Source organism: Cannabis sativa, chromosome X (genome assembly GCF_029168945.1).
Source record: "Cannabis sativa cultivar Pink pepper isolate KNU-18-1 chromosome X, ASM2916894v1, whole genome shotgun sequence".
Lineage (NCBI taxonomy): Eukaryota > Viridiplantae > Streptophyta > Magnoliopsida > Rosales > Cannabaceae > Cannabis > Cannabis sativa.
Genome location: NC_083610.1, coordinates 14,383,304 through 14,438,111, shown reverse-complemented (window position 1 = coordinate 14,438,111; position 54,808 = coordinate 14,383,304). Strand labels below are relative to the sequence as shown.

At 35.5% G+C, this 54,808-nt stretch overlaps 4 protein-coding genes across 5 annotated transcripts; 3 read left to right on the top strand and 1 right to left on the bottom strand.

Annotated features, from left to right (window-relative positions):
• Positions 1 to 2,094: 2,094 nt before the first annotated feature.
• LOC115717636 (2-methyl-6-phytyl-1,4-hydroquinone methyltransferase, chloroplastic) lies at positions 2,095 to 4,441 on the bottom strand. Its single transcript, XM_030646642.2, has 4 exons — positions 4,228 to 4,441; positions 3,468 to 4,141; positions 2,963 to 3,269; positions 2,095 to 2,449 (listed from the first exon to the last, which is right to left on the bottom strand). The coding sequence occupies exons 2-4, from the start codon at positions 4,031 to 4,033 to the stop codon at positions 2,294 to 2,296; spliced, it is 1,029 nt and encodes a 342-aa protein (XP_030502502.2). The 5' UTR covers positions 4,034 to 4,141; positions 4,228 to 4,441; the 3' UTR covers positions 2,095 to 2,293.
• A 1,738-nt stretch (positions 4,442 to 6,179) lies between these two features.
• LOC133032048 (ammonium transporter 2 member 5-like) lies at positions 6,180 to 8,786 on the top strand. Its single transcript, XM_061105868.1, has 3 exons — positions 6,180 to 6,785; positions 7,016 to 7,301; positions 8,134 to 8,786. Exons 1-3 carry the CDS (start codon positions 6,180 to 6,182, stop codon positions 8,700 to 8,702), a joined length of 1,461 nt encoding a protein of 486 aa, XP_060961851.1. The 3' UTR covers positions 8,703 to 8,786.
• A 32,587-nt stretch (positions 8,787 to 41,373) lies between these two features.
• On the top strand, positions 41,374 to 43,874 carry LOC133031809 (guanine nucleotide-binding protein subunit gamma 1-like). The gene is made up of 4 exons (XM_061105502.1): positions 41,374 to 41,986; positions 43,187 to 43,239; positions 43,433 to 43,477; positions 43,550 to 43,874. The coding sequence occupies exons 1-4, from the start codon at positions 41,837 to 41,839 to the stop codon at positions 43,632 to 43,634; spliced, it is 333 nt and encodes a 110-aa protein (XP_060961485.1). The 5' UTR covers positions 41,374 to 41,836; the 3' UTR covers positions 43,635 to 43,874.
• Positions 43,875 to 48,045: 4,171 nt separating this feature from the next.
• On the top strand, positions 48,046 to 50,560 carry LOC133028920 (uncharacterized). Of its 2 annotated transcripts, none has more exons than XM_061105526.1 (3): positions 48,046 to 48,295; positions 48,862 to 49,290; positions 49,516 to 50,560. In XM_061105526.1, exons 2-3 carry the CDS (start codon positions 48,886 to 48,888, stop codon positions 50,245 to 50,247), a joined length of 1,137 nt encoding a protein of 378 aa, XP_060961509.1. In that variant the 5' UTR covers positions 48,046 to 48,295; positions 48,862 to 48,885; the 3' UTR covers positions 50,248 to 50,560. The 2 variants fall into 2 exon arrangements, with proteins under 2 accessions (XP_060961509.1, XP_060961508.1); XM_061105525.1 differs by having other exon boundaries at positions 48,294 to 48,441.
• The last annotated feature ends 4,248 nt before the right edge of the window (positions 50,561 to 54,808 follow it).

Genomic DNA, 54,808 nt, shown 5'->3' with positions numbered 1-54,808 from the left:
GATCTTTCTATTCATTACTCGTGGGCCCTTCTTTCCCTAATTCTTTCTATTCTGCTAATGAATAATCGAGAATAATTTCCAAATCCAGATCTGCTAGTTGTTCTCTAATAGCACCTGCTCTAGTAGAAATTTCTCAATTTCGAAACGCATCAAAGCCATGAGTAGTAAAAAAAAAGGAATGCTATATTTTCAGGATTGGATTTCATATTCGAATGAACCTCGTAATCGTAAGAAAGTAGGTTTTTAGCTATGGGCCTAGCAAAAGAAAAATTCGAATAGGATCCTATAGGATCTCCCCATTTCAAAATCGAACGTGAAAGTTTCCTTTCATCTGGCTCAAGTAGTTACATTGGACTTAAAAATCCACCTACAGACGCTTTACGGCCAATCATTCCGGGTAACGCTTGCATCCTTTGTATTACCGCAGCTGTTGGCACAGAGTTAGTCGATGCTTATTCCCTAGATACCGTCATTGCTTCTTCTACGGAAAAGGATTTGATGAGTCGTAGGCCTTCTACCTCCACGCAAAGCATTGCTCCGTCAGGCTTTCGCTCATTGCGAAAAATTCCTCACTACAGCCTCCCGTAGGAGTTTAGGCCGTGTCTCAGTCCCAGTGTGGTTGATCATCCTCTCGGACCAACTACTGATCATCGCCTTGATAAGCTATTGCCTCACCCTAGAAAGGCGTAGAGATTGGAAAGAACACCTATAGCGAAAGCACTCTACTGGGCCGACACTGCATTGAGAGATGAAAGCTAGAGGCAAATGGGATAGAATTTCATGACGTGTAGGCCTTCTACCTCCACGCGGCATTGCTCCACCAGGCTTTCGCCCATTGTAGAAAATTCCCCACTGATACCTCCCGTAGTAGTTTGGGCTGTGTCTCAGTCCCAGTGTGGCTTATAATAATTCTTCACTTTATTTATATATTTATTCTTTTCCTTTTAAAATAGATATGGATTTGAGAATTATTATGTATTATTCGTTAGCGTAATGGAAATAATTAAGGAAAGAAGGGCCCACGGGTAATGAATGGGAAGATAAGAAGGGCCTACGTGTAATGAATGGGAAGATTGAAAAGTTTGAAGAATAAGAATTTTTTGGTTAGACGCATAGAGTTAGCTATGCATTCCAGTAATCCTAGCCGTAAATAATGGACACTAGGCATTGTGCGTATCGACCCGTGCAATGCTGCAGTTAACGCATTAAGTATCTCGCCTGGGGAGTACGTTCGCAAGCAGTGGAGCATGTGGTTTAATTTGATGCAAAGCGAAGAACCTTACCAGAGCTTGACATGCCACGAATCCTCTTGAAAGAGAAGGATACCTTCGAGAATGCGATTTTAAATTGATGCCGATTTTTTTTTGGGTAACCTAGTGTATTCATATCTCAATTCAAAGTTCCTACAGGTAACTAATTTATGTTTTACTAAGAGACATCCCAGTGTCAATTGTTATTTAGTCATTCAAAGGTCTCTTTAATTTTTTATTACTTTTAAATTTTAATAGTAGAAAAGAAATATATCTTCTATTTTATTTGTATCGTTTATCCTTACAAAATACTAAATAAAATAAAACAATTTTTGAAAGGATATAATAAAATTTTGTAATTGGTTCTTTCCATATAAAAGATTCTTTTATTTGATTGATAGAGACAATAATCAATTAATTATAATATACAGAAAAAAAAATTGAAAACTAAATAATATTCTATTTAATTATAATAATAATAAAAAAGTAATCTTATTCCAAACACCCTTATAATCTTCAATCAATTCTGCACTTCAATATGATTACTAGGAATAAACACTAAAGTAAAAATTATGTATAGTGCTCTTAAATTTTGTATAGTATTCCTTCTTTTCTATTTCTTTATCAAAAAAATAATTTTTTTATCAGAAAACTAATTTCTTCATTATTAAACTAATTTTGATTATATAAAAATAAAATTTACATATAAGTTTTAAGTTCTTTATGTATTCTTTCTTGTCTATGCCAATTTGCATGTCATATATATCAAAACTTTTTTCTTTTTCATATTTTTTTGTAAATATATATATATATATATATATATATATTTATATATAAATTGAAAGATTTTAAATGGCCCATTTTACATTACAAAAGATTAGATAATTTAACCACCAATCCAGCTTCTTATGAACGATTAAATTCCTAAAATTTTGAGTAGGAAGAACGAGAAATGGGGGTAGCTGGCCAGTTAAAAAGTGAAAAGAAAAAACTTCAACGGCATAGCATGGTGTTCGAACGAGACAGCAAAAAGACATTCACCCTCAGATAGGTTGGCCTTTTGGTACAATTAGATCTTTTAGCCACATGTAAATAGGCACCAGCACATAGTACATCCCTGCCAAGGACCCCAACAAGAAGCGTAGAAAGAACACAAATGGATTTACTGGCTTTTCTTCTTCTTCTACTTTCGGACCAAGCTGCAATAAACAACAAATCTTCATCAAAAAACCACACCACTTATTGGTAAGAGAGAAACAAGGCACAAGGCACCAGACTTATGGAAAGAAATAAAAATGAATTGATTTACACACAACCTGTTTTCTAGTGATGAAAGATACACCACTATTTTCTTGTGTATATACATACACAAGTGACTATATTATTATATATTAGTATTAAACAGAAGGCAAAACAAGCCACTTTGAATATCACGGAGAAGCAAATAAGATAGCATAAGCCTCTGTAACGTTTCCACGAAACAACATTGGCTATGTTATTTATACTAATGATTTAACAAGGTATGGAAAGAGAATCAATATCATTCATACTGTCAATTAAGGTTAGTGTTTCCATGAGACATTTCATGAACAGAGGTACTAGGTTAGCTCTAATTGCTTTGTGAAAAGAATGAGCATGTTAATTTGGAGCTGCAAACAGAGAAAATCATGAAACAAAGGAATTCTAATATTAACGAATAAAGCAACGAATACCTGAAGAGGAGAATCTCCTGATGCAGGTTTAACACCTGTAACAGAACATCCCATGATCAAACCATGGCGGCGAACCCCACGGTACCACTTTGGGCCAATCCTTTTCAGTTGCACATCCTTAAAACCTGCCTTTTGGAACCAATCAATATACTCTTCCTCCTTTGGAAAGAGCATCCACACATCAGCAAAGAAGCGAGATAACCAGAATGTTGGATACACAGGACCAATCAAGCATGCTTTTCCTCCAAGTTTCAAGACCCTGTATGCTTCTTTGATTCCACGCTGTGGGTCTGGCCAATACTCAATACTGAAGAAAATACAATTTTGTTAACCCCCAGCATTAGGGATACCACCACAATGGTCAGTTTCTAAACGGAAAAAGATTACACATATCTACAATATAAATAGAATGATATTTTAACTCAAGTACATCACTACACAAACATGATAAGGGTTTGATGATAAATTTGAGAGAAGATGTTATCCAAAAAGTTTTGAGATGTACCTTCCTGCAGATACATATCTATCAGCATAATCAGTACGGAAGGGTAAGTCCTCAGCATCCCCCTCAATAATCTTGCACTCCTTCAAGGGCTCCTTCTGCTTAGCCTTAGCAAGCTGATGAGGTGACTGGTCCAAAATGGTCACATTTTTGGCATCCACATGCTTAACTATACCCAAAGTAGTGAAACCAGTCCCACCACCAACATCTACGACAATCATATTCCTGTTGTTCAAATCTGCTGGCTCAAGTGCGTCATCTCTCATGTCCTCAGTCCAATGGCCAGGGTTTATAACATGGTCATACACAATCGAGAGAAACCTATAGAACCAAAACGCCTCTTTCTTGTTCTGAATGAACCTAGGTTGTGAAGCTGGCCTAGAAGCTGAAAGGCTGCATTTGGGCACAATGGCTCTGGTACCAGATTTGGAGATTCTAGTACTACAAACCAAACCCAGCTTGGGAAAATGTTTCCCATGAAAATCTGAACCCCGAAAACCCAATCCATTTGGGGTTATTCCTCTTAGCAGAGTGAGGTTCTCGGCTCCATTAAGCATCGCAGACGCCATAATTTGGAAAAACAAAGATCACCCACAAAAGGAAAATGGAATATCTCAACTGGGTCTCTCAATGATTTGAAGATTACGATGAAAACCCAATACTCGAACTTAGTGGTTCTTCAAAATAAATAAATAAATAAACGATTTGTGAATACTCAATAGCCTCAGCAGGCTTAAAATGAAAAGTGAGAACTTTGGCTTACCAGTTTGAACTTTGAAGTCGGCGGTGTATATTGGCACTGGCACCACAGGATTTGGCCGGATGATACGAACAGACAAAAGATGGTTGTGAGAAGTGACTACCACAAACCAAGTGGTCAGTGTTCTGCCTACGTTTCATAAAATATTGTGGTGGTAGCGTTGTGCTATTGCTACTGCTACACGTGGTGGAATCTCATATTTTTGTACGTTTCTATTGAATTAAGCCAATAATAATGCTACATATTATTTTAGTCTAGGATTAGGATTCCTTTTGAGAAATGTTCTATCTCTACCACTGAAAATTAGTTCCTTAATCATCGTTTTAGATAAGGGACACCGGATTTAATTGACAAAGGGGTAATTAGGAGTAACAAGTTCTCTCTCACGGGTGGCAAAATAGGTTTCGTCCCTACACACATACACTACACGAATTTTATGTGTTAAGATTAAGAAAATTAGATGCAGATGAAAAACGAGTCAACACGATTTAACACAAAATAAAATTAATTAGATTGGATCGGATGATAAAATCTAATATCTAATATATAATTGGATCGAATCTGGATAGACCTAAAAACATGAGATGTAGTCTAATAAACAACCCATAAAAAATTAAATTTGTATTTATTTTTTTTAAGCTAAACAATTAAATAATAATAACAACTAAACAATAACCCAATTATAAAATAAAAATAAATTGGGTACCATCAATGTTAACTCAAAACAAACTTATAAACAACACAAATAATTTTAAAAATTAAAAGTAATACCCATAAATAAATAATTATATACTAATTTAATAACATATGTTATTTTTCTCTTGGCTAACAATTTAATAACAACGAATAAACATGATAATAATTTCATTTTAATATAAAAATTAATTAGGCATCAACATATTGTGTTAAGTTAAAAAATAAATAAAAACAACATATACATAAATAATTTTAGGAAAATGAATTACAATTGTAAACGAATTGTACATTAACTCAAAAATAAATGTATAAATAAAAAAACTAAACATATACCCATTTAACACAATTTAATTTAATATTTTAAATTGGTAATATTTTATATTCACTTAAATTGCTAAAAAATAGCAATGAGTTAGTTAAGAGTTGCTTTAAGTGCTTAAAGATGCATACTTATATGTATGTAAAAATTCAAAATAAATTAATTTTATTAAAAATTTTAAGAAAATTAATGTAATATATTTTTATTCAAAATATTTTGTAAGAAAAATAATTTTGCAGTACATTTGAAAATATAAAATAAAAAAAAGATGAAAATGCCATATTTATAAATAAAATAAAAAATTAAGTAAAAATTTAAAATAACAATATAAAATAAACTTAGAAGCAACTAAATAAATACTTAATGAGAAAAAATTATGACACAAGAAAAAATGGAAAGAGAGAGAGAGAAATAAAAAGAAAAAATGGAAAGAGAGAGAGAGTTAACATCTAAAAAAAAAAAAAAAAAAAAAAGAGAAATATAACATAAGCAATAAAGATATTTTTATAATTAAAGAATTTTTCAAAAATAAAATGGAAAAACAGATTTTATTAAAAACGTTTAAAAAATTAAACATAAATAAAACTATAAATAAATATAGCATCTTAGTGTAGCACTATTATAGATAAATAATATGACATAAAGGACACTAGCTTCAATGAATCAGTAATAAATTAAGATATTCTCCTAAAAATGAAATAATAAATTAAGATATTGTTCAAAAAGTATTAACTATAACTTCTTTGGGAGCATCAATTCTAGCTTTATCCGTCACCCAAGTTTGGCAACCATGAATCTCTTATTTTTATATACAAATAAACATATATTCTTATATATATAATGGTACTAATGAATCTCTTCTCCATTGATACTAATAGCAAAAATCACATTACAAAATTTGACCACTGATTCTCATCAAAAGTTCCAAAACTAGAACTCAATGGATGCTATAGCCACGACGACCTTGCCAGAGAACCTAATCCCAGATCTCGGTAGCCCAGAATGGATGAGCAAAGGCGACAACGCCTGGCAGCTGACGGCGGCGACTCTGGTGGGCCTACAGAGCATGCCGGGCCTAGTCATCCTCTACGGCAGCATAGTAAAAAAGAAATGGGCTGTCAACTCGGCCTTCATGGCTTTCTACGCCTTCGCCGCCGTCTTAGTTTGTTGGGTGGGCTGGGCCCACGAGATGTCTTTCGGCAAACCACTCCTACCTTTTTTGGGTCAGCCCAATCCTGCTCTGGCCACTAATTACCTTCTTAAACAAGCTTTTTTGGGCCAAATACCGAACGCCACCATGGTGTATTTCCAGTTTGTGTTTGCGGCCTTAACTTTGATTTTGGTGGGCGGGGCCTTGTTGGGCCGGATGAGCTTCAAAGCATGGATGATGTTCGTGCCTCTTTGGGTTACGCTATCGTACACAGTGTGTGCATACAGTATATGGTGCCCCACTGGTTGGCTCTCAAAGCTGGGTGTTATTGATTACTCTGGTGGCTTTGTCGTTCATTTATCTTCAGGTGTAGCTGGTTTCACCGCAGCTTATTGGGTATATTATATTCATTTGCCATTTTACCTTGTTCGGTGTTGTTTTTTTTTTTCAAAGAGAAATGCTAAAAGACATTGTCAAACATTCTCTATTTTAGTATCGGTCCATAAAGTTTAATATAATAGTTTTTAGGTAGTATCGCTAGCCAATCATAAAGCGACACGTGTGAATAACAATGCTCTTTATTAGTTTGTGGAACAAATGAACTAAGTTGGGTTACGTGGATGCAGGTGGGGCCTAGGTGGACTAAAGACAGGCAGAGGTTTCCGCCGAACAATCTGCTATTGATGTTGGCAGGAGCAGGACTACTGTGGATGGGGTGGACAGGATTCAATGGTGGAGATCCTTACACCGTGAGTGCCGATGCATCTCTAGCCGTCCTTAACACCCACGTGTGTACAGCCACAAGCCTGCTGACGTGGCTGCTGCTTGATATCATTTTCTTTGGAAAACCTTCTGTAATTGGGGCTACTCAGGGCATGATCACAGGCCTTGTTTGCATCACCCCTGCTGCAGGTCTACCTACTCGATCATCTTCTCAAACCTATTTAAATATGTTCACATGACATTCTTAATTTTTTCGTTGTCAACTTTTTATAATCACCTAACAAATTAATCAAATGACTCCAAAATAAAAAATTAAAATTAAAATAATGATTATTACTCACCTCAATACAGGGCTACAACAAAATTATGGAGCTTTTTGTTTTTTAAAGTGGTATTTTAAAAATTACTAAAAAAATATGTGTATTTTTAAAATGGTTATTTTTCTCTTTAAGCTCTAGGCAGAGTAGATCGTAGGCGTAGGTAGAACACGGCTTAGCCGAGGCCCGGACCTGCCCCAATGACACACAGAAATTCAGTGAAAACAAAGCATTAGTTCTTAATTATAATGATTATATATGTATGTCCAATCTTGTGAAAGTTAACACTAAAATATGTACATTCCATGCATGTTTCCTAAATTTGAAGAACTTTTGAATAGATAACAAAATATGATAAAGAGAAGCTTGTGAATTTATCCAATTAAGATTTTTCTAACAATGAAATATAACACTTATGTTGCTCACAAGTCACAACGATGATGATGTTGATAGTATTAGTACAACTTTTCAAGCTCTTGATCTAAATACTATTTAGTATTATAAATTGATATTAATTACTGTTAGCTACATTAAAGAGTACAAGTTAATTTCAAAGCTCGCAGTAATATCATTAATAGTATTTATTTATCTTGATAGAAAATTATATTATATATTTTGTAAAATACAATTAGACTATAGATTTTTTTTTTATTCTTTCATAACAAATGATTGTGGTTACAAAATTAAAAAAAAAAAAAAAACAGGAGTAGTACAAGGGTGGGCAGCCATAATAATGGGAATGATGGGAGGAAGCATCCCATGGTACACAATGATGATCCTCCACAGAGAAATAAATCTCCTCAAGCAAATAGACGACACCATGGCAGTCTTCCACACCCATGCAGTCGCTGGCTCCCTAGGCGGCATTCTCGCCGGCCTATTCGCTGAGCCAAAGCTCAGCCGACTCTTCTACGCTATCCCCAACTCCCAACGCTACATTGGACTCTTCTACGGCATCCAAAACCGCCAGTACAAGGCCGGGTTTCGACAACTTGGCGTTCAACTTCTGGGAATAGTATTTGTTGTTTTTCTAAATGTCATTGCCACCACTGTGGTATGTTTGATTATTAGATTGGTGGTTCCACTTAAGCTCGCTGACGATGTGTTACATAGTGGAGATGATGCCATTCATGGAGAAGAGGCTTATGCTTTATGGGGTGATGGTGATAAGTATAGCTTTGTTCACGCCGTTAAAGACCTCGCTCCGCCGCAGGAACTTGTGCCTGTAGTCACCGATGAAACTAGAGTTGATACTCAAGCTCAAACCTCATAAATGTGGGCTCATGTTGTTAATTAATAATATTTTATGCTACATCGTTTTTAATGTTATTATTACTATTTTTTTTTGTTGACCTAAATATAGAAAACACGAACATATTTTTGTATGTCCATATGGAAATTATATACAAATTCCTTCTAATCTTATGTGGTAAGTATATATTTTTTTAATTAATCAATATAAGATGATGTGATATAGTTTCTCCAAATGAAAATATCTTTAGTCAAAGTCTTCACGAAAGCTAGTCGTCATCTGGAAAGGAGTTCCATATAGCTAGCTTGTCCAACCGAAAGAAATCTTACGGAAAGTTGGTCGTCATCCAAAAAAGAGTTCTGAAAGGCTAGCTTATCCATTCGAAAACTAGTCCTTCCAGATTGCGCTTCATCAGTTTGAGATGTCTATCCAAGAAGCGTGATACATGTTTGGAGAGAGAGCTCGATGCCAAGAGCTGAGTTGGAGATCTCATTGTAAGGAGCCAGTTAAGTCGGTTGAGTCTTAAACAAATTAACTGCTTAGTAGTTGTTTGAAGCCACCACATTTGGGATTCATATCCTTGATTTATAAGTACAATCGTCCTCTTTATTTTTTAAAAAAAATAACACGAAACACCTGAAGCAGAGTACGCAAGTTCTTTGAGAGAGAGTTTTGATTGAACGGTAGAAAGAGAGAGGTATAAAGAAAAGAGATTATTGGGTTTTGTAAAGGGGAAGCCTTCTCAAGGAAGAGTGTTAGAGTAAAAACACATTGAGAGAATTCAAACAGAGAATTGCTCTCAACTGTATTGTACTTATGTTCTTGCTCAATCAATAAAGAAAGTTTCAGTGGCGTTCCAGAATTGAAGTATAGCCATATATCATATCGATATATCGAACTTGAACCAGTATAATTTTTAGTGTTATTTTTTACAGTTTTCTTGCATTTTTTATTTTTAGTTTTATCATCTCTGTTATACTCTATTATTCCTCTAATTATTGAATTGTGTTTGGTTGATTTTATCATTGCTAATTGTCTATTGATTCATTTTAAGTTAGTTTGATTCTGCACAATAGTTGAAATTTCCCACAAATCAGAGCTTGGTTATCGATCAGACAGTAAAATCAAGATTCTTTTCGCTGCAACAGTCAATGTCATCAGTGGCAACATTCGAATTGGAGAAGAGAACATGAGACTTCACACTATGGAGAGAAATTCCGAAAGGGATCCTAGTGCATCAAAAAATCTCCAAAGTCATTAGAAATGAGAAGTTACTGGACGAGAAGAAACTAAACAACATGTTGCCTAGTGCCAGGTGACATGTCGCCAGACATGTTTTTTTAGCACACTTGTTCTTGGAGTTTTGTAACTCTTTTTCGACTCTCTTAATTTCTAATATTTTCTACCTCATTTTAATTACTTAAATGAGTATAGTACTAATTGTTGGGAATATTTTACCAGGATTTAGATTTAATAACAAGTATGTTTTATTAACAACCTAAATATGAATATCTCTAAAATAATGAAATTAAACACATAATAGTTTAGAAACCTTACATTGGTTGCAGCAGAATAATATGACTCCTTCCGCTCAGATTTCTAACCCTTGTTCCTTTCTTTCGAAGAGTATTATCAATATCTGAGCATGGATCTCTTTCTGTCCTTTAGGTTTGGTTACTACCATCTTACTCACTATGATTGAGTACTTGACTTGCTATGTGTTGGCATGACACTCTATCACTATAGGCTCGAGTATGAAGAACAATGAAGGAGGCAAAATCACTATAGAAAGAACTTTCTCATCTACTAATTGTCAGAGAATGAAAACTATATTCTGTGGGTTGAAAAGTCAAGTGTTCAAAAAATTGGATGAGATGAGAGCATCATGTTCTTTTTATAGTGTTTCAACTAGAGCATAGGTTTGAAATATATGAATTAAAAAAGAATTAAATATTGGTCAATAATTCACACTAGTGGCTGGCCATAAAGGGACCATTCTCTAGTTACAATTTTGCCACTTCATTTCAACCAGTTATTCTTCTTTCAATAATACCATATTTTTCAATTCAATCATATAAATACCAAAACTATTTATTTAATAATTATAATTAATTATCAAATAAAATTGCCATTTATATTATTTATTAATTAGACCATACAAAGTCTCTTAATTAATAAATAGACTCCAAAACCTCTTTTCTTCACAATTAAGACCTTGCTTAGTAAAAATTCATAAATAAGACATAGTCTAATTTTAGAATTGTAATTGATTAATTAAAACCAATTAACTGAGTATGCAAGCATTATTATCTCAATTAGTGAGGGGACCATGAGCCTATATAACCGAGCTTCCAATAAGCATATTTAAAATTTACCATTCCATAACTTATTAATTCCGCCTTGCGCCACTATAGATTTGAAATTAAATTACACTCTCAATTATATAGAATGCTCTATATGTACCAAGATATAGATACATTATGATTATCCATTGTTACAATCCTAATAGTCGAAGATCATTTATAGATGATCTACATCGAAAAGGAACAAATTTACCGTTCTACCTTTCAATATATTTTATCCTTAAAACACTTAGCTACCTATAAATGATATTCCAATAAACTAATATAATTACTGAAATGAGGCCTCAATCATTTTTATCTCTATTCAGCCAAGCTCGAAGAAAAGCATCATTTACTTCTAAATACTTAGAGAAGTTATAAATTCCATATCTATGATTAGCGCTCCCACTCAATAGAACTACCATGCTCCCAAGATGTAAATATCTGCCAGAACCATTAGTTAGTTTCCACGAACAACTTGAAGAACATAAATAATACAACTAAGTTGAACTTAACCATATCAGGATTAAGATCCATAGACCTAATATCAAACATTGATATTGACTTAGAAATATATAACGGTAAGTTTATGATCTTATCTAAGTTCAATATTGGTCTCATCCAATGTATACTTCATACATCCGATACTGGTAAATTTTGCTAATGCCCTAGAAAGGACATAACACTTATCCAAGGTGTAAGTATACCTTATCGCCGATTATCATGTCAGTCTAATTCCAGTGAACAGAAAAATCATGGGAATTAAATTTTTGAATACATAATCATGATTATATTTCACTGTGCTGACGATATATACTATACTCATGAACAAATATATATATTTACATATGTTCTAAACTTAATAGAATTTATACATAAAACATAATCATGAAATAAATCATGTGAATTATGCAACATAAAATGATTTCTGATTTTTTTATTAATTAGTAAATCTGATTATATTAAAATGAGTTTTATTTAGGTCAGACAACCTAACACTAATATCAATATGATGATAACTTTGATCCTATATTAATTTGTATAACAATTTTTTAAATTACACTCTTCTAAATTGTGATGAAGAGTTACAGAACAATTACTTAATTTTTGCTCTTCCAAAAATGAAGTATTAGTTTTATTATCACTTAAACTATATAATTTATTCAAATGTAGAATGGCATGGACAGTCGATTTAATAAAGACAATCCGAGCTGCTAATTCCGATTTTTCCATCGTTCAAACCTACAGTTCACTTTGTCAAGAATGAAAGCAAAATCTATAACTCTTTTGTTCTTGATATTCTATTTAGGTCACTTACATATATATATATACATATATATGGCACACGACTCCCTCCCACACTGTACTAGCTGCGGACACTACATAATAATATGAATTATAAGAATTGAACTTTCTCCAATTATTGTCCATTTACCATAACAGTGAGTGTTACTATGAAGTTTTTGTAGTAGACCCATTTATATTCTCTATTTGTTTTAGTATTTTTTTTAAAAAAAAATTAGTCTATTTTTTATGATTGTATATATTGTACTAATTTATGACTATACATCAATTTTTATAAAGTTTTAAAACAGATTATAGTGCTGAAAATTATAAAGTTCAAACAATTTATCATGCGTATATATAAAGAAAGAATAGTTGCACGTGCAACTAAATATCACTTTATTTTCAGCAGAGTGTACTATTTTAAATTTTTTTGAAAATTTACAAATGATCCTATACAGCTGTAATATATGTGATCATAAAAAAATATTAACTAATTTTTCTTTTTCTTCATACCGAAACAAATAGAAAATTTACCGAAACAACTCTTTAAATAATGTACTATAAACTCCGCCTAAGGTAATACTAGCATCATAGCATGGCGTGATTTAGTAATAAATTCCACATATCAAGACGATATGTCATGATGTTCTAGATCTAGAGTGGTCGTGCCTTTAACATTTTTCTCATTATAATTCATTCATTAATGGAGTATAATTTTTCCATGTTTTTTCTAACTCTTTGAAGAATGAGTTATTTTAACTCAACTATTAAGAGTACTCTTCATAGTGATGGTATGGATACCCAATTCATTTTGATTGAAAAGAACACGAAAACGATACCTTTTATTTTCTTGGCATAGTAAAGCTTCTTTATGAATATAATAATCACTGTTACTAAGAATCCAAGTGAATAAATGAAATGTCTTTTTTGGTAAGACATGAAAGCGATGGTTTAAATTTAAAATATTTTAAGAACCACATGTTTGAACTTTCGGATTATGTATGACTTTTGCACGAAATCTATAATATTGTAGGACACTTCTAATTACTAATTAATGATAATAATTGCTAATTAATAATTAATAATTATAATTTATTTTTCCCGTATACTCACTCTCAAGTGTTGTTATTTTACATCAATAGTATTTAACACTATTTAAAAATGACACTTTGCCATAATTAGTAATAATTTACAAATGAGAAATGTTAAAGGGTACTATTGGTGCTTAGCACCCTCTTATGTGTCAGTATCGTTATTGGTCCAATTAAGTATCGAGTCTCATATAGTTTAACATAATATTTTTTTATAGAGTATCGCTAGCTAATCGCAACACGACATGTAAAAAAAAGTACTAGGCACCACTAATAACAATACTCTTTACAAATATATCGCATTAAACTTATATAAAATCTATACTTAATTATAATAAGGGCTATTTACAAAAATATGGGAAAATAAAGATAAGTTTTGATATATATGGCATAAAAACTTAATTACACTAAATATGGCATTTTTTAAAAAAACTTACAAATATGGGAAAAAGTCTTGAGTAATGCCATAAAAAACTTAAAATTTGTGTTTCTTTTTATTTATTTTTTCTTTTTTAAAAAAATAAAATACTAAAATAAATAAAAAATGATCTCAACTATAGATATTATTTTTTTTTTACAGAAATTAAACTTGTTTTTTTTTTTTATTTAAACTACTATTTTTTTTCTTTGTTTTTTTGTTAAGAACTAATTATTTCATTAAAAGCAACAGAAAAAAAAAACCAGTTTCATCAACATCATCCTGAAGAAAAAACAATATAAAAAATTATAACCTAAAGATAATATAAACTTTAAAAATCAATTTCATCAACATTGAAAGAAACTATTAATTTCATTAAAAGAATAAAAAAAATAATTTCATTATGTTATTAGAATTTTTTTTCAAGTTACTTTTTTATTATTTTGTTTCTAGGTTGGAAACTTACACTTATATTTTGTTATTAAATTATTGGTAGGCATTATGTGTTGTTTTGATTATATTTGTGATTAGTATTTTTTTTTTTTTGTATATTTGTGTGTGTGTATGTTTTTATTTGATTGTCTGATAAAACTGGTTTCAATTAACTTTATTATTAACATTTGTATTTTGTTATGATTTTTTATAACGTCAAAACTGGTTTCACATGTCGAAACTGGTTTCACATGTTTTAACTATTCTGTAATGGCGTTGCTCAATTTTTATGATATTATTATATATTTTTTCGTTTGTATAAAACCAGTTTTATTATTGTATGATATTTGAACAACAATTTTTATTTTATTTTAATTAATCAGTTTCTGACATACATATTATTTTATTATTTTCATAACTGGTTTTTTTAAGTAATTAATTTTTTTTATTGTTGTTCATAATTGAGTTTTATTCAATTTTTTATTAATTTATCTCAAGAAACTGGTTTTTATTTGTTTGTTTTTATTTTGGTTGTTTTACTAACTGGTTTCTCACATTCCACTGTTTTTTTTTGTTATTCTTTTATGGTTTTTATTGCACTTTTGTCTCTTTAATTTTCTTTGTTTCTTTTTTTTCTCTTTGATTTTAATTTGTGATTCTCTTTGTTATATTTGCTGCATATTGTATGTTTAAATTAACTCTAATCTTTGAGCAAGCAAATAAAAAATTAAATGCCAAAATAAAGAATGAAGTTAGAAGTTTGATTATTAGGTATTGATATAAATTTTATATGTTCGAAACTGGTTTTTAAATTTAGTATCGTTAATTTGTAAAAGTTTAGTTATTAGGCATTGTGTATTTTTTATTATGTTATTGTTGAAACTATTTTTTTTTTGCCTCTTTTAATGAAATAATTCGTTTATTTTAATATTGATGAAACTGGTTTTTAAAGTTAGTATCGTCTTTAGATTGTAATTTTTTTCATTATCTTGTTGATGAAACTATTTTTTGTATTCTTTAAATGAAATTATTAGTTTCTTTCAATGTTGATGAAACTAGTTTTTAAAGTTTGGATTCTTTTTAGATTATGATTTTTTATATATTTTTTTTTTCAGGATGATACTGATGAAACTGGTTTTTTTTTTCTGCTGTTTTTAATGGAATAATTAGTTTTTTTTAAAAAAAAACGAATAGTAGTTTAAATAAAAAAACAAGTTTAATTTTTGTAAAAAAAAATGAAATATAAAAATGTACACTTATTATATATATTAAGAGAAAAAAATTAGGTTGAGAAAAAAATTGAAAAAAAAAAAGAGAGACACAAAGAGAAATTAGAAAAAAAAAAATAGAGAGAGATAAGCGAAAGAAAGAAAAAAAAAGTAGCAACTGACTTAAAAGTTGAAAAGAAAAAAGATAGTCAAAATTGACTAAAAAATATATAAAAAAGACAAAAAAAAAAAACTTTTTGAAGTTTCAATAAGTAAAAAAGAAAAAAAAAATTAATAAAAGTATAAAAGTAAAATGTTCTTGTCAAATTAAAAATGTAATGTTTGAAAAAAAAATGTAGTATTTGGTGTAAATTTTTCAAATAAAAAGAAACCTTAAAATGTAAGTGTAAAATAAATTAAAAAAATAAATAAAACTAATTAAGCTAAAAACAAAAACATAAAATATGAGATTGGATAATAAGTTTATAAAAATATGGCATATCAAATACCATAAAAAACTTAAATGTGAAAAAATGTCATAGAAAAGTGGCAAACCTAAAAATGCCATATTTTTCTAACTTTGTTATGAAATCCCATATTTCATGTAATTTTCACTTATAATAATAACTTGTAAATGATGGGCCTTTTAGTATGCTAGCTACATCACTCTAGTTTTTGGATTCTAGCTACACCACCAATACCATTAGTTGCTCACTCTAATGTCATAACAAGAGGAAATTACACTCTATACCCTTTTTATATTGTCCTCTTTCATTTTTACCATCTTTTTTAAAGTCTATCATTTTTACCTCTTTTTTTAAACATTGTACCAATTTTACCCTTGTCACTTCAAGATACTTTCCATGTGACTCTCTTATGTCAGGGTATTTTGGGTACAATACATATAAAAAGAGGTATGTTTCAAATAAATATAAAATTAGAGGCAAATTTAGTTAATTGATTAATAAAATAGGCATTTTTCAACTTACCCCTCATAACAACTGACAACTCATAACAAGTGACAACTCACTATAAAAATATGATTAGCCTAACATTATTTGAGATAACACGGTTATAAATTTAATAATATTATAATTATTAAATTAAAATATATAAATTCAATATTAAGTTACAGTATATGATACTTCATAATGATATTGCACACCACAAAAACCATTTAAATATTTACCATTTCTCAAATTCTAAACCAAACTTTTAAGTATTAATGTATATAATTTGTAGAATAGATAATGAATTTTGTTAGTATATGTTAATAAAATAATAATTTTCTTTATTTTTATTTTTTATTTTTGATGAATAAATTCTTTATTATTATTATTATTATTATTATTATTATTATTATTATTATTATTATTATCTACATTATGAATATGAAAGATTTAACAGAGTCTCTTAGAAAGAAAAATTAAGGTTATTTTAGATCATATATTTTGCTATCGTTATTGAGTGAATTTTCTATTTTATTAAATGATAAATTAAATTTTGTATTTTTCAAAATGATAAAAAAAATTATTAAAATTTGAGTCCAGAGTACTATTTCATATTATTTTATTATCTAATAAAACTGAAAATTTAATGCGTAACTTTTACAAAATATAAAGTTCAAAATTATATTTTTTTAAAAAAAATAAATAAAACACTTGTAATATTTGAATTTTTATACTTACAATACCCTAAAATTTTATCCCTAAATGCATAGTTATTAAAATTGGTCATATATGACCACATTACTAATTTATCAAAAATACCCCTCACATTTAAAATTCCTAATCTCATCAGCCTCTCTCTTCTTCTCTCTCAACTCACTCTTGCTCAACCCACCCGATCCCAACCCCAACCAATTTCTAAATATGATTCTTTCTCTCTCTCTCTCCAAAATTACTCACTCACTGTCATTCCATTAACAACTTGGAATTGTTTATTCAAAATTTTATTTTTTTTTTAATTAATATGTTAACTCTTGTATGAAACATCCAAAAAAAAAAAAATTATGAAAACAAACCATTTTAACAAGTTTTATAATGAGTATATATATATACATTGTTTATGTGTCTAAATTTTTAATAAGAGTATTACAGGTAACTGAACTGAAGTGTGGTGGGATAGTAGTAGCCTGCACATTCGACCACCGCATAGCTGATGCATATTCGACTAACATGTTCTTCATTTCATGGGCTCAAATGGCTCAATCCAAACGATTATCTCTTCGACCCTCTTTCCGCCGATCTCTCCTCAACCCACGTCGCCACCAAATTACCCCCCACAACGACTCCTCCATTGACGACATGTACGTTCCTGTAATTGCTCTCCCTCCGCCATCCCCATCCACCGCTTCCGCCGCCGACCACCTCATCAGCAGGATCATCGGACCTCCACGAATCGGACCATCGGACCCATGCAACTTGACCATCGGACCCAACCCGTCGGACCCATCGGATCTATCGGACCCATGCATCGGGACCATCGGACCCAACCCGTCGAACCATCGGACCCCATGCAACGTGACCATCGGACCCCATCGGACCCTCTTCTTCCCCAATGGCTTCTCAGATTCGATCTTCTTCATTATCATATTTGATCTGCAAAAGTATATCTATATATATATATGAATAATTATATACATATATAACGTACAAAAGTATATCTATATATATTTACCTGGATATATTAATAAAAAAATAAAAACCTAAATAAACAATTCAAGTTATTAATGGAATGACAGTAAGGGAGTAATTTTGGAGAGAGAGTATTTAGAAATTGGGTTGTGGTTGGAATCAGGTGGGTTGAGCAAAAGTGAGTTGAGAGAGAGGAATAGAGAGGCTGATGAGATTAGGGATTTTAAATGTGAGGGATATTTTTGAGAAATTAGTAATGTGGTCATATATGACCAATTTTAATAACTATGCATTTAGGAATAAAATTTTAGGGTATTGTAAGTATGGAAATTCAAATTTCCCTTTTATATTTGATCTTATCACTAATGTTGACATGGCATCAAAGGAATGTTCATACCATTACCACCACTAGTTTAGCGACCAATAATTCTACCTAAAGATAGTATGCAAATGCTTTTGGATTTAGAACCGTCGGCCTCCACTCACATAGTATGGTGAGCTTAAATTCAAGCCATCATATTACTTTGGTTTATTTTGCACATACATAGTTGATTGTTACATTTTTGAGTTTAAATAACACAAGTGAGATATAAAATTTAGTTCAAGATTTGATTGACTGAGCTCTTTTAAAATTGTGTTGTCAAGCATTTTATTGGCATTTATATTTTATGCTAGATAATAATATACTTGATAGTCATTTTAAAAAAGAAATGGAAGTTCTCTCTAGACCCTTCAGGAACCGTATCCCTCTTTCTCTGTTTGGTACCCGAAATGGGTCTCTGATCCACCCTCAAGAGTTGTGTGGTGGAAGTTGGTATCGTGTCCCTCTGTTTTTCCTTCATCTTTCTCTTTCTAACCGCATTAATTGCTTTGACGAAGATTATCTTCGGTATCTCCTTCCAGATGACATTTTCAACCAAATTAATTACATTTTGCCCTTTCGATATCTCCAGAAGCTGTGTTCTCTGTCCCCTAAATTAATTTCTCCCTCGACTAAATCTAACCATCAAATCAAAAGCTAGATCAAAGATCCTCTCCTCCCTCTAAAAATGGCGGTAAGACGAAGAGTTTGTGATGATGAAGCTTGGAAGATCGTAATAATCGTGATGTCTAAGGAGTCTACAGTAGGGGCTATGGTCAGAAGCAAGCCAAGAGTCATCCTTCGAAGCCTGGTATTTTTCCTTTATGAAACACGATTAGGATTTTATTTTGGTAAACCTGTTATTTTCTGTATTTTTTTACCCGTTCAATTAGTCTTTAGCATTAGTTTCAATATGGATGAACTAGGTTTTAACTCTCTTCAACCCATGGTTCTAACTAATGAAAATATGGTCTACACTCTTGATGACATACCAACTGGAACTCCTAATGATATTACTCTACTTCTTAAGATTTGTACTGTCAAACACTTTAGCCGTCTCTCTTTAATCAAAACTCTTTCTCAAATCTAGTCTTCTCAGTGTAGATTTCCTATTATTGTGTCTGAACATTCAGATGGTCTTTTTCTGGTCACATTTGGCTGTGAGGAGGGATAAGCATAGAATCTTAGATGGCCAGCTTTGGTATTTTGCCCAAAGTCTCACAATCTTTGCTGCTCCTAATAGCTCCTTTCCCATACCCTAGAGTAGTTGCACTATGTTCCTTTTTGGTTCCAAATTTATGCTATTCCATTTAGGTGTAAGTCTTATGATTTGGCTAAGCTCATTGTCACCATATCTTAATTCTTTTTTTTCTTTGGTAAAAAAAATAGGGGAATTACTCCATATAATGTTTTTTTTAATTTTTTTTTTTTTTAAATTTACGGTTTGAGTTTCTAAATTGGTTGCAGCGCTAGTTGCAATAGGGGTTTCTATACGATTTTTTGTTGCAATTTAAATTGCTGCGCTAGTTGCAATAAGGATTTCTATATAGAATTCCGTAAAAATGCAAAAAAAAAAAAAATTATTTTAAAGTATAAAAATGAAAAAGCCTCCTAAAAATATTATAGCTAAAATGATCTCCTCTTATTATTAGTTAAAGTGACTTTATTATCATTGTTCAAATTCATGATTAATTTAATAATTATGGTACAACTTAAATTATTATAAAAATAAATTTATATATTTTTTTGAATTATTATCGAAAAACTGTCTGTCAACTATTACCAACTCTAAATTTCTCACACTCAAATTTTCCCTGCGATGGCCTAGATTCACCCAAATCTAGTCAGCCAACCCAACAACCCGTTAGTATGAACACACACTCACGGTTTCACTCTTTACCCAGCGTCACTCAACAACACTCAATTGCTATCAAGTAAATGCATACACAAGCATAAGAACACACAGTATACAGGAAACCCTTTTCCCAACCTTGTTATTCACACAATATCAAGGATTACACAATGTTCACGCTGGACATCACACTCTGATGACTCAAGCGCCCAAGCCTACTATATTACACAATAATAGGTTGCGGTTGACATCCCCAACCGCCTAGGCCATGCTGGACACACCAGCACATTACACATCAGCATACTCTATGCAAACTAACTAACACCCGCGTGTCAGTCATCCAAGCCCTTGCCTAGGTTCCTTGCATCAGCCCACATGCATGCCTTTGGATAGACATAAGTAACTTCCGATAACCGTCATTCACGTGTGTCAACCATGCACACTGTCTGAGTAACCGTTTGCATGCATGCCCATGCAAAGTCACGTCCATCTAAGTCCATCACGTAGTCAAGCTCAGCTAACATTCCCCAATGTTGCTGAGCGCCTATGCTGCTGCTGCCTGCTGCCCCAAGGCAGGTGCACTTCACTCACATGCCGCCATCCCACAAGCTAAGCATCGAGTGATCTCAAGGTCCGCCGAGCGAACCCAAGTTAGGGTCTCACAAACCACCCCCACCAGAAGGAATCGACGTCCTCGTCGATATACTTCTGACATAGGACTGGACCTCGTCTTCGAACTGCCACAAAGTCACAGCCTTTTCCCATGTAGCGTCAACTACACCTTCACCTTCCCATTGAACCAAATACTCAGTTCTCTGGTTCTTCTTGCTGGCTCCAAAAGTGCGATGATCAAGGATCTTCAACAACTTTTTCTCAAATTGTTTCCTTACAGTAGGCGGTGCCCTCACCCCTTGCTGTCTTCCTTCCTCTTTGTCCTCATGGTACTTCTTCAAGAAACTAACATGGAAAGTCGGATGTAGCTTGAAACGTTCCGGCAGCTTCAACTTATATGCTACAGCCCCCACTTTCTGGACAACTTCGAAAGGACCATCGTATTTCTGGACCAAGCCCTTATGATACCTCTTATCGGTAATCTTCTTCCAAATCTGTGGAGTGAGTTTCAGCAACACTCGATCTCCAACAGAAAATTCTAAATCCCTCCTATGCTTATCAGCATATTTCTTCATCCTCCGTGAAGCTTTTCCCAGGCTGTCCCTAGCCAATTCCAGCAACTCAGTTCTATCCCTCGCGAACCGATAAGCTGCAGGACAAACCCCTTGAGATTTCTGTTTTGCCACTTCATGTGGCGTCAGAGGTTGTCTTCCCAAGACAATCTCCGCTGGACTCATTCCCGTTGCAGAAGATTGTTGAATGTTGTAGCAGAATTGGGCCACATCAAGCAACTCAACCCAATTTCTCTGACTAGCAGTGACATAGTGCCTCAAGTACTCTTCCAGCAACTGATTCATTCTCTCAGTCTGACCATCAGTTTGGGGATGATTCGCAGTTGAAAATTTAAGGTCTGAACCAAGCATGTTAAACAATGTCGTCCAAAACTTCCCCGTGAATCTGGAATCCCGATCACTTATAATGTCTTCGGGCAACCCAAAGTACTTGACCACATTCTTCATGATCAATTCTGCTGCCACATCTGCTGGACACGCATGAGGCGCAGGAATGAATATGCCATATTTTGAAAATCGATCCACCACCACCAGGATAGACCGAAACCCTTTCACTTCTGGAAATCCCACAATGAAATCCATGCTTATGGACTGCCATGGTTTCTCTGGGATTGGCAGAGGTTGAAGCAACCCAGCTTCTTGCCTTCTTTCTGTCTTGTCTTGCTGACACACAAGGCATGTCCTCACATACACTTCTATGTCTTGCTCCATTTTCGGCCAATAGTAAGACTTTGACAGCAAAGCTAGCATCCTAGCCACACCCGGGTGACCAGCCCACTTAGGATCGTGGGTTTCTTTAAGTAATTCCCTTCTCAAAGTTCCACTGTTCGGTACAAATAACCTGCCACCCTTGGCATAGAGAAGACCATCTTCTTCCCAGTACCGCACCAATTCTCCCTTTCTTGCTTCTTCAAGAAGCTTCTTGTAACCAGGATCGAGCAAGGACTGCTCCCTCACCCGGTCGAAGAAAGTTGAACTCACCTGAGTCAACGCACCAACAAAAACTTGTACATCTTTTCGGCTGAGTGCATCAGCCACTTGATTCTGCTTCCCCGGTCTATGAACCCACACAAAATCAAATTCAGCCAAATACTCTTGCCAACGAGCTTGCTTCGGAGTTAATTTCTTCTGAGACTTGAAGTATGTGTTGGCTACATTGTCCGTCACCACTGTAAACTTCGTTCCCAAAAGATAGTGCCTCCACACATCCAAACAATGCACTACCGCAGCCATCTCCTTCTCATGAGCCGAATACCTTTGCTCAGCATCCTTTAACTTTCGACTTTCAAAAGCTATTGGATGGCCATCTTGCACCAGTACTCCACCCAAGGCACGATCCGATGCATCAGTTTGGACTTCGAATGGTAAATCAAAATCAGGCAACTTTAGTATTGGTTCCGAAGACACTGCCACCTTCAGCTTCTCAAATGCCTCATTGCATTCCTCAGACCAACACCACTTCTGATCCTTTTTAAGAAGATCAGTAAGAGCGCTCACCCTCTTTGAGTACCCTTTAATGAATTTCCGGTAGTAATTAGCCAGCCCCAAAAATGATCGCAACTCCGCTACTTTAGTGGGGATAGGCCAATCCATGATTGCCTTGACTTTTCCCTCATCCATTCTCAATTTCCCTTGACCAACCCAATGACCAAGGAATTTCACCTCCTTCCGACAAAACTCGCATTTCTCCTTCTTAATGTACAACTTTTCATTTCTCAGCCTTGTCAACACCTTCCGTAGATGCTGCAAGTGTTCCTCCAACGAATTGCTATAGATCACAATATCATCAAGATATACTACAACGAATCTATCCAAAAACTCGTATAGCACATCATTCATCAGGTTGCAAAATGTTGCAGGGGCATTTGTCAAACCGAAAGGCATCACTAAAAATTCGAAAGACCCATACCTTGTTACACAGGTTGTCTTCGCTTCATCCCCCACCGCAATTCGGACCTGCCAGTACCCCGCCCGAAGGTCCAATTTGGTGAAGTATGACGCCTTTGTCAGCCTATCGAACAAGTCTGCCGCGTTTGGCACTGGATACTTGTTCTTTACTGTCACTTTGTTCAACGCCCTATAGTCCACACACATTCTCAACGATCCATCTGATTTCTTTTGAAATAATACCGGAGCACCATATGGAGCTTTAGAAGGCACCATGTATCCTGATTCCACCATCCCGTTCAATTGTTTCCTGAGTTCTTCCAACTCCGAAGGACCCATCTTGTACGGCGCCTTTGCAGGCGGAACAGCTCCTGGTATCAACTCAATCTTGTGATCAATTGCCCTCCTAGGAGGGAGTTCCTTAGGCAACTCGTCTGGCATGGTGTCAGCAAACTCCTCCAACAAACCAGCCACTTCATCAGGTACCTCTACCCACTGATCTTGTTTAATCTCTATCAAGGCAGCCACATACGCTTGATTGCCTTTCTTCTTAATAGAGTTTCCAAATTGGGTCGCTGATTCCAGCACAACGCCCTTCTCCTTATTCTGATTTGAGGAGATTGCTTCAACAAAGCAAGGACACTCCTCCACACAAATCATAATTCCTCTCAAATGAGGTGCAACCATCGCCTTGGCTGCACTCAAAAATTCCACCCCTAGAATCATGTCAAAATCATCCAACGGGACCACCATGAGTTTGGATTGAGACTCCCACGCCCCAACCTTCAACATTACCGTAGCAGACCCTTGAATCGGTTTTGCTTCTGAGTTCACTGCCTTCAACCGAGTCGAACTCCCAATCACTTCCAAACCAAGTCTGGTTGCTTCCTTCTGCGCCACAAAATTATTTGTTGCACCCGAGTCAACCATGGCCGTGACTTCCCTTCCATTAACAAATGCTCTCACATACATCAAGCCCTTGAACAAGCTCGACTTCTCTGTAGTGATTGCATTGAGAAGTTGTAACGGATTCATCCTAGACGTTGTTTCTTGCTCACTGCCGCTTTTCCCGTCTTGTGCGATCAAAGCATTCAACTTCTCTCTACTAGGACATTCCCTCGCCATGTGAGGACCATTGCAGATGAAACACCCCACACCCTTTTTAGCATTCGGTTGTGATCCTTTCTGGTTATTCCCACCATTACCATCTCTCTTCTTGCCATCGTAACTTTGCCCACCCTTGGACGAAGAAGGCTTCTGATTATGTTTCTTTCCTCCAGTGGATTTCTTCGAATTATCACCCTGTGAAGGATTCGAATTATACTTGTAATCCACTAATTTCTCGGCAGCAACAATCGCCGAGGGTAAATCAGTTACCGCTTGCCTTCTCAATTCAGCCTGTGCCCATGGCTGCAATCCCGACAAGAAGTTGAACATCTTGTCCTCCTCGGACATGTTCTTTATATCCAGCAACAAAGAACTAAATTCTTTCACATACTCTCGCACTGAACCAGTGTGCTTGAGTTTCTTCAGGGACTCACGAGCGATCCATGCTGTGTTGCATGGAAGGAACTGATCCTTCAACTCCTTCTTCAACACTTCCCAAGTCTCGATATTGGGCCTTCCCGATCGAGTATCTTCTTCCATACGAGTGCGCCACCATAACTTGGCATCACCCTGAAGATACATACTTGTAATGGTCACCCGATCCGCGTCTGGAATCCTTGCTGCCTTGAAATATTGCTCCACGTCCCAAAGGAAATTTTCTAATTCCTTCGAGTTCCGACTACCATTGAAGGATTTCGGTTCAGGGACTTTGATTTTCGAAGAATGGGCCGAAGATGAGTCGTTTCCTTGGGACGGAGTTGCTATCGCCCTCTTGATCAGTGCTACATCCGCATCGAGAGCCATGAATCTCTCCTTCACAGAATTTGACAGATCCGATAGTTTGTCCAACACCCCTTTCATCTTCTCATCGAATTCTTTTTGCATATCCATCATGGCCCTGCCACAACCCGCAACTTGATTCGACGCCTCCTTCAACAAATCTCGAGCCAACATCTCAAGGGACTCCAGTTGCTCAGAATGTTGTTCACCCAGAACACACAAACTGACGCTATCTTCTTCGTTGGGAGAACCAACTAACTCCTCGAGCCTTTCAACCCGAGAACAAAGTTCAGCATTCGTCACCATGATTTCTGCACTTTCCCAACACGATTCCCGCTCTGATACCAGTTGTCACAAGGCTAATTTCTCACACTCAAATTTTCCCTGCGATGGCCTAGATTCACCCAAATCTAGTCAGCCAACCCAACAACCTGTTAGTATGAACACACACTCACGGTTTCACTCTTTACCCAGCGTCACTCAACAACACTCAATTGCTATCAAGTAAATGCATACACAAGCATAAGAACACACAGTATACAGGAAACCCTTTTCCCAACCTTGTTATTCACACAATATCAAGGATTACACAATGTTCACGCTGGACATCACACTCTGATGACTCAAGCGCCCAAGCCTACTATATTACACAATAATAGGTTGCGGTTGACATCCCCAACCGCCTAGGCCATGCTGGACACACCAGGACAAGCATCTGCTCACAAATCGACCCCAACCGAACTAGTAACAGACTTTGCTAGTGCGTGGGCCACACCATTCGCAACACGCGAAATGGCATAGCAAGAACCACCACCAACAGCAGCTAAGAGAGAAATAATCTCCTCAACAATTGGTTTATACATAAAAATAGAATTGGGACACGTAATCCAAGAATTAACAACCGTAGAATCCGTCTCCACCCTCACTAGCTTGTAGCCCAACACGGACGCCCACCGCAACCCATCACGCAAAGCGAGAAGTTCCGCCACCGCGACCTGAAACTCCCCTACACTACCCACCGCCCAGGCAGCCCATACCTCACCATCCCCTCCCCGAATAACCCCCCCAAGTCCAGCAAACCCTCGCCCCGGGGTAACCGCCGCATCAACCGACAACACAAACTCACCCCGGCTAGGAGGGCACCACCTACACGGCACCGCCAACCCACCACCATCACCATTCCTCCTACCCGCCCCCCACCACTCACACCCGCCCCCTGAAACTCCACCAAAGCCTCATACGCAAGCTCGATAACCCCAGCCAATCGCGATTGTTTCTTCCCAAACAAGACAGAATTCCGATCAAACCACACCCACCACCACACCATTGAAAGCAATTGAAACTCCTCCTTGGTCAGCACATCAAATAAATACACAAGTAACTCCGCCAAAGAACCCATCCGACCCCGATATAAGTGATGCCAAACACGGAGCTTAGTCCAGAGAGGAAATAAGGATGAGCAAAACACCAAAGCGTGTTCCGGTGACTCCGTTTCCTCCCCACACCTACTACAGATCGGCTGAACAGGAACCTTGCGCCGAACAAGCTGAGAATTAGTAGGAAGAGCCCGATAATACATTCGCCAAAGGAAGATTTTTACTTTCTGAGGTACCTTCAAATTCCACAACCCATTCCACCAGTGAGATTGATTACAAGAAGAAGAGCCTAACCTTTCACCCACGACATCAAGCGCCACCGCATACCCACTTTTCACTGAATACGAATCATTAGAACTATAATGCCAACACCACCGATCTCCACCAACCCCACCACCCAACGGAATACCAAGAATAACATCCACATCCAAACTCAAGAAATGGTGAGACAACGCCTGAATATTCCAAACCCCCCCTACATCAATCAGCTCATTCACCTTTACCAGGCCCGTAGGAGCAGCTGTGATAGGACGAAATATCCTCGGCCGGGGAATCCAAGGATCACGAAACGCATCAATAGTATAGCCATCCCCTACCACCTTCCGCATCCCAAGACGAAGCAACTCTAACCCCCAGACCAAACTAGACCACAAATGAGATGAACCATGACGATCTTTAGCCTCCAAAATTGTCGTCTCTGGGAAATATTTATGCTTCAACACCCGACCTGGCAGCGAATCGGGCGAATGGAGCAATCGCCACACCTGCTTAGCAACCATAGCTTGATTAAACAGGGTCAAGTCCTTAAACCCTAATCCCCCTTTCACTTTCGGTTGACAAACATCATCCCACTTGACCCACGCAATCTTCTTCTTATCACTCTTAGTACCCCACCAAAACTGTAGAATGATTGAACGCAGCTTATCACATGTCGCCACTGGCAACTGAAACATACTCATAAGGTAATTCGGCACTGCTTGCAACACTGCTTTAATCAGAATTTCACGCCCCCCTGCTGAAAAGAAACTCCGTTTCCACCCACGCACACGTTTCTGAACCTTGTCACAAATACTCGCAAACGTACGCTTCTTATTCTTCCCAATGACCGTCGGCAATCCCAAATACTTATCATGAGTAGCCACTGACCCCAAGCCTAAAATAGCCAATACACTAGCACGATCTGCAGTCTGAACATTCGGACTGAATGATATTGCAGACTTATCAAAGTTGACTTGTTGCCCAGATGCTCTCTCATAACACTGAAGAATCCGACGAATAGACTCTGCCTCCCTACCATTAGCTCGCCCAAAAATCAAGCTATCATCAGCAAAAAACAGGTGAGACACACGGGGGCCAGACCGAGAACATCGAAACCCCAATAAATCACCATCAATCTCCACCTTTTGAAGAAGTACTGACAAGGCCTCAGCACAAAAAAGAAACAAATAAGGTGAAAGAGGACACCCTTGTCTCAACCCCCTCGTAGGCACAACACACCCCCGAGGCCTCCCATTTACCAAGAAAGCATACTCTGCCGAAGTAACACAATCCATAAGCAAATCCACCCATCGATTCGGAAACCCAAATTTAGACATGATGGCACGCAAAAAACTCCACTCAACTCTATCATAGGCTTTACTCATGTCCAATTTCAACGCCATAAACCCACGCACTCCATTATTCTTTTTGAACAGAGAGTGTAATAACTCAAATCTCACCATCACATTATCATGAATAGCCCGACCAGGCACAAAAGCACTCTGAAACGATGAGATCAATGGAGACAAAGTACCTTTTAACCGCAAAGCCAAAGCCTTAGCCACAATCTTATACATTACACTACAAAGGCTAATAGGCCGATACTCCTTCACAAACCGAGGCCTACTGACTTTCGGGATCAAAACAACATGCGCTTTATTGAATTTCTTGACCGATTGCTCCCCATTTAAAATATCCAAACACACAGCAGTAACCCGAGGACCAACAATATCCCAGAACTTATGGAAAAAAATTGCGTGGAAGCCATCCGGCCCTGGCGCCTTCGTTGCCCCTATAGCCCGAACCGCATCAAACACATCATCCGCAGTAAACCGAGCCTCAAGCAACACCCGGTCAGCCTGAGAGACTCTGGCCTCAATATTACCAATACCCTCTTCTACCTGCTGCACAGTAGGATTAGTAGACGAGAATATGGTGCCAAAATACTGCTCTATCTCACACACAATATCTTCTTCAGAACTCAATTTGCGCCCATCCTTAGTCATAATCTCAACAATTGCATTCTTCTTTTTCCTACCTGTGGCCTTATTATGGAAATACTTAGTATTCCTATCCCCTAGCGCAAGCCAATCCGCTCGCGATCTCAACTTCCAATAACATTCCTCACGAGTCAACAGATCATTCAACTTAAACTCAAGTCGCTTGACCTCCTCCATACGCACCAAAGGCGCCGAAACACTAAGAAGATCATCAAGTTGTGTCTGCGTCTCTCGAACAAGTCTAGGAATCGACCCATACTTACCCTTATTCCATGCCCCCAACTGATCCGCACACAAGCCAAAAATATCAAGAAGACCATCTTGGTGAGCTAAAGGAGACCCCGTAGACAACCAAGTCCTATTAATAATTTCTTCACATTCAGGGTCCTTCAACCAATGAGTCTCAAATCGAAAACCCCTCTTTTTATCAAAATTCCGGCGCTTAGTCACATTCTCCAGAGTAGCTACAATCGGTCTATGATCAGAATGAAGAAAGTCGCCATTGAGAACCTTAACAGAAGGAAACAATTCATGCAATCTTTGGTTACAACAATAACGATCAAGCCGTTCTTGTACATGCGCATCCCCATGCCTTTTGTTCAACCATGTAAAACACTGCCCTTCAAACCCCAAATCCGCTAAGGAACACCTATCCAGCGCCTGTTGGAACTCAGACATCGCTACCAGACTACGATCAGCACCACCTTTTTTCTCATTTATCGACAGAATCTCATTAAAATCACCACCACAGACCCAAGGAAGATCAAATAAATCCTTAAGCCTACATAAAAATCTCCATGAATCAGCTCGACAACTCGCCTTTGGGTTGCCATAAAACCCAGTGAACCTCCACAAATCCCTACCAGGACACTTAACCAGAGCGTCAATATGTCCCGAAGTGAACGACTTAACACTAACCTCCCAATCGTCGTTCCATAATAATAACAGCCCACCACTCTTCCCAATACAATCAACATGAAAACTATTAGGAAAATTAATTTGTCGCCTAATCCCCTCCGCCCAACCACCATAAAGTTTAGTTTCCGACAAAAAAACTAAACTTGGGGAGAACTTACGAACCACCGCTCGCAAGGCAGTCAACGCACCGGGGTTCCCCAGACCCCGAGCGTTCCAACATAATAGACTCATGGCTCCTGGCGAGTCTGCACCGCAGACTTCGCCAAATCAATATTCATTACCTCGGAATGCACATCCGAACCACCATCTGTGCGACCCTTCTTCGCACTATCATTACCATATTCAACATCCATCTTTCTTTTACTACCACCTCCAGACCGCGGACTCAGTTTATTCATAACATTAGCCACAATAACATGAGATAATTTCGGGCTCAAAGGAAAAGAATTAGACTTAGGCATACCTTTTGAAACACGACTCTTTGATGAATTAACTCGCTTCCAAGTTTTAAATTTCTGTGCTTTGATAAGGGGTTCAAATGTTTTTTGGAAAGCATGGCTAAAGGACAAATGTTCATTTAAAGGATCATGCAAAATTGATTTTCCTTTATCAAGTGGTTCCAGCTGCTTCTTACTGGGACCCCCACCTTGACTCACATCATGACATTGGACACTCACCCCAGACGTGGAAGCTTCCACTACATCCAACCCACCATGACTCACCTCATTATTAATTGGTAATTCCACACTATTTGCCATCCCAGCCGAGACATATACCCTCTCCACCTTATCAACAACATTACCTTCATCCAAACCACATTCAGCATCACCACCATTTGACGATGTCTTTGTCACTGTTTCACCACCACTACCAGGATCGACACCAACGGCCAGCCCCTCTGCCTCACGCTCTCGAGCTTCCAAGACTGACGTTGGAGCCAGCTGCTCCGGAGTAGATCCAGAATAACGTGGTCGACTTCGGTCCACCGCAGCAATAATTTTGGAAGCTTCGCCCATCGACATAATCGGTCTGTTAGAAGGAGACTCCGCACACTTTCGATTGAATCGATAACTATCACGGGGAGGAGACGCCGGAGCACACAGCCAAGATCCAAATCTTCCACTGTCAAACCGTGGGTTTTCTCCCACAAAGTCTCGAAGGGGACAATCTAATGCTTTATGGCCAATAATGCCACAATCGTAACAAAAATCTGGCAAATGATCATATTGAAAAATTAGAGAAACCTCAGTCCCATTATCGTTAATAGCAACCCGTAGCCCCCGTTTAAGAGGTTCGATAATGTTTATTCTCACCCTCACTTTCATGGTGCCATTAACTATCTTAATGTCCTCCAACTTACCAATCTGTTCTCCCCATTCGCGAGCGAAAAGTTTCGTCATACAAGCTAAAGGTACATTATTAATAGAGATCCAGAAAGATGCAAAATCAAAGTTCATCTTTGAAATTTCACCTAGACCCATTGGCTTGACAAAGCATGTCAACTGTTTGTCAATTGTCCAAGGACCACCCCCAAAAATTCTCTGTCTATCCTCACGGCAGCCAAAGGAGAATCGAAAAGTGTTCTTTGAACTCAGCTCTTCAACCTGGAATCTGTGATTAATCTTCCAAATCCCTTTCATTGCTCTCTCAATCCCATCTTTATTGGCTGGTCTAGGGCCAATAACTTTACCAATCAAACACAAATCAAGCTTTTTCTTACCCTCTGCAATCCCTTCCTTATTTAGTGATAGAACAGGGCCATCACCATCATCAAGAATCAAAACTTCAGAGAGCCTATTTACCAATTCCAAATCCATATCCGTATCACTGTGAACGAAATCGAAAACGAGATGCACAACGATGAAGAACACGAACTCAACCCTTCCCATGAAGGGACTTCTTCGTCCCAGGTAGTTTCAGAGTACCGAAGCTAACGGGAGAATTTTTCTCATTTATCCAATTTTATCATTACAATAATAAACTAATTTTAAAACTTAAAAATATTATGAAAAAAATTGAAGTGACGAAAAATCATTTTTATTTTTATGTGTAAAAGTATATTTAAAATTAAGTATGGTTATGCAGAATGCATAATAAATTAATTCTAACTTTTATTTTCTTTGAGCTTTTATAAAGTACTTAAGCTAATTAGAAATTATGGGTTTAGTATGAGTTAGATCCAGAAATTATGGGTTTAGAGCACTCCCAATAGCTGTTATAAAATACAACAAACTATAAATTTTTAAAGAACTGAACCAAAAAAAAGCTCCAACAAATGCTCTATAATACATTAGTATAAGTCTAGTCTGAAGAAATAAAGAGTGTAATGAAATTAAAAGTTACATTCCATTATTTACTTTGTCTTTGAATCTATTGTAATATTTTCTTTTATTGTAATCATTAATAGAACAGTCATTACATTACTATAGCCATGTAATAGTAAAATAACACTTGTACCTTTGCTTTTTAAAATTAAATTGTTTATTAATTCATAAAAATAAGGATATTTTTTTGTTAATATAATATTTATTATATGTTCCATTCAAAATTTTAATATTATTCTCATTAATATTCTTATTACTTTCCATTATTATTCTCATTATCATTTCTATTACATGTAAACCAAACACAACCTTAATTTCTTACATATGCTAGAGTACTTAGATTTAGAACATATTGTTCATTCTTTAATTCATTTTTTATTAGTTTCTCTCTTCTATATCTTTCACTTCAGTCTTTTTCTTTTCTTCTTATTTCTTTGTTATTGTTTTTATCTTTTCTTAAGATAATTATTTCTCTTTAATTATTTCTTAGCAGTAAAATTAAAAATCTATGTACAATACATATACATATACATAAAAATTAAATAATTTTATTTATATTTTGAGTGTAGTGAAGCATATATACATAAAAATCAAAATAACAATTTTTCTTATTATTTTGAGTTAAACCTAACTTGTATAAACATAGATATATATAAATAAAATAACAATTAGTATACATGAAGATGAAAATAAAAAATCATACTAACATGTATATATACATAGAATAGTATATTATTTGGTGGATCTTTAAAATAAAATCATACTAAACTTTATTTTTGACACTGTAAATTATTTGAAATTTTCTAAATAATTTATAGGTGATCCTAAATATCTACAACGTACGCGATCATAAAAATAATAAAAAAAATGGCTAAAAAACATTTTTGTACGCCAAAATAAATGGAGGTCTACCAAAACTTCCTTTAAGGGGGTGTACTACATATTTTTTTTTTAAATTTATATATATATATATATATAATACATTATTGATCTCGCTTTTAGTCAACGACACTGAATCAATTAAAGCGATGGGAACGATTATAATAATGATAATAGTGATAGTTTGTAAAGAAAATAACATAAAATTTTATAGAGATTCATCCCCGTAATAATGGTAATAGATTACTCTCATTTTTATTGGATTACTTGTGAGAAAAGAAGCAAGTAAGTTTCTTGATCTCTCTCGAAAGCTTACAGATATTTCTAAGTATATCTCTCTTTTTTCGTAGTGCGTCAGGTCAAGAAAACCCTCCCTTTTTTAGTGAATATGGCTCACCATTTATAGGGAAGTGACTCTAGTATTTTTTCCATTTAATTACCAAACATTGAATACATATTTTCCTGAAATAAAGGGAGAGAATCATGGGAAAGGGAATTCAAATATAAAATCCCACGAATCTCTCAGTCTGGTAATCATATCCCACAAAAATAAGAATTTTGAATAAGTTATAATCGTAGAGATATTTGAGGAAAATATCTATGAAGATCTTTACTCAGTATATGTTTTTATTCGGAAAGTAACACTTGTCTGGCATGCTTGATCTACTTGGATAGGGCTAGGCTTGGAGCCTGCCTAGATGGTAAATGCTGAAGGTTTAGACTTTAACTGCTATGATTTGATATGGACAAATCTATAAGTGCATATACTCTGTCCAAGTCTAAAATGTACTTCCAGAAAGTGTATCGCTCTACATGTTCAAATGATCCATCTGAGAAACTTGTTCCTGTCTAGATATTATTCTGTGTAATATCTTTCTCGTTTCTCATAAGGGCATACATCATGTTCCGAATGTTAGTCATATGATATCGAACGGGTACAATCTGTGCATGTTTTGTTTGGCCTTTTCTAAGTAGATTATGTATTCATCTTTTATCCACCCACTGTTGAATATGCTTGTCATGTGCCATATGACATCATGCCACATTGTTAGGGCAATTTTTGGGATAACATTTGCCCCGAACTCTGTGTGGAGACTTTCGGCTGCACGGGGACTTTTCTAGCTTTATCCTTTTCCTGGTCAAGCGATGTGTGGCTTTACCCGGATGATCTGTCCAATATAGATGTCATGTCTATAGAAAAAAAAAATCTCTTGTCTTCCCGAATCTTTGCATTAAGTGAATCTTTAGAGTTTTCCTTCCAATATGATCATTATACCAACCAGGTTAGCAGTGAAAGTTTTGACTATGACCTTCTAGAGTCGAAAAGAGACCAGAGGCAATTTTGGATGAGGCTATGGCCGACCAGCCTAGGGAAGTAGTGGTCGGCCCAGTTGTTGATTCCATGGCCGGCTATCTATTGAGGCCATGATTGACCAGTCTTTTGGAGGTCAAGTCGATGCTACAGTTCGATCCCATCTACACTCGGTTGGCTTTACCCCTGACATGATTTCCATATAGCATTTATGCACTCCTGTCAATAGCTATTCAGCTTATTTCTTAGTAACACTTCTTAAATGTAGTATTGGAATACCACGTCTGTCCGTTATATTGTCCAGGATTGGACACCCAGCAGCTATCCCCCCTCATCCTTGCTTTTTGGCAAGATTTTTGTTTGGAAGCATGCTACTATGGGTGTCATCCATATTGGATGGTTATCCCGCATATCTATTTCTTTTGAAATAGGGATGCTTAGTTATTAAAGAACTGAGTAGGAACCAAGTTTGCCTTGATTGTCAAGGCCCAACTAGCTAGTTGAGCGAGTACGTCGGCTGTTGCATCGTCTTTAGGGACTTGCCTTTTAGTACAACCTTCCGCACTTTGTGTGCTAGCCCGAGGCCAGCAACTGGAGCTTCATGTTCAGTCTCGTTGTTAGAAGCTTTAAAATAACCTTAATTGCCTCGTGCAGTCGTTGCCCCCAGGTGTCCTGAGGGCCATGCCTGCATCAGGGAGGTGGTCAATGCACCTTCTGGGTTGAGTTTTCCTGCTCTTGCTCTCACTTTTTCTCTGGCTCTTGCTTTTCTCTCGAATATTGAGAGATTTAGGGCCATATGCTTTTATGTTTAGCCATGAAGCTGGCGAAAGCTTGGCCTTTTAAGGCCATTCTAGGTGGATAGGTGGCGTTATAATAGTTGAGCCTCGGTGGTCCACTTGAATGGTCGTTCGGGTGCTTCAAGTTTTGGTGACACCTGTTGCCATGGTTGGTTGGCATGCATTGCATTGGGAGTTTTGGCAGGAGAGTGAAGCATGCGCACTTTTTCTCCTTCTCCCTTAGACTTCATGGCATAAGGGAATCATTGAATTTCCCTTTTTTGCTAGTATTTTGGTCAGAGCCATCGTTGTTGCGCTTGCCTCTAATATTCTCATTGTTATAGAATTGGCAGAGATCGTCTGTGCTAGCCGACATGTCAGATAGAACTTGGAGCAGTGTGATTCCCTGTGCTTGTTCAACATTGGTCTGCCCTCTTGTTTGGGCTTGCTAGATAACTTCTTCTAACTTTATGAAGCCATCAACTTGCTCAAGAAATTCCTTCACGTTGCTCATTGAGATCCTTCTAATATCTTTCCAGAATTCACTAAACGGAAAGATGCCTCCAAGTATGGTCGTATATTGACCTTTTTCTTTCAAGCCTTTCACCTTGGTGGCCTCAATCATGAGCTGTTGAATGTAGTCTTTCAAAGGCTCCTTTTGTCTTTGCTTTATTTCGACGAGATCCTCTAATCTTAAAGGTATTTTTCATGAGGTAGAGAACTGGATATAGAACTCTCGGGAGAATTCTTCCCAAGAATTAAATGTTCTTGGGGCCATCTTGAAATACCTCTGTTGGCCTATTTCAACTAGGGTTTTTAGAAAGATTCGACATTGCACATCTCTAGATACTTGTTAGAGATCTGTTTGGATCTCTAAATATTTTAGGTGTACTAGGGAATCTTCTTTTCCCGTGTACATCTTCCAAGTTGGCATTTTAAACTTGGGTAAGGGCAAGGCATTGATGTATGCCGAGAAAGGTGAGCCCCTTGACCTATCCAGCTCAAGGTCTAATAGTTTCAGGTTAGCCAAGCCCTTGATCATGTCTCGTATTTGATCTAACTATGCTTGTACAGAAAGATCTGTTACTGTAGGGGTCTGGTTGATTGACCCTTCTTAGTTGGGATGTAGCCCTGGACTGGCTAGAGCCTGGCCAGCCATACCCTGGGAGAGGGTATGTTCAAGGCTGGCCAGCCCTAAGCCTGGCAGCTGGCTTTGGCAGGCTAGCCCTATGCTGGATAGGGCTTGACTGCCCGTTCTTCATTGATTGGCTGGTGCCGCCTGTGCGTTGAAAGGGGGTAGATCACACCAATTGCTGGAGTTAGGTGGATCCAACTATCTAAAGTGTTCACTTCTTAAGTTTTTGTTGTCTTGGGTGTTTCCTCCTATTCTTGGGCCTCACTGGTTAAAGATTAGCCTTTGGGTTACTCGCCCTGAATGCTCTGGGATGGGGGTTCACCCTATTAGCCAGCCAGAGGTGCACCTCTAAGGTGCTGGCTGGCCAAAGGTTGGCCAAGCGGGGGTGTTATTATACCAGTAATCCCTGTCCAGCCCCCAGGCCTCTAGTTGCCAAATTTTGGTTGTTCTCGCCACCAGATCTTCATGGCAAGACTTGTCCTCCTTCGGGTTGGGGAAAGTTTGTCCTGGTTCCAGAGGAACCTGGTTGGACTGTCTGTCTGTAGATCCTCCTTTATCTATCGATTAGTCTCCCTTGGAGAGGATCTCTGATAAGATCCTGACCTCTTTTGGTAGTTCTTTCATTGAGCCGTCTTATCAGGTCACTAGCTTCTCTATTACGGCAGTTTAATTCTGCCTAGTGAGATCGGAGAATGTACTCTTGGTCATCCATTCATATTAAAAATTTGCGTCTTTGTTGTGCGAATGTATCGTAGCCAACAACGTGTGGTTCTTCAGTTTGGCCAACTTGACAGACAACCTCTCTAAATCTGGATAACTCGAGATCTTGTCCCAAGTCTATATGAGGCTCGCCAATGGCTACCTCACCAATTATTAGCCCCGTCTCTCCAACATAATACTGGGGACCAGATCCCATCATGGCGCTTGGGGGTTGCTCCATGTTGGCCATTCGTTTAGTATGAGGTGCTAGTGGAGGGTCCTCCGTGGGCGGCAGAGGTTGGCCATTAAGACCAACTGGGTTGGTAGTGTCCTCGTGACCAGTCGCGGTGGCCATGTTTGTGATGCTTGCTGAGATGGCAAGGTTGGTCACATCCATCGGGTTCGTGGACATTCCCGTTGTGATTGGAATACGAACATTAAGATTTGTAGCCATAGGGTCTTGAGGAAGACTCGATGAGGTAGAAGTTATAGCTGGAGTTCTTGATAACTCTATGAAAATAGAGTTATTTATATCTTTTTGAGCATTAAATTAGCTTTGTTCTCAAGTATTTTTAGTTTATTTTAGTGACTTTTATTTGGTTTTATTTAGTTTTGCATAAATATTAGTTTTAGTTTTTATAAATTAGTTTTGGTTAATTTTTGTAATATTTTATCAATTTTATTTAGTTTCCCATTTTAAAAATATTATTCTCAATATTGTTTATTTTTGTAAGAGCTTAATTGTATATTTTGGGCTAGTTATCAAAATTTTAAAAAAAATTATGAAAGGTGTTTCATAAAAGTCAATGTACTTATTAAAGCCCACTAGTGTGTATAATGGTTATAGATTCATAAAGGCCCAAAATTATCATTTTTATTGGACAAATATTTTTTTAATTGAAAAAGAAAAAAAATGAAATAAAGGCATGTATTATATATGAGAGAAAATTGGGCTGAACATGATTCTTTGTTTTCTTTTGTAATTGGGCTTAGGTGAAAATGGTTGTGAAGATAATTGTGATATATGATATAAATGCATATATGTGAATGAGAAAGGGGCAGTAGGCGTGACTGGAAGAAGAGAAAAAGGCAGCTGGGTTTTTGGTGCTGCTCCAAGGACGTCGACAGCAAAGAAGAAAAATGAAGAAAAAGAAAAAGAAAAAGAGAGAGAGAGAGAGAGAGAGAGAGAGAGAGAGAGAGAGAGAGAGAGAGAGAGAGAGAGAGAGAGAGAGAGAGAATTTATTTAGGGTTTTAATTTTGAGATTGGCAAAAATCAAGAGGAAGAAGAAGAGCAATTTGGAGAAGAAACTTCGAGTCTTGTGACAAGCTCTAAATGGGTTTTATTTCTATCTTTCTTTTCTTTTAAATTTTGTAATTTTTGCACAATTCATTATGAGTTAATTTTTCTTTTGCTAGAATTATTTTGTTGATTTAAATTGTGATTTGGTATTTTGTTGCTATGTTTAGTGAATTGGTTTTGTTCATTCAAGAGTGTTTATTGTGCAATTGCTTACTTTTGCTTGATCACCATTAGTAGGTACTAGCTAATCTTAATTTTGGAAAAAATAAGGTTAGTGGAATTGCTTGAATGATGCATGAATATCAACTTGGAAAAGTGTGATTTGTAAATAGCATAAGAATGTGTTATTTACCTTGTATGACTTGAAGGAATTGTGCTTAAATTGGTATTCTTAAAATTAATTGGGCATAGGAATATGTTAATTAATTAGAGAATCAAATCATAAATACTTTGGAAAAAGGATTATGAGATTTTAAATTCCTAGTTGACATCATTAATTTGCAACAATACTCATTTGCTCCATTATATCAATTTTACATTTTTTAGGTCACTTTAATAGTTCTAGTTTGTTTTATTCATAGTTTGTGTTTGTTAATTTTTTTTTTACATATTTTAATCACTTTATTTTATTTTATTTTTTTTGTTGAAACCAATTTGTGAGTAATTAGTTCTATAAATCAATTTCCAATTTTCAATCCCTGTGGAGACGATACTCGATTTATCACTTTATTACTTGTTATGATTGCGTATACTTGCGTACACAATTTTTCATAACAGTTCTCCTTGTGTTAAGAATAGTGTTTGATCAAACAAATTGACAACTCGCTCTCAATGAAAGCACCAAACTATTGACCTCAGATTCGACCAACTGACAACGCAGTCGTATTTATTACTGATACTTGCCATATGTTACCCAATAAGAATAAAAAAATAAATAAGACACAAGACTTTACAGAGGTTCGACCCCATGAGTTAGCGGGTAATGACTTACTCCCCTTTCAGTTGTATTAATACTAGAGATAATACTACTCAAGTGTTGTGGAATCTGTAGTCGCTCTCTTAAGGTTACAATATATGAATCAAGTAGGCATATCTCAAGAGAGAGAGAGAGAGAGAGAGAGAGAGAGAGAGAGAGAGAGAGAGAGAGAGAGAGAGAGAGAGAGAGAGAGAGAGAGAGAGAGAGAGAGAGAGAGAGAGAGAGAGAGAGAGAGAGAGAGAGAGAGAGAGAGAGAGAGAGAGAGAGAGAGCCTTGGGGCATGTAGAAGAGACGGAGAAGAGATAATTAGGGTTTCAGACTTTAGAGTTGATAGCTTAGAGAGCTAGAGACTTAGCACTTAGGGCTTGAGACTTAGAGAATTAGGGTTAGGCTAATGCTCTTTATATAGTAGAGCTTACATCCCTAATATTCTTTGAAAATAGGTAAATAAAGCTATATTTACATAATTAAATAATAAACTTTAAATGACTAAATTATCCCTTGAAAATAGGGAAGATGATGATATTTTCTCCCTATTTTTGTGGGCTATCAAGGTCCAATTTGCTACTTAACTTGCTGTCCACGGATTAAGGCTGCACACCAAAGGCCTGCTAGGTAAAAGTTGGTCGACCATGCACCTGCCAGGTGTAGGCTGGCCAGCCACACAATGCCTGTAGGTTGGGGTTTGGTCGGCTATGCTCCTACTAGGGGCTGGCGGGTCATGTTCTTGCTAGGGCCTGGCAGGTCATGTTCCTGCCAGCTCTAGCAAATGTTGGCCATCCTTTGCATGTGTTGGCCAATCTTTGTACAATTTTTCCTTGTAGAGGTTAGGTTTTCTTAGTCGAACGGGCCCCTCCTTGGTTGAAAAGTCACCTTTGGCTAGCCAGCTTGTGCTCAAACCCTGGTCGGCCATATAAGCTCATCCTAGCCGGCGTATATACTCTTTTTGGTTGGCTAGACATTGTTGTGCAACTTCTTGGCGGCTTGCTTAACTCCTCTCGCTTGTTGCTTGATGATTCTACCATGCCTTGTAAGGAGACTTTGTCCTGCTATGGGCAAGGTTGTATTCCACGTGTACTCTGTCTTACCTTGTGTGGACATGCCACGTCAGGTGGACAAAATTTGAGATAACGGATTGGTTCGGGTCAGTTAGATTGGATTTCAGATTTTCCCCCCTAGTAACAACACTAATGCTCATATTGCAAGTTCACATTTATTCCAACTAGTGCTGTAAATATAGGTCGGGTTTTTTGACACAACACGAAATTAATACGAGCTCGAAAGGCACGAGCATGACTAGACACGAAAAAATACAGGCTTGGACACGACACGACACAAAAAATATGTCCTTAAGCACGATACACGACAAGCTCAAAAAGTATGACACGACATATTAATTTTTTTTTATAATTTATTATTAATAATAAAATATGAATTTATCGATTATAAATAAGTTAAAATAATAATAAAACTTAAATATAATACTGAATATTATAATTTTATAATTAAAATTATGAAAATATAAAAAATTAAGATTATATATTAATTTATTTATAGGGTGTGATATAAAAATTTGAGTATTTATAAGTAAATATTTAAATTTTAATAGTGTTAATAATTTTTTATTTAATTATGTGTAAAATATTATTCAAAAGTTATATAAATATAGCTAAAGTTTTGATATATACATATACTTAGTAATTGTAAAAAAAATATATGAAAAAGTAAAACACAAATTTAAGTCCAGATACAAAAATAGGCTCGCCTGTTTAAGAAATACAGGTCAGTACGAGCAAACCACGACACGAATTCGAGCATGACACAAAAATGTCGGGTTTACTAACCGTGTTGAGCCTATCTTATAAAAATGTTAACACGATACGACACAACCTATATTTTTTTTATTTTTTTTTTTTTAGCATGACATGAGCTAATTTTTTAAAAAGTATAGATAAATACAAGTCCACATGCAACTTATAACACTAATTTCAGCTATGATGACTACTCACATAGTATTTTAAAATATAATAGCATAATTCGGTCTAGTTAATTATATTAATAATTATTTTTTTTTAACTCAAGTAATATTATCCTGTTGAATAATATAAATAAGTAACAAAGTTGTTAATAAATAAATAAATAAATAATAATAGAGTAGTGTTTGGTGTGTAATTATAGGGTTTTCTTAGTAACAAATATTGCTGTCGTTGATTCGTTATCACGGGATGAAGGAAAGAAGAAAAAGCAGTTTTTATTCTATGAATAAACAAAACTAAGAAACCAAACCAACCAAGCATGGAAAGTTAAGGAAGGAAAGAAAAGAAAAGAAAAGAAAAGAAAAGTCTGCCCTTTTCTTCTGAGTATTTTCTTCTCTTTTTCCCCGAACAATAATAAAAAAGAAAATCAAAGTTTTGAGGGAATTTTTATATAATATCTCGAAAAACTCAGCCAGAGAGAGAGAGAAAGAGAGAAAGAGCGCGTGTAGTGTACCAGATCTGTAGGCTTAAGATTGAAAAGGGTGAAATTTTGATGAAACCCAGAAACATGGGTGGAGTTGAGATGAAATGAGAGTTATTGGTCTTCGTGGTGGAGCTCCATTTGCAGTTCCCGGAGTTTGATGGAGTCCGAAACGGCGTCTTCTTCGGAAGAACAACGACTTGAAGGAGGAGGAGGAGTAGGAGGTGGTGGAGGACCCAATGATAATAGAGGAAAACACAGGATTCTTGCTGAGCTTAGGTGTCTTGAACAAGAGCTCAAATGCTTAGAGGTTTTTTCCTTTTTCTTTTCACTCCATTTTCTTTTGTTTGGTTCCCTGGAAAGTTGGGTTCTTGGAAAAAAGAAAAGAATCCCATTTTTTCCTCCTTTTGAGACTTTCCATTTGTTTGTTTTTTTGGTAAAAAATATATAAAAATTGATAGAAGAGTTGTTCATATTTTTTGGTTCCTACACAAAAAAGCTACTTGTTTGTGTATTTTGAGAATGACAGAAAATGGGAGTATTGCCTAAATTGTGCTATACATTTCTTTTTCTAAATAACCCAAGGTTTGAGGTTTGACATACCAAACACAGAATGGTACTTAATTTTATCTTGCTAAGAATTTATTAGATTTGTTTAAAGCTGCATTTTCACAATTTCACTACAATATGTTGTTAAGAATTAGTTAGTTTATCCTTTTAAATGGCTCAACTAGAGAGTTAAACTTCTAAGGACAATTTGTGTGAGAGCTGGAGCTGAATATCTTATTGCAGTTGGATAGCTTGGGAGAAAAGCTAATACGAGTCTAAATGGTGGCTAAATTGAGGTTTCAAACAAGTCACTGCATTCAAGTTTTTATTGCATTTTGTGTAAGAATACAGATTTTATTTAGCTCCCAATTAGCTTACCCCAACTTAAGGTGTAAAAAAATTGCTTTGGAGTGCAGAGTTCAAGTCTCATGAAATTGCAGCCCTTATTTATCTGTGTAAGAATGTGGAAGTGAGGTTTAGAAAGTACAATAGAGCGAGGTATATGATTAGAAGTATGGGGTTTGGAGTAGCCCATAATCTTATATCTCGTTTGGCTCGCGTGGATTAGAAAGTAGAGTAAGGATAATAAGAAGTATGGGGTTCTATTTTAAGAATAATTGGTAATGAGTGAAGTAACCCATGATCTTATAAATGGTTTTAAGTTTCCACACATTATTAATACGACACTCTAACAATCTGCAATGTACACTTTAACCTCAAAAAGCTTGATTGTTTGAGATCTTCTAACCTTTTTAAAAAGCTACAACTTTAGTGAAATTGTAACTATGTTAGGTTTTTGTGTAAGGGAGTTGGATCAGCGAATTAATAACAGTCTTGTTCATATCTTCCTTTTCCCCATGGTTTATTGTTTACATGGTGCATAAAAACATAGTTTTCCATACTCCATTACAAGTCTGTTTTTTTAGTTCGGTCTTTTGATCCTGATTCTTCTGATGTTCAGGAAGAGTTGGAAGAGCTGGAGAGAACTGAAAATGCCTCAATGATTTGCGCAGAGTACGTACGAGCTATGGCTTCTCATGCTACTAAGCTTAAAGACAAATAGTCAAGCCATTGTTTTGTTATCTGCATTTAGATTTGAAAAGGCAGAACGGGGATTGATTAACTCTTGTTGACCAAGAACATCCCTTTAAAGTCTATTTTCACCTTGTTTTGACTTAACATGCTTTGTTTTGTTATTGTTCCTCAGGTTGCTGTCTCATATAGAAACCATATCAGATCCTTTAACTCCAACGTAAGGTTCAAAACTCATCTTCTCTCTTTCCAAGTTTGTGTTGCTATTAATAAACCTGTTTTGATTTCACAGAACAAATGGGCCTATAAACGTTTTATGGGATCGATGGTTTGAAGGACCCCAAGATTCACAAGGTTGTAGATGCTTGATACTCTGATTTGTGACTCTTTGGAGTACATTTTGATTCACCAGGATTTGATTTTTCATTCTATTATTTGATTTGATATGCTGCATTACATTTTACACCTGCATTTGGTTCTGCAAATTTGGGGTCTGTGATAATATTGATGCTAGATTAATTATAATCATTTATTTTTTCCATTAGAAAAGAAAAGTTTGTAAGTACATCAGAATCTTCAATGAGCTGAGAATGAGTTAATGAAGGCAATTTTCTCAACTTACATAGTTTTTAAAATATTATTTCATTCTTGATTATCTGTCATTATTAAGTTGTGGCTTTGTAAAAGAAAATTAAAAATTCCAGTTTCCACCTCCAAACAAAATAGTCAGTTATGGCTGCTTTTTGTTCGTTAAACTTTGATCATGATATTTTAATCCATTTAGATCCATAGCCATTGGAAGTGTACGGAAAGAATAAATTACTATTAGCAATATTATTAAGATGGGTTGGCTCTTGGCAGGTTGTTTGAGACATAGTTTGATTTATTATAAAAATTTGAATATGTGGGTCCACAAAAAGCCAATGAAAGCCTATTCAAACAAACAAAAAGGGCCAATGAAAGTTGAAGGGACTTTCTAATTCCATTTTGAATTAAAAGTAATTTTTTTAAAAGATTAATATTATATATTACCCTAACTAATGATTATTTACATTTTGAGCGCTTTTGTCAGTTTACGTTGAAAGAAAACATGAAGATGAAAACTATTGAAAATGGAATAGTTAGCTTTATTGAATCTAATGAACTATATATAATGTCTTTTCAAAAAAAAAAAACTATATATATATATATATATTATATAATGTTGTTATGTTGTAGTCAAACGTCTAATATAATAGTTTCCAACTCTTTAATATAAAGAAGTTTTATGTTTTAATATATAAAATGAAGTTATTTAACGATTTTTTTTTGGTTAGTTTAATAAAATATTTTAATAACCGTGTCAGTAGGGTTAAATTTAGGGTAAGTATTATTTTACTCTGGTAATTGTGATGACGGAACTGAGCTTTGGACTAAACCTGATATAAATACAATCAAGATCAACGTTGATGCTGCACTTTTCACTAGCGATAACCAGTATGGCTATGGTATGGTTGCAAGGAATGACACTGGTTCTCTTATTGTTGCTCAAGCTCATTGTTTTAATGGAGCTTTCGCCCCTGAGGTTGTGGAAGTCATGGGAATCAAGGAGGCTCTAAGCTGGATCAAACGACAAGGATGGCAACATGTTGAGTTGGAGTCAGATAGCTTAGTTTCCATCCAAGCTATCCGGTGCCGCTCACCTCTCTCTTCTGTGTTTGGGAATTTAGTTCAAGACTGCATTTCACTTTTGCTTTCTTTGCCTTTTGTTAAAATTCGTTTTGTTAAACGATCAGCAAACCGTCTAGCACATGCTGTTGCTAGAATGTCACTGTCTCTCTCTGGTCGTCTTATTTCTGAGTCTAATGCTCCAGTTTCTATTCTAGACATTTTGTACTCAGAAAGTTGATTTAATGAAGTTGAAATTTCATCAAAAAAAAAAAAAAAAAATAGATCGTTTTGTTAAATAACAAAATGCATCTTGTATTTTTTAAAATGGTACAAATAGGATCATGAACTGATTTTTGTCAAAATAAAATAATCTGATCTAAAAATATTATAACAAACTATTTATATTTTCTGTATATGTTCTTGTTAGGAATTGTCTTCAAGTTGATTATACTAAAAAAAAATGTTGAAAATTAAGCTCAATGTCCTATTTATACTATTTTAGAAAATACAGGGTTTATTTTGTCATTTAACAAAACAGAAGGTCCAATCGCTAATTTTTACAAAACACATGGTCTAAAATGGTATTTAACCATAAATTTATAAATATATATAAATATTAATATTATTTATTTTAAATTAATTTAAAAATATATATATATATTATTTGTTTTATGTTAATTAAACTTATACTAATTTTAAATTAATTTAAATATGTATAAAAATATTAATATATTATTTATAACATTATTATTTTTTATTGTTATTTTTAGTATTAGGAGTATATTCAAATTTAATATTTTTAAACTTTATATTTATTTTCCTTAAATTTTTAAAACTTTAAATATATATATATTTTTTTTATAAAAACAAAATTAAAAATTAATTAGTTTTCTCGAGCTATGTGTAGACGGTCTTTCTCGAGCTCACCAACCCCCCATGAATAATCTTGTGTTCTTTGTTTTAGGAAAATGGCTTAATGGTTTGCCCCTAGTGACATTTTTGTAAAGACAAATTTGTAAGCCAACTTGGATTTTCTCTTATCTTAAATGCCTTACCATATTCCTCTATTTATAAGTTCTTGCAAGAAACAAAAGGAGCTTGGAGTGTGGATGGCAATACATGTTTTTGGAAGACTTTATGGTCGTTGAATGTTCCTCCAAAGGTCAGTAACTTTTTATGGAGAGCTACATCGAGTGTCCTTCCAACGTGTTTTTAGCTTCAAAAACATCATGTCCCTGTTAATGCTGCTTGTCCTTTGTGCAATGTTGCTGCAGAAACTGTGCATTAGGCCTTGGTGGGGTGTGAGGTTGCTACTGCTGCTTGGAATCGCAGCTCGGTGGATGTTGGGGGTGGCTCTGCAACATTTAGCAGCTGACTTCTATTATTATTCGGTAGGGGACGTGTTAGTGAGATGGAGGAAGCGGCTGTGGTGAGTTGGGCTGCATCAAATATTGTTGCATCAGCAAAAAACATGCTTGTTCAGTATAAATGTGCTCAAGGTAGAAATGGTCTTTCTTTGTCTCCTTTGAATGAAGGGGGGCGACATTCTGAGTATTGGAATGTACTTATGTTACATAAGATCAAAGTTAATGTTGACGGGGCTTTGTTTGATCAAAAGGGTGGGTTTGGTATGGGTTGCGTAGTTCGTGATCATCATGGTAATATGCTAGAAGCTTTCACTAAAGGGAAGATTGTTCGTGTTCAACCTGAAATTGCGGAAATAATAGGCATCAAAGAAGCTTTAAGTTGGATTGCATATCACCTGTGGGACCACGTTACTTTAGAAACAGATAGTTTGGTCTGTGTCCAAGCTATCCAAAGTAATTTTTCTATGGCATCCCAATTTGGTCTACTTGTTCAAGATGTCCGTAATTTACTTTTAGCTTTTCCTTATATTGAGTTATGTTTTGTTAAACGATCTGCAAACAAGTTGACTCATTGCTTGGCAAGAGACTCTTATTTCTCTACAGATTGTGTGCTTCAGTTGGAGGATTGTTCTGCTGAAGTACGTTCTATTATTTTGAACGAAATTATTAATTATTAAAGGTGCGTTTGGTAACACTTTTTAATCAGATTTGTGTTTTTAAAATTGAAAAAGTGAAAATATTTTACAAAAATATGTTCTATAAAACTGTTTTTACTTTTTAATTTTTTAATTGAGAATCAAAATTTTAAAAACAAAAAAAAAAAAAAAAAATCACTTTCAATATTTTTGTAAACACTTTTTTTTTCTTAATCAATATCTTGGACTTCGATCATGACCTGGACCCAAATCCCCTTACGGTCCTGGCGCTGAACCCGGCCTCTGACTTGAACCTAAATTCGACCCCGAATTTAGATCCGACGTAAATAAAATCAAAAAATGAAAATAAAAATGAACTTTACAGAACACACTTGTGTTTTCTGTTTTTAAAATTGAAAAATAAAAGTGGTTACAGAATGCATTTTTCTTTTTCAAAAGCAAAAATTTTAAAAATAAAAATTTTATTTTGTGATTAAAAAATTAAAAAATAAAAGTGTTACTAAACGATACCAAAACTTTTGATTTTTAGTCAAAAAAAAAAAAAAAAAATAGTGTAAAACATCATGGCTGCGGGTGCGGGAATGCTTGGAAAAGTGAACATTAGAGCAAAGACGCTGATGAGTCACAAAAGCGCGCTTTCTTCATTTGAAGTGATACGAGGAAGAACCTTTTTTTTTAGCACAAACAATCATAAAATCAAATCATAACACCACACAAATAAATGTGTCTGCCCTTTTTTTTGGGAAGTTTTGGATCGAGGATTATTGTCTTGTCACGTTATGTTCCTTCTTATATTATTATTATTATTATTCTCCACCTCATCTCATTCAGTATTTTTATACATTTATAACATGAATGAATTCCATTGAAACGTTTCTTCATGTTATTATACAACATGTTCGTATAATTCATCAAACTCTGTCAATAATAATTATTATTAATTTTAATAATAATAAGGGGAAGTTGGAGATTGTCACCTGTCATTGAAACGCAGAGACGAGTAGTGTAGTAGTAAAAGTGTGATTAGAATGATTAAAAACGACACACAAAGGATACGCAGGTAATTACAAAGGAAGGAACCATATTAACGGTCCAATTAAGGCAAACAATTCCAAAATCAAAATAGCGTATTGTCCTCATTACGTATGCCAAAGCTTTTGAAACGTTTTTTCTTTTCTTCTTTTGGTTGGGTTTGGTTTGTTCTCATCGCACTCAACCTTTCTAATCAATTAAATTAGAAGAACAAAAGAAAAAAAAAAAAGAAATTAAAGGCTTAAGGGACGCCATTCATTCCACAAAGATGTGGTTTTGAGCTCAACATAAGCTCAAACACGTGTTGTTCGTTTTTTCAATCCTCAGTCCCAGGTCAGTCTCATTCATTTTCCAACATTAAATCCCCTCCTCCGTTTTCTGGGTCTTCTTTTTTTTTTTTTTTCTTAATACCCAAGTTCTTAATTTTGTTTCTATTGCAATGTAAAAGGGAGAGCTTTTCTTGAGTTGCATATGTAATGGTACTGGATTTGACCACTTTTAATGATGCTAAATCTAAGTTTTGGTTTTTGGTACAATTTTTTATTTTCAGGGACTAAATGCTAATTTGGTCTGTTATTTTATTTGTTTACTGGTCATGAATCATGATGAGATGGATTGTTTTGGCCAATTGATATTTCACACTGACTTGTTTTGGGTTCTGATTACTCTTTCTGATGGTTGCTTTAGCTTCCAAAATATCGATTACTCGGAGATTGAACAAAGTTTTTAGTACATCAAACTACCAGATCAAATGTTTTCGTTTTCCTTATAAAATTAATTTATTTTCTTTTGCTTAATTCTGTATTTATTTCAGATTCAGGACAACAATGTAATCTTGGGTAGTTTTCAAATCCCCATAACTTTCTTTTTTCATTGTTAATTTCTATTGGATTTTTCAGGTTGACCTTAAGAAGAGTCTGGAAATGGAGTTCAAAGAAGGGAGTTCAGTGGAGGTGATGAGAGAACAGATGGGTCCTTACGGTCCATGGTATCCTGGCAGGGTAATTGGTGTAGATGGCAATGATTACACGATCAGGTACAAGTTTCTTATGGATTGTCGAGGAAAATTGGTTGTGGAAAGGGTGCAGGAGAAGAACATGAGGCCTCAACCTCCACAACATGATCGGGAGAAGAAAAGATGGGTGGCTGGTGATATAGCTGAGGTGTTTGATACACAGTGTTGGAGGGTTGGAAAGGTAGCCAAAGTATTGAGAAAGGGTCGTTTGGTTATTAAGTTTTATGGGTTCATTCAACTCAAGGAATTCAATGTGTCTTGTTTAAGAACTCATAAACTTTGGCATGAGAAGAAGTGGTCACTGCTTGTCAAAGTAAGGGCACATTTAGTTTTTTTCTTTTTTGTCTTCTGTATTCTTTTGACAATTTGACCTTGGAGATTTTCTTTTTCAACTTTTTCAACTATTAGTTTAGTTATTTTCAGCTATTTTGTCTTTCTTTGAAGTTTAGTAATAATCGGTCTAGTATCATAATGTTTTGTATGATTGTTTGTCTATGTCAATGGAGTTTTCTTATGTCTTAGCATATGTGTTTTACAGGTTCAAAACCATGGACAGGAAGCTAGCCATTCTCCACAACAAACTATTTCAAACCAGTGTTGGAGCTTGGTTTGCAGTGATCCAGTTCAGGCAGTTTGTGAATCAAAAACTTGCACAAAAAATGAATATGTACGAAGAAGCCTTAAGAAGAGAACAAATGCCTTTGATCCTCTTCATGAACCAGTCTCCAAGAACCAAATGTTGGGAAAAAACATTAGGAAAAGAACATCCAAACCAGTTGCAGGAGTATGCAATAGCCCTTTGGTAAACAACCATTCTTTGTATACTTTTCACCAAATAAGATTAGATAACACCACCAAACCGGAACAAGAAACAAACAACTGGTTACATTGTTCTGTTCAATCTACTGAAGATAGTAACGAGTGCTCGGTTGCTAGTTGTAGTTTGAACGAGTCTGCTAACTCCACAAGAGGAAGCTCACTCAAGCTTAACGAAAAGAATTTTCCTGATTCGGACGCTGAGTCATCTTCATTGCCCTCATTGTACAGTAAAAGGAACACAGTTCTTCCATGTCTTGGAAGCAAACTAGGAGTTGACATCCATAACTTGGAGCTTGAAGCCTACAAGTCAACAGTTTTGGCACTATATGCCTCTGGCCCCTTAAGTTGGGAACAGGAGTCTATGCTAACTAATCTACGCCTCTCTCTACATATTTCAAATGATGAACATTTGCTTCAGCTGAGAAACCTTTTGGCTGCTCAAGTTGTTTGATCATCTTTATCTCGGTCAACACCGACATGTTTGGTATCTGCTGAAAAATTCAGGTGATTAATTCTCTACTAATCTCTTGAATATTTTGGCTGCTGTACTTTGTAGCTCTTTAAGTTGTAGATACATGTGTAAGTAAATTGGTCCAGAATATTTTCAGTTTTGTTTTTGTTTTCATTTGTAGTCATAATAAGTATAAGTGACAATGTCTATGACCAAAAAGATTACATATATGTAGTGTTAATAATAATAAGTATGTAAATGCTTTTTGGATGCCAACTTGTTTGTTAATGATGGAATGAGATCTTTTAGTTCTTGACTGTGTTTTCGATGATTGTTACAATGGTTGGGATCAACAATCAAAAACTATGTGTGAATGCTTTCATTTGGAGTTATGTATGGAAAATAATAATAATAATAATAATAATAATAATAATAATAATTGAAATGTATTTACGCAATGAACCATTCCATGTTCAAATTGATGAAATTTTCTTTTCCCTTTCTAATTAAACAAATTGAAATGTTATTCCATTGCAGTAGACAACCCAACTTAACTTTTTGTGCTATGATGGTCTCTCTTTATTTGGGCAAACTTTATGGCCGCTAATACTAATATTCTTTCCAATGAAATTTTGAAATTGTTTTCTCGTTTATATACTTGGAATTGGAACCATTCGCCATAAAAGGCTTCTTTATTATTATTATTGTTATTGTTATTTAATTAATTCAATTATGTAAATATTTAATTTGTTAAGTGATTATAAATATGTCAAGGTTGTTGAGAATATGAGAGATTTTCTCATAAATATCAATAATCAAATTCGGTTATAAATATTTATTTATTTAAACAATGATTTAATTAAAGGGATTTAACTACTATAAATAGAAACTTAATTTGAGAAATCAGTACATTTTTTTTTAAAGTATATTTTGAAATTTGTAGAGAGAAAAATGAAACTATTTTTATCTTAATTGTTCTTGCTCATGTGTTGAGAATAAATGTTATACACTTTATCCTCATAGCTCACACTATTCCTTGTGTGGTGGATCGATTTGGAAGATACTAGCGTGAGTTCAAATTGCATATTCCTCATCAACTGAATTAAGGGATACAACTTATGAGAAGTTTAGAGGATACCCTCATAGACTTCAAGAGGTATAATCTAAACTTATTGTGTTTATTGTTTTGATTTAATGTGCAAACATATGGAGATCCTAGGGGCTATGGTACGATGATAATTAGATAATATGAAAATTTTCCGTTGTGTACTTAATTTAGTACCGTAAAAGTAACAAGTATAAGTTTAAAATTAATACTAAAAGTGCAGTTTGTAGTAGTGTGGGTTCTGAACATTACTCGTAAGAAGATTTGGAGGTGCAGTGCAGGGATGGTGCCAAGAATGTATCCATCAAGATTGAAGGCACGCAATTGTAAGGACTAAAGATCACCAAAAAAAAAGTAATTTGTCTAATCCAAATGAATATTTGATGGAAGTAGATAGTTGTTTGGCAAAATGACAAATGGAGTGTTGACGGCAAGAATGGTCAAAGGAGCAGTTGGTTGGTATTCTGCTTCTGCAGAGGAGCGAGATATTGTTTGTTGTTTCTTAGATTTCCAAGAGATTACAGACTTTCCAAGGAAAATGCAGTAACCTAAGATGAACCTTCGTGTGTCCAAGCATGATCCCCAGTGTGGGAGCAGTTTTGTAGAAGAACAAGCCTTGTCCAGGGGTTCCTTTGAAATATTGGATGACACAGTTGGTTGCTATGAGGTGAGGGGCACGAGGTGCTTGTAGGTACTGGCTTAATTTATTGATAGCAAATGATATGTTAGGTCGAGTGATGGTGAGGTAGAGAAGCTTCCCAATGAGGCTTTGATATTGAGTGGGGTTGTCAAGTAGAGGACTTGTGTCATTGTCAATTTTGATATTGGGTTCCATGGGGTGAAGACAGGTTTTGAGCCAAGGTTCCCTAATTCCTAGAGTAATTGGATAGTGAATGGATGTTGAGTGACAGATATACCATGGTTATTTTGAGGCCTAAGAAGAAATGAAGTGGTTCAACATTTTTAAGTTTGAATTGGAAGTCAAGGTTGTTGATGAAGTGATTTAGAGCTGCAGTGTCATTTGTTTCAACTATTATGTCATCAACGTATGTTAATATTGCTAAGAAGACATTATTATTTTCTCTGATAAAAAGAGAATGGTCATTCTTGGACTGGATGAACTGTTGTTGGAGCAAGGTAGTGCTGAGTTTGGCATACCATTGTCGTGATGATTGCTTTACGCCATATAGGCTCTTTTTCAATTTGCATACTGCATTGGGAGGTATGTTGCCTTTTGGTTTGTATCCTTGAAGTAATTTCATGTAGGGGTGAGCATAAAATCTAGAAAACTAAAAAAATTGTTCAAACCGACCTACCGAACACTGTTGGAACCGAAACCGACAGACCGAAAACTGAAAAAACTGCCATTGAATAGTCGGTTTTTTTTTTTTGGTAATAAATCGATCGAAACTGACCGCTATACATATATATATTAATTTATTAAGTTTTTTGTTTTGTTTTACGTATTGTAGTTACTAATAATATATTATTATTTTATTAATATTAAAGTTAAAAAAATAAGATAATTAGTTTTTAAACAATTAATTTGTATGTTTATAGTTGTGAAATGTATAATAATGTGTTTATAGAATAAATTGGATTATATTTTTTTTTTTTAAAAAAAAGAAGTTCGGTTTAGGTGGTTTAAACTGACCAAACCGATGTTTCAAAATGGTCAGTTTTAAGATAGGTTATGGATTGGTCGGTCGATTTTCAGATTGCACCAATCCATACCAAAAATCGAATTTCGGATTTTTATATAGAAAAAACCGACCAAACCGACTGATGCTCAATTCTAATTTCATGTAAGTATCCTCATGGAGATCACCATGTAAAAAGGCATTATTGATGTCCATGTGGTGGAGATACTACTGGTTTATTGCAACTAAGGCAAAGAGTAGTTTAAGTGTGCTGAATTTTGCCACAAGGGCATAAGTTTCGAAATAACCAATGCCTTGTTGTTGTATGTAGCCTTTGGCTATAAGGTGAGCTTTGCATCTTTCAACAGAGCCATCATGATTATATTTTATCTTATAAATCGATTTGTTGCTGATGGTGTATTGTCCTGAAGGTAAGGGAACAACTATCCAAGTATGGTTGGCTTCTAATACATCAATCTTTGTATCCATGGTTTGGTTTCATATTTTCTCTTTGCATGCTTGGGTATAGGAAGTTGGTTCAAGCAGCTGGTAGGTTGCAAGAACTGCTGCCCTAAATTGAGGTGAGAGTTTATGGTAAGAGAGGTAATTTGTGAGAGGATATGGTGTGCTACTAGTGTTGTTGCAACTAAAATCTTTAAGATGGACAGGTGTATTGATTTTTCTGCCTGATTTGGTTGATTTATGAGCTTCTATGTTGTTTTTGGTTGTTGGTAAGTTTTTTACTAATTTGGCAGCTGGTTTGTCAGCTGTTAAGTTATCTGCATTGTCAGCTAGTTTGTTAGCTGGCAAGTTGTTTGCTGAATTGGGTAAATTTGGTAAGTTGTCATATTGAGAGGTGGGAAAAAAATTGATCAATTTCTCTGTTTGGTTTGTTATTCTGCAGAGGGTATATGTCCTCATAAAATATGACATCTCTAGATTGAAATATATGATTTGTTTGTATGTCAAGAAGTGTGTATGCTTTCATATGATCAAGGTAACCTATGAAAATGCATGATTTGGTCCGAGGTGCAAACTTATGGTCAGTTTGAGTGGGGGAAACATAACCAAGCATCCAAAGTTTCTTAGATGATTATAGTTAGGGGGTTTTTTATGCAGCAGTTCATATGGAGTGTTATATTTGAGAAGAACAGATGGTGTTCTATTAATGAGATAGACAACAGTTTTAACCATGTAATTCCAATAGGATAGGTGGAGATTGGATTGAAAAGTAAGTTCTCTTGCTACATTGAGTATGTGCTGGTATTTTCTTTCAACAATATCATTTTATTATGGTCTTGCCACACATGAATCCTGGTGTGTGGTGCCTTGAGTGGCATAAAAACTAGTGAGATTTAACTCTTTTACATTGTCTATTCTTATGGATTTGATATTCTTTTTGTAATGAACATCGACAAAGGTGAAAAATTGTGAATGATTGTAGGTGTTGGGTTTTATGCCCTAAATAAAACTCTTTACAATCTGATTAGTTATCAATATAAGAAATTAGAAGTGATTGATGTTTGCATGAATTTTATATGCTAATGGTTTAATATGTTTAATATGTTTATTACATTCATACACACAAAATCAGTTAAATCCAGATCATATGTTTATTCACAATTACAGTATCGTCAACACAGTGGAATGTGATTGTGATCATATGAATCAAAAGTTTTGGTCCCTGTTTCATCAGTGTTATTGGATTTACACTAATGTGATAATCAGCGATGATGTATACTTACACTTGGAGTAAGTGTTATGTTCTTTCCAGGACATTAGTAAAGTATACTAGTTTCGAATGTATGGAGTATAC

Excerpts from the sequence above, each read along its gene's own strand:
- LOC133032048 (XM_061105868.1), top strand. The coding sequence starts at position 6,180 with ATGGATGCTATAGCCACGACGACCTTGCCAGAGAACCTAATCCCAGAT. Across the intron at positions 6,786-7,015 it reads GTTTCACCGCAGCTTATTGG|GTGGGGCCTAGGTGGACTAA; the intron begins GTATATTATATT and ends ACGTGGATGCAG. Across the intron at positions 7,302-8,133 it reads TTGCATCACCCCTGCTGCAG|GAGTAGTACAAGGGTGGGCA; the intron begins GTCTACCTACTC and ends AAAAAAAAACAG.
- LOC133031809 (XM_061105502.1), top strand. The coding sequence starts at position 41,837 with ATGGAGTCCGAAACGGCGTCTTCTTCGGAAGAACAACGACTTGAAGGA. Across the intron at positions 43,240-43,432 it reads GCCTCAATGATTTGCGCAGA|GTTGCTGTCTCATATAGAAA; the intron begins GTACGTACGAGC and ends ATTGTTCCTCAG. Across the intron at positions 43,478-43,549 it reads TCAGATCCTTTAACTCCAAC|AACAAATGGGCCTATAAACG; the intron begins GTAAGGTTCAAA and ends TTGATTTCACAG.
- LOC115717636 (XM_030646642.2), bottom strand. The coding sequence starts at position 4,033 with ATGGCGTCTGCGATGCTTAATGGAGCCGAGAACCTCACTCTGCTAAGA. Across the intron at positions 3,270-3,467 it reads AGATATGTATCTGCAGGAAG|TATTGAGTATTGGCCAGACC; the intron begins GTACATCTCAAA and ends TATTTTCTTCAG. Across the intron at positions 2,450-2,962 it reads CAGGAGATTCTCCTCTTCAG|CTTGGTCCGAAAGTAGAAGA; the intron begins GTATTCGTTGCT and ends TGTTTATTGCAG.
- LOC133028920 (XM_061105525.1), top strand. Across the intron at positions 49,291-49,515 it reads AGTGGTCACTGCTTGTCAAA|GTTCAAAACCATGGACAGGA; the intron begins GTAAGGGCACAT and ends TGTGTTTTACAG.